At 45.8% G+C, this 65,211-nt stretch overlaps 1 protein-coding gene across 2 annotated transcripts; it reads right to left on the bottom strand.

Annotated features, from left to right (window-relative positions):
• Positions 1-11,470: 11,470 nt before the first annotated feature.
• gpatch2 (G patch domain containing 2) lies at positions 11,471-38,950 on the bottom strand. 2 transcript variants are annotated; one of them, XM_048985513.1, is made up of 10 exons: positions 38,726-38,948; positions 36,619-37,314; positions 32,800-32,864; positions 32,432-32,614; positions 31,975-32,042; positions 23,177-23,244; positions 22,730-22,769; positions 21,835-21,899; positions 16,917-17,005; positions 11,471-12,927 (listed from the first exon to the last, which is right to left on the bottom strand). In XM_048985513.1, the coding sequence occupies exons 1-10, from the start codon at positions 38,773-38,775 to the stop codon at positions 12,758-12,760; spliced, it is 1,494 nt and encodes a 497-aa protein (XP_048841470.1). In that variant the 5' UTR covers positions 38,776-38,948; the 3' UTR covers positions 11,471-12,757. The 2 variants fall into 2 exon arrangements, with proteins under 2 accessions (XP_048841470.1, XP_048841473.1); XM_048985516.1 differs by lacking the exons at positions 11,471-12,927; positions 16,917-17,005; positions 21,835-21,899; positions 22,730-22,769; positions 23,177-23,244 and adding an exon at positions 30,317-31,497 and having other exon boundaries at positions 38,726-38,950.
• Positions 38,951-65,211: the final 26,261 nt, after the last annotated feature.

The raw sequence follows: 65,211 nt of genomic DNA, 5'->3' as shown, positions 1-65,211 counted from the left end.
GTCATGAGCAAGAGGCCCGGCGTCCTCGCGGCTGTGCGGAACGGGCACGTCAACACCCATGCCCCGCCGAGCCGGCAGCCGGGGCCTTTGGAATCAGAGTGGTCAGGGTTTATGGAGCGTACTGGTATTCCTATACTGGGAGCATTGTGGTGCTGTCTTTTCCTCTGTACTGGTAAAATATCCGTCACAGGATCATGGGGCTTGAAAACAAGCAAACTTATACAGATTGAACCAGAAAGAGTAAAGAATATGTAGAACAGGGCAGGGTGCGGGCGGGTGTATTCCCCCCCCCCACAGAGGCCAGAGGCCGATTCCCCCTGGCAGAAACAGGCATGCCTTCTTCGGGGAGATTCAGTGTGACCGTTAGGCACGCCAGCAATTCAGGCAGAGCAGTGGAGTGTTTCACGCACACGTAACCACCCCCCCCCCCCCCCCCCCCCCCACTGGTGCTATATATACACAAGGGCATCACACACGTAGAATGTTGCTTGGCGTGGGCCAGGCATTTACAGATGCCAGCTGAAAGGCGCAGCTCCCCCTGTCAGCCACACAGGGGCGACAGCGAGATAGCTGCCATCTGAGTGCCCCCCAGAGGGCAGGGGCAGGCGGGGGGGGGGGGGGGGTCGGGGTTAACTTGCCGTACGCCCAAATGTGTGGAGGGAACTTCAACGTGGGGGACAAGCGGAAGATGAAAACAGGATGCCGACTCGCACTTCAGAATAGTGGGACACACAACTTTGCTGTTTCTCAAAGCAGCCCAGTCCCTGAATCTTCGGCTGATTAATAAGGCTCTGTAACAGAAATTCCTGTCAACGATCTATGAACATTTATGATAAATAGTTATAAATAAAGAATATATCATATTTTTCTACCAAAAACATCAAGATGTCTAAATTCTGAAATTGCAGTGAACAAATACAGCTTTCCCATGAACTCTACCTTTCAGTCAGACAGGTAGCAAAACACATGCAAGGTTAATCAGATAGTGCTGCCTCAACCTATCAGCATGTGAAAAACTCTTTATTGCAACCCAACCTGTGATATTGTCATACGAAGGCCAGCGTTGATTAGAAAAATTGTAAAAGCATGACACATACTTAAAACAGGGAAACAGGGCATTTGGCCCAGAGCTAAAACCCAAAATTCACACAAATTCTACGTGTTGTAAATACAGCATTAATTACCCACAATCCTGCAGTCTAAACGAACAGGCTGGCACCAGGAGGCCCAGACTTTGAGGGATTTTACCAGGCTGCAAACTGCCCTCGGTGCCCCTCTCCTCTCCCCCGCGCAGATGGCCACCATACGGCGGGACAAAGACCCGGACACCCACGTGGGGGGAGTGGGGGGGGGGGGTAATGCGGACCGCAGCTCATGGCAAACCAAACCGCGAGTGGCCGTGCTTTCTGTTCCCATGTGGAATGTTTTGGTGCTTCTTTGCTTTGACTTTTTTTTTAAACCAAATGGAATGAGATATTAAAACACAATTCTTACATATATTCTCCATAAAATGCTACGATATTTTCATTCACGCCAAGAACTGCAATTGTGTGGAGCGATGAGGCTAGGCAACATCATGAAAACACAGTTATCGCTATCCACAAAGGGCATGTGTCTTTGCACTGTGAGAGGAAAGTGGAGAATCCCACACGAATATGGGGGAGAATTTATGTATATATGGACAGCATGAGGGCAAGAACTCAACCCATATCCCTGGAGGTCACAGAGCTGCCCCACTATTTGTATGTTGTTACATATTGGTCACATGATCTGTCACACGCTTTCACATTCCGTCTTGAAGAGGGCTGAGTGCCTCACGCCCGGGATCAGGAAGCCATGCATTATTTAAAGAGGGCCACCGCTCAGGTTGAGGGTCCCCGTAATACGTGCCCGTTTGTGTTTGTTTGTGTCATGTTGGGAGGAGTCCATTTCCTCGTGTCACCGAATCCTTGGCATGATGCTAAACATCAATCAGCCCTCAAGGCCCAGGTTTGTGTTTGTGTGTCCGTGTTTTTTGTTCAGTAGAACTTTCCAGAGTTGCCTTCACTATATATTCTGCGTCTGACTGAGTGACCCCACCCGCTGAAGGATGTGATACGCTAACAGTGCAAGAGCCCCCCCTGCTGCACGGGGGTGTTGACAGCCTTGTCCGACGCCTCTCTCTCTGTGGTATAGCGTGGTCGTGCTGAGTGGGGGCAGCCAGGTAAACAGCTGAGTTTCAGGAGCTCTGAAGGGTGTCGGGGGGTGTTTGGGGGCACAGCAGCTGTGGCATTTCATGGCATCTGTGAGGACCACAGCCGTCCTCTCTGTGGGGGGGATTCATCTGCCTCTCCTCTCCCTGCCTCCATTCACTGCATGATGATTAATGGGAAAAAGCCCCCCACCTCAGTTTATACTGCAAATCCGCAGCAGTTGCTGGCTTCTCCGTCCATAACAGGGGTGCTTCTTCCATATGGAGAACGTGCTCCTGGAAGCAGATGTTCACGCTTTACACGATGCGCTCTGAGCGCCTGACAGCCTTGATCCTACCATAATTCTCAAATAGATCGACCTACTCGAGCCAATCAAGGCATTCCAAAAGGGAATTTCACCCAAGCGATCCAAAACATTATAGATAATGAACAATATTTCTCTGTTCCTGTTTAGCACTCAGCAAAATGTAAAAGGTTTTGTTCCCCACCAGTGGGACCATACAGAGTTTTTTGGATTTGTTAATCTGTAAAATAACATTAAATAAAAAGTTCCCCTTCCTTTCTGGTGACTGGGAGAATAATACAAAGGGGGGCCCAGCATCCCAGCGAGGACACCCCCAGCCTCCTGTTCAATGCTGCCTGGGTAGGGTTCTGGCTCCCCATTAGTAGAACATCCAGAATAAAGTTTGACGGCAGAGTCACCTTTTCTTGCACAATTTTACTCTAAGTTTGATCAAAAAAACGCTGCAGTCTCCAGTCAGTTCGGGGAACTCCCCCATCTCTGTGATGACTTGTTTTCAGCCATCCCACTCCATTAGTATCGACTAAACACGAAGGAACAGAAATTTCAGTTGAGAAAACATTTATTGATTTGATTTGATTTAATTTAAGGGTACTTTGCTGTTACTAGATAACAGGAATCATCGTAGCAAGCAGGCAGTAATTAGTGACACAGTTGATAATATCTGGCGGATGGATGATGTCACTATTATTACTAGTAAGATGACGGAAAAAAACGTATATTATATTGTGGTTAATTATATTTGGTAGCATACATAAGGAATTATATTTCAAAGCTGCTTGCTGGATGTAGTGAGTGAGTGAAAGTGCCCCTTACCTTTGCTTAGTAATCTTTGCTAATACTGGTGACCTGCTGACCAGCGCAGAGCCTTTTGGGACGCGCTGCCTTTTGCCATCAACATGTCCACGCTACCCCGCTCCGAATAAAGCACCTCACCATCCGAGGTAACGGGGCTCACTCCACCGTGTGCCTGCACGCAGCAAGGGGGCGCCGCACCTCAAACCAGGGCCGCCTGCCTGCTGCCATCTGCTCAGCCCCCAAGAGCCTCGCACGGGGCCCAGGTTCACTTCACACCTCAGCTGGGACCCCAGGTAATCCGTTACCCACAATGCCCAGCACCAGAGACGGCACTCAGCGACAGGGCTTTGATTAGGTGTGCTGTGGGGTGGGATGGGGCGAGGGGTGTATTTCGACAGCAACATCATAATTAAAAAGCACCTCTCTGGGAAACAGGCTGGATTTGAAGACATTTACATTTATAATAAGTCTATGAGTTTTAATTTGACATCAGACAAGAATAGTTAACATTATTGCTTTCTGGGAAATTCAATGAAGAGGAGATGCTGATGGCAGCTTACCAATGTGGTGATTCCAGGGAAATTAAAGGATTGAGCAGCCATTTAAAAATTGACTAAAGGCTAATGGCGATGGTGAGAGAATGAGATAGACGTACGCCATTTGGTGGGACCACTAGCGACGAGGTCATGGGAAGGTCATGCCTTTGGAAAGAAAGGTTCCCCAAAATCCCTCTGCCCAAGCATGGAACAAGCACCAACAGATTCCTAAATAGACTATAGGTTCTGCGCGGGTTTCTAGTAATGCCCACCCTGTCCAAGATCCCACACTTTCACAGACGTATTCAAAGACAGATTCGGTCCAGAATTATCCCACTCAACAGCAAAGGTGACCCAGACACAGGGTCAGAGCCATCCATTTGTCACGTTCTGTGTGTCCTGTCTGCATGGGAGAAGCTTTTAAGGACATGGACTGGTGGGGGGGGGGGGGGGGGGATCCTCTGGGAGTTACTACGGGCAACAGAACTTCACCTTGCCAGTACAACATCCAACTGTAGAAATGGGTAAAATTTACAAGCTACCCGTTGCCAGATAAGTCAAATAAGTTACTAAAGGTAACACAGATCAGACGGTAGAGAGGAAGCATGAAGCACGAAGAGATGCTTCAAATAAAATATATTTGACATTATTTTATTATAAATTGTACTAAAATGGTGTCCCATCCTGTGTTAATCCCTGCCATGTGCCCATAGCTTCTGGGAGAGGCTCTGGACCCCAGCCATCCTGTATAGGACAAGTAGCTATAGAAGCTTAAAAACAAACCTGGCTATTAATACGTAATATTTCAGTAATCCTGTGCTACATAGATAAGTCGTACTGGGAACATTGCTCACATTGCAGCTCTGCAGATGTGTGGCATGAGTGCTAGTCTGCTATTCATGGTACAACTTTGTAGGAATGAAGGTTGCATCCATGCATTTGTATGGTACCGCACTCTTTATCCAGTACAGGATCATGATGAGCATCCCAATCAAGGAAAACTCGCATGGAGAAGGGGCCACGCTGGATAGGGTGCCAGTCCCGGGCACAGACTTTCACACACAATCTCAGACTACAGGCAACTGGGAGAAGCCAGTTGACTTTACTGCATGCTTTTGATCTGTCGGAGAAAACCTGAGTACCTGAAGCAGACCATACAAACTCTACAAACAGCTGGGATGGGTAAATATCGAGAAGGCATCAGGTTGAATTTACGTGCATACTTTAAACTCTAAAGTAGGCTCTGATTGGCTGGTACAACAGAAAATTCATTACTTTAAGAACTAGCCGTCAAAAACCAACACACCATGCCAATTTAATGAGGGTACTGGGATAGCAGACACTCGTTACCATGTCGAGGTAATTTAGCAGAAATTCCCTTTCTACAGATAATTAGTTTTGTCTCACAAAGTACAAACTCAGACACTCAAGTTCCATTGTAGCCAATTACGAAAATACATTTTTCAAATTGTTCTTCGCAGCGCTGAAAGTAGCGGGAGGACAACATAGTGATTGTGGAGCGGAGGTGTCCGACCGCGGGAATGGTGCACAGAAGACGGCGTGAAACGGACCAAAAGCTCTACGTCAGCCACACATCATCAACGAGTGGATGCATGACGGTGCCTGCGTGTCAATCGACTGCCATCATCCACAGTGTGACGGCAAAGCCATGTTATTAACGTGGAGGGAAAGCAGAATCAAATCAGCATTTGACTGCAGACTGTAGATTCAGGGATACTTTCTTGTCAACAGAAATAAGAATGTTGAACATGCACTAATAATTGCAACTGCCATTTTAAATATCAGCACCATGTTGTCCTACTTATTAAAAATTGTATGCATACTGTATATATTGTACATGTTATTTCTTCTCACTATTCTGTTTTTTGTTATTTATTGTTTAAGTATGCAGGGAGGTACACAAGCAAGTATTTGACTGTGTTTCTACAAATGACAAAGCTTTTGGGTCCTGTGAACCCTTGACTCAGTCCTTGCCAGACCAGAATGAAGTCTGGCACGTGGCATTAAAATGCAAGAAAACAGCAGCTTCTGATTGGCTATAAATCTGTAATTAGCGTGTAAATAATGCAGAGCATCGACTTCCCACAAAGGGTGTGTGCAACAGATGAGGGCAGCTAAGGTATAAAATTAATGGGGACTACATGTGAAAATTGCTTTGTCAGTAGTGCATCTGCTACAGACACTCTCAGAGAGGGCAAAGTCACAATACTGGGGATGCAGTGATCTTTGGGATAAGGGCCCTCCTTTCCGGACATGGGCAGGCCAGTTGTCCATCACGGCGCCTCAAATGGGAGACACTGACTCGTGCCGGTGGAGAAGTGAAGAGCAGCATGAAGGAAATGCACTTTTATGACTTTAGGAATACAAGCAGCGACTGTTTGTTTTTCCCCTTTTTCCCCGGCAGATGTTGGCCGCAAAGGCTGTTTACTTTCAGGGAAACAAGTCGGTGCTCTTCGTGCCAGCTGGCAGGGGAACGGTAAACGCGTGGAAAGGCCGGCAGTGCCGGCGGCGGCGGTGGGGGTTTCTCGACATGCCGCGACACAACCTGGGGACAGGCCCTTCAGCTACAGAGAGGACAATGTGAAGGATGACTTTCCCTCCACCAAACTGCAGCCGGCCTGGCGTAACTTCATTGTGGACCACAGCAAATGCGTTTTAAGGTGCCCTTCGGGAGTTTAATTAGCGATTGAGTGACCAATCAGAGTAGCTTTGCCCTCCTGTGATTTACATAAAACACTCATGGTGGCAACCAGCCTGGATGCTGGGGAATATGACTGGAGAACATCGTTCTGTCTTATTAATGGCTGTGAGAGATGCACAGCTCCTAAAGCAACCACAGGTGAGATTTATCACCTGCAGTGACTACTTTAACCCACTTCCTGTTGCTTAACCAATCAGTTCCCATTAGGCAGGGATTGACAGAGCACAGGAATAAAATTGATAAATTTCATGATAAACAGTTTGCTTATGTTTTTAGACTTTGCAAGTTTTCCAAAGTGACATCATGTTGTTTGAAATTCTTCCAAACATCCATCTAAAGCATCAATTTCTACACTCATTTTCACCAACCTTATACGATGTATTGTGGATATGAGTGTTAGTTGATTCCAGTACACATTAATGCAGGGCACAGAGAGAAGAGCTGGCAGAGAGCATACACAAACACAGCAAGGAAAAAAAAACTCACAAGACACTGTGCATTACCTTTTTCTGCAAATTACCAAATTAATCCACTATCGTGGGAACACACACTGTACTAATCAAAACGTTTGTTTACGTTTTTGACCTTTCCTTTAAGGCTGAACAATTTTTACATTGAACACGTTCCTGTAAATGGGATGTTCTGGAATGGGACAAAGAGCTCTTCCATTATTTAGGTGCCTGCCAAGTTCCCTACCTATGCAAAGTCGTTCCTGTCCTCACTGGGGAGGGCTCTGCGATCACATACAAAAGGATCGTGAAAGGGAACCAGCACACATCAATTTCCCGCATCTGTGACTCAAAGGCAGCAGGACAATGGTAAAAAACCATGCCCCCAGAAAAATGAATTGCAGTCCACCCCCCCCCCCCCACCCCAGCTCCCAGCTTTGAGAACGTGAGCATTGTGGGTAGGTTGAATCAGATCTGTTGCCATAAGTCCCTTGCATGCAAATGAGAGGCAGGGGCAGAAGAACAGGGAGACAATCCTCCGCTACACATACTTGAGTGATGCTGACATCACGGGACAGAAGCCTGTCGTGAAAGTGCATGGAAAGGTGCTGTGCGATGAAAACATTCAGATTAGACATCTGTTGGGTCAGTATGCTTGACGTGGCTTGCCGATATTTTTGGAAATCCTAGGAAACCCGAAAAAAAAACGCAAGCAAACAATTTATATGCCTCAATCATTTTAATTCAGTGTTTCCCAACCTGGGCTTCAGGGACCCCCAGACAGTCCACGTTTTTGCTCCCTGCCAGACAGTCCACGTTTTTGCTCCCTGCCAGACAGTCCACGTTTTTGCTCCCTCCCAGCTCCCTGCCAGACTGTCCACATTTTTCTGAGCAAAAACATGGATTGGCCATGGGTCCCCGAGGAGCAGATTGGGAAACACTGTTTTAATTATATAAATTATTAAGGAAGATTTTTCACTTCCATTTTCTAACCACATATCCAGGTTCCAGGGGGGTAAAGGTCCTCATCCATTGATCCATCTTCTAACCGCTTATCCCTTATTCTGTATTGGGCCATGAGCGTGACACAGGATAAAGCACAAAGCAGGGGACACTCTGGACGGGACACCTGTCTATCACAGGGCCCCCACGCAATCACATACAAGGGGCGATTTACACACCAATTGGCCTCACTGTATATAGAAAACCGGATCAAACAGGGCAGAATGTGCAAAAGTCAGGAAAGGGATGCGAACCCACAACCTGGAGGTGTGATGTTAGACATTTACAAAAAAATGTTAGTGTTGTGCATTCAGCATGAGCACTGATGGTGCATTTTCAAGGTCATACCATGAAAGTAGATTCCAACATTATCAGAAGACCCACACGACCCCAACAAGTGTAATGGCCTTCGATGCTAAGTGCAGTACCACTAATTAGTCTCATATCTCATTATCAAATTATTTATGCACATGCTGCCAGCCATGTAAAGTATTACACCACTCCAGCAGGCCGTAATGGATCTGGCAATTAATTTAAAGAATTGCACTTTCCGGCAACCTTGCAAAAGAAGTTATTCGTCACCCCGTGTCTTCTCCCTTGAATCAAGTCTTCTGGCACGATCTGTATGATCATGCTCTTTGGCCTCTGGATCACATATTGTCACATTTCGGGTGTTTCCAAGAGTGAGGATCAACTACGCTGTTACACCTCAATCTGCAGGCAGAATGTCTATTACATAGATTTTTTGTTGTGTTCTTTCTCCCCATGTTACACAGCCGATGTCCAACCTTTTTATTTCATTCTTTATTCAAACATTTAGAAAGAAAAAATCTGCATTATTATCTCCCTAAATAAACTGCCACTATGTTCTGGGTTCCAAGCTGAATATAGCTGAACATCTTCTTTTGAGCAGATAAAGACACAGATGCAGGTAAGGCCTAACATATTCAGCTGCTCACCCAGCGACCATATCATTTAGAACCAGGCCGGGATCTCAGGAGCACCATGAAGGACAATCTGGCACATGCTAAGACTTGGGATGACAGAAGTAGGAGCCACATCGGACAGAGCAGAAGCAGACCTTCCCATACACCGTCAAAGAATGGTCTGAGGGATCGGGTCAAATTAGAGCAGTCTGAGTTCTTCCCAGCTGCGTTTCAAACAGGAAGTGTCAACTCAGCTGGCAAAGGAACTCACACCATATGTCCAGTTCATCAAAACTCCCCTGCTTTCATGTAGTTTTCCGACAAGGAAGAGGAGCTGCTCTGCTGTAATGACCACGGAGAACAGAAAGAACAAAGGGTCCAGTCAGCCTGAGGAGCTGCCACAAGCCACACCTTCTGCAACCCTGTTTGTTCATTCATCATGCACCGTTTGCATTTGTGTCCCGATTAAATTCAGTCAAGGCAGGCGCCCATACCTTTCCAAATTAATAACGTAACAATGGTAATCAGTATTACCAATTTGCCAATTTCCTCCCTCGCAATAAGGTGACAGATTTAACTAATTAGGTCATTATAGACCAATTAGGACTGTTTCTCCTTCAGTGTCTGGGGTCAGGCTTCTTCTCGGGGAGTAGAGGTCAATGCACTGTGAGCTGCGTGGATGCAAAACGCCCATCCATGAACAGCAGAAAAACTTCTGGTGGGCCAGCAGCTGTAGTCAAAAATCTGTCATCCATAACTGTTGGCAGTCTATGGTCACAGAGCCTATCCCAGGAAATAGAGGGTAGAAGGGAACACCCCGACAGAATGTCAGTCCATCACAGGGAACACACTCTACAATTTAGATACGCTGTTTCACTTAGATATCTTTGGACCTTGGGATGTAAGTTGAACATCCATGTGGATGTTTCTCTTTTGTGGTTCCCAGCTACCGGAATGAGCTAAGGAACCACATCTGGTCATCAGATTTGCTCTCCACCTTGAAGAAATGCCTCAAGACCATCTGCTCCAGGAATACCTCTACTAATGCATGCCACTCCGTGTTTCCTAAATGTACATATGTTGCAATTTCTGCTGATTTGAATAGTGCTCTTATTTGGTCCTTGCTTAGTTTGGAATCCGTCGTGTAGCTCTTGCTCCTATATAGCTTACACTGTTACCTGGGCATTCATTGGAAGTTCAGCATTTATGTCTAGCCAGCACCTCAACAGCTGTATGTTTGCAACGTGCTCTTTGCATCACTGGTAAGTTGATTTGGACAAAAGTGTCTACTAAATAAAATAAATGTAAGGTGGACAAAAGGAGGAGAACAAGCAAACTCCACACACAACGACTAAGGCTGGCTGGAAGCCCAGGACCCCGAAGGCGTCAGGACACAGCACTAGCTGCTAGGCCGCCTCGCTGCCCTGGTCATACACGGTTTAATCCGATGGAAATGGGCAAGCCTTCCACTGCTCATTCGTCCCCTGCTGAGTCCAGTGACAATTAGGTTTGAAAATTTCACCTAATCAGCAGAAGCACAACTAGATTTGGTTTCCCCTTAGAACGGCCTTAAGGGAGCCGAGGTTTGAATCACGAACCTTCAGCAGGAGAGCGATCCCATTTTGGAAAGTGCAGCATCGCTGAGGTAAAATGTTGTTTGTCTAGGAGTGGACCGGAGGTAAGGCGAAACCTGGAGCATCAAGGAGGAGTTAGCAAACAGAAAGACCCACTAGATCTAAAACTCAATATTCAAGTTCGGGTAAACGGTGTTTTTTTAAAATCAGCACTTTTGAGTCGCTCATCACACCTCTGACACAAATATCCCCTACAGTTCCAGTTCTGCATCTCGACACTGGAGAGAAGAAGAGGTCCTGACAGAGCAGGGGCTGGAAGGGGCTGACGTGAACCCCATGTGCTGCACAGCCTAACTGGGAAACAGCAACGAGTGTACATTAGGGCATAGACTTTGTAGCCTGTACATATGGAGGGAAGGTGTCCCAGAGCAAATACTAAGGAACAGGCTTTTAAAACAATGGAGTTGGGGGGGGGGGGGGGGTGGTCACAAGGAGCTGGTCCATTAGAAGAGACTGGAAGGTTTTCAGGATGGATCATATTCATATATAATTTTTTAAATACTATTTACATTCTCCACATCCAACTCATGCATCCCTCTCCCCTGTGCCCAAGCATTACATTTATCCAAAGCGATATACAATCTTGAGAAAGCAGGGTCAGCCAGTCCCTGGAGCAACTGGGGGGTTAAAGGCCCTGCTCATGGGGGCAATTGCGAAATCACTCAGCCGACCCTGAGATTCAGGCCAGTGACTGTCCCATCGTAGGCACAGGGTCCTAACCTGCTGTGCCACACACTGCCCCCACTAAGCATATGCCTGGTTGTTGGCTGACATCCATTCAACTGTTACGCATAAAAGGAACTGCACAGTAGCTTCGAATGAAGCCTTTTCGACACACACAGGAAAACTTCACAAGTCACTATCATTATTTTACATCATTCCCGATACACACAAGAAATAAAACAAGAAATGACATTTTAGAATTTTTAATCTTAAAATCAGTACAGGGAAACCTGTGTGCGGAGACAAAGCCAGTTCCAATAATCCATTTCCCACAAGCCTCCTACTGTACGCATGTATCACTAGTGGTGCTGGACCCGTGGACATCCCTGGTCATATGGACACACGGTTCCACTGAAAAAAGAACGGCAACTCAACTGGCGGTCAGTGGGCTTCAGATAAGCAGCCACCCAAACTCAGACGGCAGCTTCAGCAACATACAAGGTCTGAATATTTTACAAAACTGCATAGGTGGATTTTCTTCAAGTTTGCAGCACTGAGTTACATTTGGAATGATGAAGTAACACAGCTTTGTCGTTTTTGTTTTTCTTGTGGTCTGGGCTTCCTTAAGTTCCTGCTAGAAAGCCTGGGACCACTGAGGAGGTTTTCTGTGATGACACTTTGTCCACAGGAGCCCCAGCACCGAGGGAGTGTAGAGCCACACAGCACACGGATCCACAGACGGCAGTCGGAACAGCTAATATCCAGACATTCATGAGCCCTGACACTCGTTTAAAGATTGGGGATTGAAACTGATACTTTCAATTAGGATTTCCCTAAAAATTTGGGTCTGAAAAAGCACGCAAAACTCACAGGGATCTCGTGCTACCATTTGTATAGCTTGGCCCTAGAAATCCAATGGAACTACTGACTGGGCATCACATTTCTGAATACTGTTACTGGACATCCTTCATAAATCCTTAAAGATTCAGACCAGGATGAGACAGAGACCCGCCTCTCCCAGCACCCTTGGTATGTGACTTAAAACACGATAAAAACAAAAATTTACGAGAAGCTACACAACATTAAATCCACCACAACTGTGCTTCTTCAGCATTTGTTTTTAACTAACAATGAATTAAGGATTGACCCGTCATTCAGCTCTGTCTGGCAGCTCAGCCCTAGGGGCAAAGTTCTTAATTCTGAATAATGCTGATTGCGGGAAGAAATATGTTTGATTAGGGGAATGTCAAATGCAGCAGGACCCGCTGGTGACAAAAAAAACAATTCTGCAGCTCCGGGTGTTACGTTTGGGTCTGTTCGTTTCAGCGTGGGTTCATTCTAAAATAAGACATTTGTGGTTCAATTATTCTAAAAAACGCTAATTTCTGTTCCCGTGTTCTGCTTAGCCACTCCTCGGGGTTAATGCAGGTCGGTCCGCGAACCGGTGTCTGGAAGCGGAACCGGACTGGGATGATTTTCCAAGTCTGGTCTCAAGGCTTGTGGTAGCATGGGCTGCTCGCGGTGGGTGAGGAGCTCAGTTGAAGCCAAGACCTGCTCCCTTTGGCCTCTGCAGGGCGCGAATGGGTTCTGTGATGCCCCTTCCATCGGGTCCCAGCCCCATTCCCGGAGTCCAGCCCATGGAATGCAGCATCCGACTCCCCACGTTGCTTTCTGGGATGGGTAGGGCATTCTCACCAACCAGTCCTGTGGATGCCAAAGAATGCAAGGTCAGTGGGTGAAGGCTAATCCCGATGAGTCTAAGGCGGGGTGATCATCTTAACACAGCTTCAGAAGTGAGGACAGCTGTCATACAATGGCTGCATTGTGAAAAAGCACCATAGTGGCCATTTCCCTCGACGCAAAGTCCGTACGGCTCCCAAACCCAGTACAGAAATCCGAAACCCGTGACTTCAAAGCCGCAAAGCTGCCGCGCAACACGTTCCTGGCCCTGGCCGCAAAGTCCGGACGAGAAGGCAGAATCCAAGGCAGCTGCTCACCGTGAAATGAGCAAGCAGCACGCGGAGATTTGCTACAGCGCGAGGTTAAGCCCTTAGTGGGCGGGAGATGGCAGGCAGGGGGACATCGTGGCGACCCTCTACAGCACCGCTACCGAATCTAGGGGCGTGCTAATCAAAGAAGGAATCAGGCTGCAGCAGGAAAGGGATCCGGGTTTAATTCTACCCGGAAAAACAAAACAGCAGATATAGGCTTATTTTAGCCAGTGTAGAAACGAGCATCTTTCTAAGAAATGAAAAGAATGAAAATTGACAACAAGCAGGGTAAAGAATGCTGAAACAGTAAGCAGTACAGCTCTTGAACACACAATTAAAACGGGGTCATTTTAATTCCAGTTTTAATCCAAAAAGTGCTAAATTGATTAATATATTGTTCAACACAGTTAAAAAAAGCTATAGAATTAACAGACATTTACTTAATTTCAGTCTTATTGGTAAAGCTTTTAATATAACTATTGACGATTAAAATCAGAACAGAAAACATGATTTTCATGTTGGAAGTAATGGGAAAGTCGATAACTTTAACCTATTAGTGTCCACTCTGCATTCAAAGGGCTGGAAATTGTTTTGTCTCTCGATATCTCGGCTCCCAGCCTTAAAGCAGCAATCGGCTGCTTCTTGAGAACATCCTTCTACAGGTGATTCTCTATGGATACCATCCTAGAGAGGCAGACTCTGCTCTGGATGCTGCCGCTTCCCATCAGAGGAAAATTACAATTGAGCAACAGACAAGAATATTTGTGAATGTGTCTCTGCTCACCTGATGAGTGCGCTCAAGGAAAATAATCTCAAGGTGCAAAAGCAGCCGGGTGAATTTTGGCCCTGGATGTGTTAACATGGACAAAAGAGGAACACCAAAGCTGCCGGCTGCACATGGTCAAAAGAGGAAGGTACAGTGGGCTTTTGTTTACATTAATTATTGGGGAAAAGAGCATAATTAAACAGAAGCTCTGAATATACATGCAGCAGATGAAAACAAATATATATACTCCATAAAAGTATAACAGTTAAATTTTGAAGTGTAACTAAGTAAGTGGCTTGGGACTGGAAAACTACCCAAATAAAATCCCACAAGAGTCACAGAGGACAGCTAGGCAAGGCGTGGAAGACAACGATAACTGATGTAAGCGCAAGAGAAGAGTGCTGAGTCTCAGTCCAGTGTTGCAAGAGCCATCGATTGCGTGTTATGAGGTTCAGGGTGCCGCAACGTTGACTTTAACAACCTACCAAGAAGCAGCGCGGCGAGATCTGTAAACAAGCTTCAGTCGGGGCGCGGCCGCTTTGGGGGGGGGGGGGGGGGGGCACATCTGTTTAATCCTCACGACGCCTGACAGCTGGAGGAACAGATTTCCGAGGGCCTGCTCATCAATTTCAGCAGAGCCTCTTAATGAAACAGCACGGCAGAGAAAGCCGTCTGGGGAGCGGGCCGTCCGTAGTGGCCTGCCTCCCTCCCAGTCAGCTTCTCAACCAAAACTATTCACTATTTACCCACAGATACTTAATTAATTCAGACCCTGGGCTCACTTGTTCAACACAGCGTGTCCTCCACGGACTGCAGAATAAGAAACAGTCTTCTGCTCACAAGTTCTGACAGGGCCATAGCCATTACGCCACCTGGTGTCTCAATAGTGCTTCTGCAGTCAAGGGTCAAAATCAAGATTGTTCAGATATCTTTGGGGCATGACTTGGTGGCTTGGGACTGGAAAACTACCCAAATAAAATCCCACAAGAGTCATTTAGCATGCCATAGTTAAGACCATTAACCAGATTATCATGTCACTGATTAGTACTGGTGGCTCCTTGTCCATATTGAGCTTCCTTTTCTTTTGCATGACAGTACCTCCTCCCCTCATAGAAACACCCCAAGAAGGCCTCAGCCCTTAAGCAATCCAATGTAGCTAAAAATGCCTCATAAAAACCTTGTCTGTGCGCAGGACCTGGACAACATACCGACTTTGTGTTGCTGTTGCTCTCTGTCTGCTATTTAATGCACTTATTATCTACACTGAGCTGAAAGACACTCCAAATAAATGGATTCACCATTTTGTGCTTTTATTAATGGCCTCATGTCAGCTACTGCTAAGCTCCCAGCCACGATTTTCCTGCCACGGGTCTTTTGCTTCAGATAATTTCCAAATACCATCACAGACCTGTCATGAGATTACAAAGGAAGGACTATTATCTGCTTCTTTGTCAGCTGATCTCACAGAGTGGCCACAAATCTAAAGGCATAAAGACATAAGTTTAAGGCGCCTGTGGAATTACAAAGAAAACAGAGACATTTTCTCACACTCAAATATTTCCCCATTTCACAAAAAGTACATCACAGTACTAATTTGGTCTTTACCTCACACCAGGACTGTTCAGTACACTCAGAACATGGAACTGTCGGTCCACACTAAACCATCCATCCATCCATTCATTCATTTTCCAAACCACTTATCCTACTGGGTCGCGGGGGGTCCGGAGCCTATCCCGGAAGCAATGGGCACGTGGCAGGGAACAACCCAGGATGGGGGGCCAGCCCATCGCAGGGCACACTCACACACCATTCACTCACACATGCACACCTATGGGCAATTTAGTAACTCCAATTAGCCTCAGCATGTTTTTGGACTGTGGGGGGGAAACCGGAGTACCCGGAGGAAACCCCACGACGACATGGGGAGAACATGCAAACTCCACACACATGTGACCCAGGCGGAGACTCGAACCCGGGTCCCAGAGGTGTGAGACAACAGTGCTAACCACTGCAACACCATGCCCCTCACACTAAACCAATAAAATAATAAATACATTTTAATTTTTTAATTTTAAAAAAAGGACCCCATGTTTTCTGGTTCACTCTATTGACATAGACTTCCAATCTTCTCCGCTTGTAAACTTAACAGACAATTAGGGAAAGAAAAAAAGTGGTTTGCTAAACATAGGCAGGGTCGAAACAGTCAAACCAGGGAAAGTGACAGCGCCCTCTGGTGACACGGAGGACATGACCTTACACTCGGGACAGATCCTGCTCCTTGAGGTAGGGAGCACAGGTCTCATTAAAGATTCAAACACCTGAAACCAAGATGAGCACTAGGCTTACTGTTCTTTCACACATTCTCTAATTAGGCACGTTAGCTAAGGAACCGTTCCGTGGGAGATCACACTCTGAAAGCTTCCAGAATACGCTTGGCTAGTGACAGCGTGCATATGGCAGAGAGGCCGTGCGACAACAAAAGGCCCGCATTAAATAAATAAACATGCTGGCGACCCAACGAGGGCGAACATCTGGACTCTTTGTTCGTTGTGGAAAGTGACCGGTCCCGGCGGCACGTTCCCATGATCGGTAAGGAAATGCTGAGCTTTCACCGAGAGCCCCCTTTTGTGAGGAAATGTCCCCAAAGGGTTGGATTACAGCCAAAATCCCCTTTCCACCGTGCCACAGCGTCGTTAATTCTGACACTCGTTTCTCAAATTATTTTTCCATACCTTTTCTTTTACTTGGTTATACTTGGACGTTATCTTAAACGGGATGAATTCAACGATACGCTAATGGTTAGAAGCACTGAGGGAAACTGATGTGATGTACAGTGTAGCAAGGATTAGGACTCAGAGAAGCACCCCTCCCAATGCCCTCGGTCACCAATCAGAGATGAGGATGGCCGATGCCGAGGCCAGTGCCAACAATCGTACCCGTAGGGGCGGGCCCTGCTCCTGGCGGTGCCTTGCGTCTCCTCTTGATGTCGCCCGTGCACAGGGAGCCCAGGTGTCCGCTCGTCTGCCTGCAACAATAATCACAGAGCAGCTGTCAGAATGAGCTGGACACAGGCAGGAGATGGACGAATGGCAGGTCCACCCCTTTCCCTGCCAGAATGGGCAGACCCTCCGAGTCCATCTCCTATATCAGCTTGGCCAGTTATGGCGGCCCAAACCGCAGCAGTTAGCAGCGTGAGATGGACATAAACAAAGGGTGCTTCTCCACCACACCAAGTATGATACTTTTGGTATGGTACTTGTGGTACTTTCCCTTTTCCATTGACTTCTGGTCGAGAACCAGTACAGAAAGTTCCAGTACCGAAAGTTCCAGTACCGAAAGTGCCAAACCAGCTGGGGTACTTCAGTACTTTGGGGTGGGACTTGAAACACTTTCTTTGTCGATTGGATATGCAAATAGTCTGCTGCTGAAACACAATACAAACACCGCCTTGAAAACAGTTGCGAACTTAGAAAAAAAAAAAATGCGATTTGGTCGTAAGAACATATACAACTAAATGATCCGGATTGCATGACAAGAAAAAAAAGGATGACCACAATGTAATACATACTTGGGAATTTATAAAATTCTCACAAACCCGTCTTCGAGTGATTTAAACGACAAGGATGAAAATGATTATGATTGGCTCGGAGAACGTATGCAGCACTCATGAAAAAGCAGCAGAGGTAAACTTTAAACTGATTTTTAAACATATAAGAATTTAAAAGGAATGATAATTAAAATTGCTAAGTTTGGCGAGTTTTTTTCCCCCCATGACAGTAAGAGAGTAACAATATTTTAGTTAAACTGAAGCAGGAAGCCAAGAAAACTTTTGCCAAAGGCAGGGGAGAGGAATAAAAGTCATGTAAAGATATTTTTTAAACTTTTGAAAACAGACAGAATAGTGGCATCATTGTTAAAGGAAGGCACATGTAAACCTCACGTTGCTGGTTCAACTCCCACAAGAATCCCACAACTCTGTCATTAAAGAAGAGCAGACTGAATAGGAATCCGAAATACAAGTCAAGGGATGCGGACCTTCTAAATAAACCACAAGACTTTAAATTACCCAAGACACTCAGAAAAGGTCTTTGAAGTCCCACAATGGTGGGCATGGGTATGAGGGGGTATATTTTCTTCTGTCATTCCACCACTATGATACAGTGGACGTCGCATAAGAGTGAGTAAACAGGAAAACGTGAAAGAAAACACAAAGTATTTAAATGTGAAGAAGACTCTTTAGCAACATTACTGTGAGTTCGCTGTAGTGCATTGGGTCTGCTGATGCAAGAAGACCAGCGGGCGAGAGCAAAGAGGCCAGTGGGAGACGAGACAGGCGTGGGACCACAGCGAGGCCAGCCCGGTGGATGACCTGGTGCAACGGCACCCAAACAGACCTCAAACTGCTGAGCCGCCCACAGGGGGCGCTAAATAAGGCCATACATCACATCCCACCTCCATGAGAATTAGTGCCATTTCCTGCCCATTGACGTTAAATGAGGAAACCCCTTTTTTTAATTTTCCTCAACATAAAACTATATGATTGCCTATTTAATGATACTATATTATATAAACACACAGTTAATATAGTTTGGGTGTCAGCAACCTAGCTGAAAAGACACAGCAATTCGACAGTAATATTCAGCGCAAAGTCACCCATAAATTCCTCTCACCTTGATTACAACATAATAGAGGAAGAAGGGAGGGAATGAGGGAGGGAGAAAGATTGGGAGAAAGGGGGAAGCGGGAGTGAAGGAAAGATTTATGATATGGACCGCACATCGGCGGTAGATGAGGCGAGTCATTCGTGATTATTATTGTCTTTTAGGAGACAACCTTTAGACGGTGACTTACAATCTGAGGGGCAATAACAATAACCAAACCAAACCAATTACCAGATACAGCACTGCTGTGAGAGGGAAGAAACCAAATGAAGGCCAGCGGGGAAAAAAACGAGTGAACTAGAAGAAGAGAAGAGATGTGGGGGAGAGAAGGCCAGCCAAACAAATAAAGGGACAGCAAACTGTTTCTGCTGTGAGCTGGGCCAGGTGTTTCTGGGTAAATGAACAGCGAGGTGTGAGAGACGTGAGGGCGGGAGTCAGAGTCGCGTGCGAGCTAAGATGGACGCTGTGCGTCAAGGGGAAGCGGCGGAGGAGAGCAGCACCGCCACTAAGGTGAGAAATGACAAACGTTTCCAAGAGTGAGGAGGGAGTGTGAAAAGGGGGGGCACGACAGGGGGAAAGGAAGAGGGGAGACGACAGGGGGAAAAGAAGAGGGGAGACGACAGGGGTAAAGGAAGGGGGGAGACGACAGGGGGAAAGGAAGGGGGGACACGACAGGGGGAAAGGAAGGGGGGACACGACAGGGGTAAAGGAAGGGGGGAGACGACAGGGGTAAAGGAAGGGGGGAGACGACAGGGGGAAAGGAAGGGGGGAGACGACAGGGGGAAAGGAAGGGGGGACACGACAGGGGGAAAGGAAGGGGGGACACGACAGGGGGAAAGGAAGGGGGGAGACGACAGGGGGAAAGGAAGGGGGGAGACGACAGGGGGAAAGGAAGGGGGGACACGACAGGGGGAAAGGAAGGGGGGACACGACAGGGGGAAAGGAAGGGGGGACACGACAGGGGGAAAGGAAGGGGGGACACGACAGGGGGAAAGGAAGGGGGGACACGACAGGGGGAAAGGAAGGGGGGACACGACAGGGGGAAAGGAAGGGGGGACACGACAGGGGGAAAGGAAGGGGGGACACGACAGGGGGAAAGGAAGGGGGGACACGACAGGGGGAAAGGAAGGGGGGACACGACAGGGGGAAAGGAAGGGGGGACACGACAGGGGGAAAGGAAGGGGGGACACGACAGGGGGAAAGGAAGGGGGGACACGACAGGGGGAAAGGAAGGGGGGGCACGACAGGGGAAAAGGAAGGGGGGAGACGACAGGGGAAAAGGAAGGGGGGACACGACAGGGGGAAAGGAAGGGGGGACACGACAGGGGGAAAGGAAGGGGGGACACGACAGGGGGAAAGGAAGGGGGGACACGACAGGGGGAAAGGAAGGGGGGACACGACAGGGGGAAAGGAAGGGGGGAGACGACAGGGGGAAAGGAAGGGGGGACACGACAGGGGGAAAGGAAGGGGGGACACGACAGGGGGAAAGGAAGGGGGGACACGACAGGGGGAAAGGAAGGGGGGACACGACAGGGGGAAAGGAAGGGGGGACACGACAGGGGGAAAGGAAGGGGGGACACGACAGGGGGAAAGGAAGGGGGGACACGACAGGGGGAAAGGAAGGGGGGACACGACAGGGGGAAAGGAAGGGGGGGCACGACAGGGGGAAAGGAAGGGGGGGCACGACAGGGGAAAAGGAAGGGGGGAGACGACAGGGGGAAAGGAAGGGGGGACACGACAGGGGGAAAGGAAGGGGGGACACGACAGGGGGAAAGGAAGGGGGGGCACGACAGGGGAAAAGGAAGGGGGGAGACGACAGGGGGAAAGGAAGGGGGGACACGACAGGGGGAAAGGAAGGGGGGAGACGACAGGGGGAAAGGAAGGGGGGACACGACAGGGGGAAAGGAAGGGGGGGCACGACAGGGGGAAAGGAAGGGGGGACACGACAGGGGGAAAGGAAGGGGGGACACGACAGGGGGAAAGGAAGGGGGGACACGACAGGGGGAAAGGAAGGGGGGACACGACAGGGGGAAAGGAAGGGGGGACACGACAGGGGGAAAGGAAGGGGGGACACGACAGGGGGAAAGGAAGGGGGGACACGACAGGGGGAAAGGAAGGGGGGACACGACAGGGGGAAAGGAAGGGGGGACACGACAGGGGGAAAGGAAGGGGGGACACGACAGGGTGCGTCCACCTGTTTAAATAAACCTGAATATGGATGAAAAGAACAACATATAAAACATATTCCAAACATTCCAGTAAACTGGTCATTAAAAAAAGTAAATAAATTTTGGACAAACTGGACCGAACTACTTCACATTCACTGAAACTGACAAAAAGCTCTGGTTATGGTAACTGGGAGAGGCCGTTAACGGCTGGCAGGCGGGTGGGCGGGCGCGCTCCCGACCCCGAATTCGTCATCTCGTGAAGGATATTTCGAGGAGGAGCTGCTTCACTGCTCCTAACAGTCCGCGTGGGTCACTTTCACCTACGGGGAGCTCTCTGCCTCGCTATTTTTAATTCAATCACCAAGAGTACGTTTCGCAGTTACCATTTTAAAAAGAGTGGAAAAAAAGCAGCCATTTAAAATCAAGGTGAATAACGAAGTCAAATCTGGGAGCTTCGGGGGCCTGGCCATTTATGGCTGCCAGCACTGACTGTGCTGGGCTCAGGAACAAGACATTACCCAGGTGGGGTCCAAAAAAATTCATTATTTAACAAAACCTCAAATTTCCTGTCAAACAAACTGATTATTAGATAGAAAACAGTTCTGTTAAAATCACAGACACCCCTAACACATCCTAGTGAGGGAAGCACACTTCTGAAGCAGCCTGGACATCCATGCATGCGATCGAAGTAACACATTCACAAAGTATTTTCAAAGACTTTCACAGTATTATTACTTGATGGCCACCTATGAAGGGGTCCTATGAAAAAATGACTGTAGAGCTCTTGGCGGTTTTAGCTGTGCAAAATCACCATACTAACCATGCAACTCTCTTGACATGACGACAGTAAGGCACAAAAAGGCGAAACAAACAAAATCATGTTCAGATGTACATGCAGTACAAAGGATCCAAGTCCAGAGGGGTAAGGTTTTCTTTGTCTCGGGAAACCATGCCGGGGGCCCGAAATGAGCCCACAGGGACAGATGTGGACATCAGGGGGGGACAGACGGACAAGCGCTGCTCACCTGCTGGCTGTCTTTAATGAGCAGCTCCTACGATGGCCCCTGTCCATCCGGGTGTCCCACGGCAGCTGCATGAGAGGGACACAGACACGACTTCAGCGTGGGGGGCACTATTGGCATGTGTGAGCCACACTCTGGCTACCACCGCTGACAAAGCTCGCAGGGAATCATAACTATGCTTCCTGCATCCAGAGGAGTGGATCTTTTTTGGAAACACTATATCCAGGAGAACCGTACTGAAGGTAGAATTACCCCCTTCAAGAAAAGCGGGGAGGGTTTTGCCAACATAATTACCAACATGAAAAAAAAAAAAGCTTTTCCTATTGCTTTTCAACACATAAATACCCAGCTGAAATACCCTTAAATTACAATCGAAGTAATGCAATCAGAAGACATTTCACTCTAAAAATAATGATATATAACACACATCTTAACCTAGAAGCGATGTTCACAAGCCATTAACTTCAATAAAAGTTTGAGCAAACATTAAATTACGATGTACGAAAATAGCCAGGAAGGAAAAGAAAAACAACTAATTGGGCAAATAAAACACAGCCACATGGTCATTTATTTCAATGTACTTTTCCTGCAATTTCATTTTATCTTATAGTTTTCTGCACGATATGATGAGATGTTTAAAGTCATACATACACTGACAATGTGGCACGTAATTAAAGCTGAACATGCACCTACAGGAGGTCATTTTAGTCCCAATAGCGGGGGGTGGGGGGTTCCTTACTTATGCATGTGATCAATATTACTTGAATTGATATGATTAGATGTTAGGGGTGGAACAATACCTGTTTCCCCAGGTATATCGTGGTATTGAGGCCCTGGTAACAGTAAGGTTTCTGTATCCTTATGTTTCAGAAAAGACCCGGTACGCAGGCTGTCTCACCTGTCCATGTTCCCTTCTGGATTCTGGACCAAACCACGGGCTGCAGAACAGAGAAAGATTACACTTCACCATTCAGAAAGGACTATTCTGACAGTCCACCTTCAACCTTAATCACTAGTGATGACCACATGATTGGGGGGCACTTTAAACTGACAGTGAATAGGTCCAATCAGAGTGTGCGATGGCCCGGAAATAAGCACTGTATAACGAATGATCGAAGAGGACTCAAACATGTGACTCAGACCTGACAATTATCAGGACTGACCCAAAACGGGGGCCCAGCCTGAAGCAGTTAGTGCCACATCATCACAGATATGAGTGGCAACAGACAGCACACCACACCTCTAAGAGTTGCACTGCCAGTGTCCTGTGTCTCCCCCATCCTTACAGCATGTCATTTATGAACCTGATGAGGAGAGGCGCTCTCGGTGCTGCGACAGTACTCACTCGTGGTGATGGGGGTCCTGGGAGAGTCGAGGCAGCCTCTCGTTACAGCCCTGCCCAGGGACGCCAGTCTGCATGTACATGACAAGAGCATGAGAGTCCGGAACCAAGAGGGAAAGCACTGAGCACAGCCAGAACCAACCTAAGCCGAGCCCCAGCACAGCCCCCTCAACCTAATCAAAAGCAGGGCCAGTTTATTGACGATCTCTCTCAGGCACATTAGGAAGGTTTCATTAAGCAATAACCATAATTGGGCCTTTAAACGATGCATTCTATACAACAATTTGCAAAAATGTTTTGTTTCTGTATCTACACACCATACTTTTGTATAAAAAATGGATAAGTTTTGGTTAAATTTGATACACTGGTAGAAGAAGGAACCAATCAGACAGTAAGATACGCCTTCAAACTAATAATCGCACTGGACCACCCCCAGCGTTACTACTAATCAGAGGCTGCAGCCTTTGACACGTACGTAACATTACAGTCACACCACTCCAGAAGAAAGACAAGTACATCTGGAGTACAAAATACTGCATTTTAAAAGCAGCATGCCAATTACGAATTTGCCATGTGGTTACAGTAAAGAACAGAGCATTATTACACTACATTCCAAAGGTCCCTTTTTACATATAAAGTCATTAAATGTAGCAAAATACAGTGCTAGTTCCTGGCTGGGCAGACAGCTGTAATGTATTACGAGAACAGCTTTCTATCTTATTGTGAATGACCGATAAAAAAGCATTTGCAATTATGTTCTGAGAGCACAAAGTGACTTACAATCTCATAAGTCTTTTCTTTAAACACACTTTTATTGCACACAGAAGCACAAAAAACACATTCTCCAAGCTGCATGTCAGGGTCCAGTCCGAGAAGGTGTTTCCAGGCTGGCTCAGTGGAAGCCCGAACCTTCTGAACGGCATGATGTGAGTGGCCTCTACTGGCTAACTGAGGGCAGCATGAGCGACGGCACAGAGTCTCGCGGCAGCCTTGTCACATGGCCTCGTCTGCGGGCAGAACTCCTTTCTCGAGCTTGTCGACGAGGAACACCATGGCAAACCAAAGGACAAACAAAACCACACCAGGGTATGTTGTGACGCAAAGCCTGTCACTGCGTGGCTCCGCTGCATCTAGACCGGCTTTGCACAGCCAGAGTACAGCTTCAGACAGACACCCTATAAAGGCTGAGCTTTCCTACAAGCTCACGGTAAACATTACACACAGACTGGTAAACATACAGCACTACAACTTCTGGCCAACTCACCTCACAAAATCAGTAATCCCACCTTCCAAATTTACTACACAGCAACAAATCTGAACAACAGAAACTGGTAATGGGAAAACACACAGCGGCATAATACACTCTTAGCAGGTAATCAAACTGGTGGCATCAATGTCAGCACTACCCGTTTAGGTCTGATACTGGTGACAAAGTGATGACCTCGCTGTGGGGTTAAAGGTCAAGCTTAACATAAGCAAGCAGCTGCGCCAAACTCCGATATCTCCAAAAATGGCCTGTTAATACATTAACCAAATTAAACCTGCTTTGTTACACTTTGTTTTTGGTAAATGTATTTTCATGAAGTCTATAAACTCCATCCACCTTTTCTAAATAACTACTTGTCCAAATGCAGAGACTCTGAAGCCCGGCCCAGAAAAAATAATGTGCATGAGAAGGTCCAGGGATGCGGAAAGACATGGACTTGAGGAAACCAAACAAATGCCAACAGAGCGTACAGAAGCACAGCAAGAAATACCAGCTCCACACGTACCGAGCTGGGCTTGAACCCACAAACCAGGAGGACTTGAGCTCCTAGTCCCGCCTCCTTCATCTACAGTATCTTCAAGTGCCTAGAGAGGGGATTTTGGAAGCTGCATCCTTAGAGGTATCACGGTACAACCCCTCTATGCCACTCAGCTGACATTTCCCACATAAGCGTCTGGTTCACACACCGAACACAGTGTTGCCTGAAAGGCAGAGTTCTTCCACCAGGGATTTAAATCAGACACAATGCCACATGTGCGACTCCATAAACAGCCCGTCGCCGCATCAGGCATAATTATTTACAATAAAAGAACAGGAACTCTCAAGAGGTAAAATGAATGTTGCACAGGAATCGTGCAGAGATGAGAGATCTCTCGCAAGAGTAATAACTTACTCCACATTACAGTACTCTAACAGTTTAACTCCAAAATTTTAAGAGCTTTTAAGAGCAAAGTGCTTGTCCCATCTTATCACATAAAAAACTACTCTTGTGCACAAGAGCTGAGTGTTTACTGAATATTCAGTTGAATATTATGTATACAAAACAAGCACAAAGACTCAAGAACATTTTATAAATAACTACAAGCACTTGCATTTGACGAAAGCCAGCTGACTGATGACTTGGAAAGACAGTGACTGTCAGGTTTCGCTCCTTTCCTCTCAATAACAGTGACTCTGCTTCAGACGCATGTATTACTACATATCAAAAGGAAATTACATGCAAAGGCTCACATTGTTCTCAATCTGTTTGATCTTCGATCCATCACCCTCATAAATTAACAATATACTTAACAGGACAAAGAAACTTTGCACATTTGTTATATTTCCTATTTCAGCCATTTCTTTTATAATTTCATATATCTACATTTAGCTATATTTTCTGTTTCTATTTTTTCTATGAATTTCATATTTGTTCCATAAATACATACTTCTGCAGTTCCTAGTCACGTTTGTTTTGATGTTTCCTGAAGTATTTGTATGTAGCAATGTACAAGAGGCAAATATCTTGAATCTTTCATAGAATTTTTCAAGTAATGCATAGCAATTCCAAAAGATCAGTAATCTGCATGTGTGTGTGGCCGATAATATTTAAAAAAACATGTTTAGAGCATCTGTGCACCCAGGGGTCTTTGTGATCGCTGCCACGGGCCCGTTTCCATGTGAGAGAACAGCAACCAGAAGACCGCAAACCAGGGCTTCAGCGTCTCAAGCCAGCGGCAATCTGACAGGTTTTTACAGAATGAGACACTTTTCAAATGAAACGATGCTTTATTTGTCATTTGTACAAGTACAGGCACATACGAATTCTTTAAACTTCACATATCCCATCATACACTATTCTGCTGAGGTTTTGAATCGTTAACCTTCTAATCACACGCACGGAGGCCTGACCCACTGACCTCACGCACATCACCGGCCTGCCCACCTGCCACAATGCTAGGGCTAAAATTTCAGTCAACTACGCCCTATGTAGATTTTGTGCAGGTAGGAAAAAGACATCACCAGGTGAACATAAAACTAACTTATATTTACGTCAAACACACAGAAGAGAAAAACCTCACTGCTCAGCATAAGGAAAAACAGGGAATAAAATGACATTATTAAACCCACTTTTACAATTGTCAACCAACTCCTTCCAATTAACATCACTCATGAACGCACGGCAGATCCTGAAATTCTCTCCCATATACCTCTAAGAAATTCAGTAACCTTAAGCTGAAGCTGTGAAAGGAAAAAAGACCCATCGCTTGATTACAGGTTATGCTCTCAACGGCCGAAAACCGAGGAGCAGGTGAGATCTCCAAGCAAACATTTGGCGATGCAAAGAGGAGGAGGAGAAAGGGGGAAGGGAAAAGTGACGGCCCAAGAAAGCAGGGAAAAAGAAACATAAAAGTAAATAGCCAGGAAAAAGATGAAAAGGCCATGTTGAAGTGCCACCATAAATTATGTCAAAATGCATGGCAGGGGCACCAGGTGCTTCCCGGAATAGGCTGGAAACAACTCTGACTACCTGGAAACAACTTACTCACATCTTAGCCGAGAGATGGGCTGTTCATGATGCTTATTTCATGCGCCTGTCAGGACCCTGCACGGCAAGCACAGTATTGCAGATTTGCACAATCAGACTCTAAGCCACAACAGGCCACAGAAGGGTACTGAGGTCCAGCCCGCTGGGGTTCTCTGTGGCTAAGATTTAAGCATAAGAAGATTTTAAATGTAATGGTCGAGCTCATGACACACGAGGGAAACAAGGAAAAAAAAAATTTAAATCACTGGGTTAGAGGCAACTCAGAGACCAATAAACTTGGGACAAGAACGGGATGGGACAGGCTCAGGGGCCTTCGTGTAAGAGTGTCAGTCACGGCAGTAGATGCCGCCATGATTTTGACTCACAATGCTCATTTAACTGCAGACAAAGAAAATAGTGTAACAGCACTTCTGGACATCTTAGCTGTAACGCACACAGGAACTTCTAATGGGTCAATCACGAGGAGTCTGATATCTACCCGAAATGATCCGAGGAACCAATTAAAAGAAGTCCATTTACGTCATACCAGAGGGGACCGGCGGTGCCCTCGACAGCAAACAGCTCATCCTTCGTCGGACCAGCTTGTCCTGGTCCCTTTGTGAGGTCTGGCAGGTAATGATGGATAAGAGAGCTGTTGTGAGGCGGGAAACAACTGAGAAGCCATTATAGCTGCCAGGTCCCCCCTTCGACCCACCCCCCGCCCCCCCCCCCGGCTCCTGTCATTATTACACACTGAAGATTTATTCGGGTTTATTGCATGTGCGCTGGGTGCCGGCCATTTGCAATTCATCACCGGCCCCTGGTAAAGTGGTGACCCGCATCCGTGACCGCCAACTCCGCACAAACGCTGAACGGCGGCAGCGGAGGGGGGGCGGATGACGTCCAGTCAAGGGGGATCACTGGCCATACTAGCAGGAGGTATCTTGCAACAGCAGAAAGATTAGCTTGCGAACATGGTACCGACGTAACTCTGGACACCATGGGACATGTAGATGGAGACTGATTATAAAAACTGTAATAATATATGTGTGGATTTGTATCCCTGAACTGCTTTAAAACTTAACCTCAGTCTTCAGTTGTATTTTAAAATATGTTTTCGTGTATTGATGCAGTGCAAAAGTAAATATAGACAAAACGAAAAATGAACTGTAGAGATCTTTCTAAAGAGGACCTTTAGAAGTTGACAAGTTAGCCTGCTGAGTTTATTTCTTCATTTCGGATACACAAAAATTTATTATTCTTTTAAGACTGATTTATCACTACCATTCTGACAGGGACTAGACCGCATTAACTTTAAAATAATATTCTTGTACTTTAAACACCTCTGCTTGTGAAATAGTAGAATGCTTTCCATTATCCATCCAACCATTTTCCAAACCGGAGCCTATCCCGGAAGCAATGGGCACGAGGCAGGGAACAACCCAGGATGGGGGGCCAGCCCATCACAGGGCACACTCACACACCATTCACGCACACATGCACACCTACGGGCAATTTAGGAACTCCAATTAGCCTCAGCATGTTTTTGGACTGTGGGGGAAAACCGGAGTACCCGGAGGAAACCTCACGACGACATGGGGAGAACATGCAAACTCCACACACATGTGACCCAGACGGAGACTCGAACCCGGGTCCCAGAGGTGTGAGGCAACAGTGCTAACCACTGCACCACCATGCCGCCCCGCTTTCCATTAATTTAAAAAAAAAAAAAAAAAAAAAAAGAAAAAGAATAATCTCTACTTATGCAATACACAGATGAATTTTTTTCCATCTGGTGGGGCTGTTATGAAGCTAGAGAGAGCAGTGAAAGTGTTCCGACACCTTTCAAATGATTCCTAAAGTGTGCAGTACTCCACACTCTGCTCTTAATGGAAGTTAATATTTCCATGCTTTTGAAAAGGTGACCATTACAGAGACTGTAATTAGTCGCCTCCTCTCAGAACAATTAACCCTTATGAAAGTGGGAAACCCTGCAACAGAGGGCTGGGGCTATGAGCCACTATTTAGCGCCGCTTATTCTTCCCGTCAGCTGGGCTGGCCGTGTTGTGCTGGACACATACGTACACACTACCCCCCACCCCAAAAAGCCTTATTTTTGCCATAATTACCAGCCCCAGCATCACCTTCCCAAATGATGTACCTTTAGAAACCAGAAATGTTTATTCACTTAGCATATAAAACCTCCCCCATCTCCTCCCTCCCTAACCCCCCATGGGTGACTAGACTGCAGGAGGAAGTTAGGAAAACTGCGTTTGCTGCAATAAAATAATAATGGTGCCGAGAAGGGCACCTCGCCAGGACGGCGTTTGTGTCTGCTTTAAAAACATAATGAATAGGCGAAGGGAGCCTCCCCTGGCGAAAAAAAAGCTCCCCTTAGATCATTACACTTTTATCTCCCGTTAAAACATTCTTTGAATACAAAAAAAAACAGGTCACCTTGATCTCATTCAAGAATGGATGACCTGTGATAACCATCTCTCCACCTGACCTCCACGAAACCAGCGTGGCTGGCCCTGAATTATTCAGCAGACGTTTAGAGGCTAATGAGTGAGGGGTAAACAAGACGAAAACCCCCCTAAAACTGCAGGATACAAGATAAACAGACTTCCTGGCTTCTGTCTCCCCATCCCTTTTACATCAGCAAATCAGGGAGGCTCCCTTTTCTAAAACACCTAATACATGGACAGAATTGTAAGCATGTAATTCAAACAGCACCTAAACAGACTGGAAAAAAAGCTCTACCTTTAAGGCGATATAATTAAGAGGACAGCTGCCCAGTTCCAAAATAAAAAGACAAAAGAACCACCTAGAAGATCAGTCTTTTATCACAAAGACTGATTTCTTGTTTAGCCAGATTTAAGGTACCCCACTTTAAATGGACTTTATATTCGTTCACTTACATTCAGCCTAGACAACCTCAAGTCTGAAAAGTTATCCAGCTAAGCAAGAAATCCCGCTTTGTGATAGAGGCCCCTGTAAAGATGCATGTCTGGATAAGAACCTAAACACATAAGCAAGCTACACAACTCATGCACTCCCTCAGCAGCATGCAGCATCTGGGTGCCGAGGTCATTGTGGCCGATATGGCGACTGGTGCAGTCTGCAGACTTGGCCCCGTTTATATTCCCGAATGTTGCCGCGATCCCTAGGCACGCCTCCAAGCGCCAGCTTAAAGCCTATGAAGATCCATGCTTTGGACGGGACACCTCGCCCTGCTTCACACTCGCCTGAGCCGTGCAGGCCGCTGCTGACAGATGGAGAACACTTACCAATACGGATGGCCGTTTTTAGTTACTAAGAAATACTGACAAACAGAGCACGAGGGGGCAGTGGTAACCCGTTTCCCCAGTAACAGGGGAACTTTGGGGTTGATACGATTGCTCACTACTGCTCTTAAAAAAAGTCTTAAAAAAGATATTTCTTCTACAACCAGTGAAACTTCTTATTCAAAGCCTATAAATAAGCAATACTCTTTGGGTCCCTAGAAGACAAGGCTATTAGCAGAGAAAGCGTATTAATAATCCCTTACTGCAGACAGGAATGCATCTAATAACAGACAGCTAAATCATTCACCTGAAGGATTGAATGTCCGAGAATCAAATTAATTTCCTAATAATGGGAGGAGGACCAAGTCTCCGAGGAGAACAACGAACCGGCCGGATCTGCAGACGAACACAGACATGACCGTTTATCCGCTCGCAGCGAGGTCGCAACGGTATGCATTTAAAATTTTATTAGTATCGCTGGCGCAAAAATAAATAAATAAATAAATAAATAAGACAAGGAGTTATGAAGGCAGCAGAGCCACAGCATGTACTCTATCAGCCAATTACTGCTGGTAAAGTAGAATCAGATGGGAAATCGAAGGGGGGAGGGGGGGAAAATAGCAGGCTGGCCAGGCTGCCAAGACAACAGGGCATGTGAGTCAAAGAGAGCGGTACAAACCTGTCAGAGAGACAATCTGGGCTCTGACGCGTCTAAGGACTGAACTGGCTGCCCAGGACAAAGCCAAAAAGGTGTGATGATACAAGCAGAGGAAGCACTACAACCTGCCATTTGACTCTCGAGGTTGCTGCCATTGTGTTATTTTTACTCTCATATAGGCACAGGCACTAAAGGTATTCAAAAAAAACCCTTACATCTTCTTTGTAAAACTGAAAAACAGGCAACAATAAAAATTCAATTGTACTGGAAATATCCGGTGATGTCCATAAAGAGTGAATTGTGGAAACAAGGGGGCCACAGGACGCCAGAGTGCACATGGCAGAAAGTTACGGCAAAGACTTCGGCGTCATTCCCATCCTCTTTATACAGGAAAGGGGCTTCCATTAACACACTAAACACAACACAGTCTGAAGACATGGTGTGCGGATGAGGGAAACCCAACACGAAACGACTGGAAGAACTGCGCAGTAACAGACACATGGACAGAGGACGTGGCTATATTCTGAGGAGTCCGTACAGATTGGTGCAGCACACTTCCACACGTCACATCTCACACGCACAGCTGCTGTTCTGAAACTCCCGAGCCTGTCATGTGGAAAATTACACATCAATTACAGGCAGCGTGTTTAACTGAAAAGCACCAACCGGAATGGCTTACGAACCACCGTGTGTACCTGAAGTATTCAATAACGATAACAAGAACCCAAAAAGGAAAAAAGAATTTCCTAATCATTTGCTCCTACAGCAAGTGACCAGCATTGCCAGGAATATGCTGTCGATTAAGAAATACGCCTGTCACCAGCGGTGCAGTTTACCACCTCTCAAGCCACATATTTCCCTGAAGCCCCAGAGATTTGGTGGCCCTCTGTTGGCTACAGAAAGTCACTACAGAAAACCCGCCCCCCACTTGTCACAAACGTGACCACTAACAGCATGTGAAGATGGCTGCCTGCTCGCTTTGATGCTCATCCATCTTGTCTGTATGCAGCATGCACTGTAGGATCTTCAGTATTACTAACCACTTCCTTGGGGTGCAGCCCTTCCCTTAAATGAATGACGTACCTTCATGGTGGTCGGCACTGACGGGGAGGACGGAACGCCATGCAGACGGTTCAGCCTGGCCTGAAAACCTGAGGCGGCACACAACAAACTGCGGTTATGGGGCTTATCTATCAACTAGGAAGAAAATGTAGCTTTGAAGTGAGATGGCCGGGGGGGGGGGGGGGGGGGGGGGGGGCAATGCTAATCTGATGCTAATTTGTACTCAGACAGATACTGAACCGCTCAAGAAACAGGAAGAGCATAGAGGCAGATGTTCATGAACAGCTTTCCTGACTCAGATCCACTGAGCTCTAAGCAGAAATATAATGATCCTAAACAACAGTAATAGGGATCTATGTGTTTCTATAGAGCAGGACAATGAGTGACAGACAGCTCAGACAGATACAGAAAGGAAGATAGACCCCCACAATGCACATACGTCCTTACATCTTACATTTGGATGGGGGGGGTCACTGACCTCTCTGAGCTTTCTGGGACATGAGAGGGAAGGAGCCCGTGAGGATGCTGCTGAAAACGGGGTCGGACAGCTCCCTCTCCAGGTCAGAGGAGTCCTCCTTCTCCCACCAGGGGATGACCCCGGCTATCCCACAAGCCCCACCTGGCTCGCCCTCATAGAACCAGTCGCTCTGCTCGTCATCACCTGGGAACAAGAAATGTCGCAGCATAAGGCAGGGTCAACTTCAAAATAGCAGTCACCACAACCATAATGCCCATGCATGGGGAACGAAATGTACCTGTACACCACTGAGATGGTCCACTTTTAAAGAGTATTGTTACATTGATGAACATTTTAAAAGTCTGCCAAGAATCTTAAGCTGAGGATACCTTGCCTTCCTTCGTCGTTGGTATACAAGCCGCCATCACTGCTGTTACTGACGCTGCTAGTCTCACTGGGACAAGAGAGACAGAAAAACAGACAAAAAGAGTGTCAAGGGAAATAAATTTACAAATTATGGTGATTAGCAGAGGCTCGTTCTCATGAATTAGCCACTTGACTGGTGCAGTCTGATCAAATACGCTAACAGGACGCTAAAAGTCCATTCCGCAAGAATGGGAGGTGTATATATAGGCAGACAGAAAAACATTGTCATTATTAAACTCTAAATTGCCTGCAGATTGTGTTTATCAAGCATGACAGCATGATTTTTTCCCCTTGAACCTACCAACCTTCCAGTCAGATGTACAGTCCATACTACAGAACTTATAGCTTAGTGCCGGTCTCAGAAAAATGACCCTGAATAATCAAACACTTCCCTCAATGCCAACCCTGTCCGCACGTGCGGCATCTTGAGCATTACCGTATCGACCCGATGAATATTTTAATGTTGGCCGAAGCTTGAAACTCTGGCGGGATTGTTAGGGAAACGCGGGGGAATGGTAATGAAAATATGTCAGGCCCGCAACTTATAAATCTCACGCCGTGACAGTGAGGCCAGCAGCATTTAATGTCCTTCTTCGTGGGGTACAGGAAGAGAGAATCCATCAGGCAGGCCCCCACAATGCCTGACAGATCTCTGCCGTCAGAGTGCATTTCGCCACAAAGGCTGGCAGGGGAGCAGACGCTCTACATCAAGGGGGTAACTTACATCCACTGATCTAAAAGGAGAAATAGCTCAGCAGGTTGACAAAGACACACAGGAAAGGGACTCAGAATGAAGAACGGCCAATTCTGCAAACGTTTAACGCAGACGACACATATTAATCCCTCCTTAGCCTGAGGAAACCCCCTTTTTCTTAAGCTTCATTTCTTTATGAGAGTAAAGTATAATTTGAGGCCCAAACTCCTTTCCTCTGCCTAGACGGGGACTTGTCCATCACTACAAGCTGGTCCTAAGGGTCACCTGCAGGTATCTTATCCCAGGAAGCAGCCCATCTCCATGTAACAGGAAGAAGACAGCCCATTTCCACGCACTCCCCTTCATTGTGATACTTCCAAAGCAATTAAAAAGGAAACCAGCTCGCCTGAGGGGCCCGGTAGAATGGTCCCACCGGCAGAGTGTCCACCATATTTCCGTCGGCCCCCATGATCACCAGAGAGTAGCCAATTTCCCCGATGTCAGTCAGTGGTCGTATGTACCATGGGGTCCGGATGGCTTAACCTTTTTGACCGCTGTCAAACGCTCGGGCAGAGCGCCCAACAACATAAAAGAAAGACGTAGGCTGATGACTGATGATAGAAGGGAACGTGAAAGATGGGTTGGAGTGCTAGACGCACTCTCACAAAGTGTGACATCGCCAGTCTGACCAAGGGAATCTACAGTGTTACTAATCAGGCATTCTGCTAATTTTCCATTTGATCTCAATAAAAACAGAGAACGCACAATGACCCCAATGAAACACGCCTAATTAAGCAACAACAACATGGATACAATTACAGAAAAAAAGTAGCCTAGATAACTGCCCAACATTAGAAGCATGATAAAAGACATCTATTTGAAAAGTAAGGTTTTCAAGTAGGTTCCTTAAGTTATGTATGACTATGTGAGACTCCAGAGGCAAGCTACTAAGTTAGCATTTCAACTAAAAAAACCTCATTTTAAAGTCTGGAAAATCAGATCATAGAAATGAGGAAATACCCACAGAGGAACTAATAATAAAAACATTTCTTAAAGATTATAATCTTTAAAACACTTATAATCAGCATATTAAATTAAAGAGGAATTCAAATTCAATTCAAATTCATTTGATTAAACCCTAAAGCAGGTAAATATACCCTTGGTTTTCAAAAACCCAACATGTCTAAATCTGAGACTTTTTTTTAAATAGTTTTAGATTATTTATACTGAACAACAAACTCTGAAATTTCTCTCATAGAGAGCAAGACGGGGTAGACCACGAAGCATTCCTGTACCCTTGTGCAAATAGCAAATAAAGAATCATTTTATTTTTCATTTGCAGTCATTTCTGTTCTCATCATCAACCGCTAAGGCTTGTGTACCTGGCTGCCTTCTGAAAATCTACTTATTGAACACTGACTACCTTCAATAATGACAGGTGTATCCCATTCATCACCAAAATCTGTTCCCTATGAACCTCTGTACCGGAGGACATCCGCAAACCACCATGTTACAGCACTTACATAAAAACCACTGCGGGCACTTTTGGGAAAAATGCAAATAAGCACACAAAATATCTGTGCACACTAATGCCTCAGAGAGGACTAAGGACAGCAATTACACCCTGTTTTTCCATCATTTGGGTAACATGCTTAGAAATGCAGCAGCTCTCGGGCAATCATATAAAATGGCCATCCCACATCAGGAATCTAACCATGAAAGGGCTTGTTTTATTACTACTGTAATAAAATGTTGCCGACTCCATCAACAGTACATCCGAGCAGTAACGCAGAACCTATATGAATTTTTTCTTTAAGAAACGTGCTTCTGAGACTGCCAAGCACTTTGTGCCTAAAAACATGGGAAAACAACTTCAAAACATCAGTGTGGCTTTAAGATCCCAAGAAGGACCAAGAAATATGGCAGCAGGAAACACTGCTTAAGGAAAAGTATCACAACCCATCAATACGCTACACAGCATACTGAAGCAAGTTGGCAGTATTTGATTTTGAGAAGAGGATTCATTTAACAATCATCTTGGGATTAAAATCAGGCATGTAGAGTGAGCAAAATAGACTGAATAAAGAATACCTTGGTAATATGCCAGCACAATATGCAATGTTAATATCGACATTGCATGTTACGCCCATACACTTGTAACATCACATGGACTGCGATAGCCAGCTGGATTGAGACCATCAATGAGTTATGCTAAAAGATTTTTACTATTATAGACTTAGCGAGCGTTACAATTTTAATTATAGTTTCTTTTCAACATTATCTAGTATAGAATTTTTGAAAAAAATCAGTCTAAAGCTTACTGCGGCTATTTTGCATGAGCTCTGTACGCACTCTAAAAGCCAATTACAATCATTTTCATCCTCGCCGTTGAACTTTTCTTTGTGAGAAATTTAACAATAATGAGCAAAAGGGAGAAAAGCAAGCTCGAACTGGTCACCAAAAGACATTTGTCTTCCATGGAAAGGAAACATTTTAGATTCCATAGAGACGATACCGAGCAAAATCAAGTGATTTGTGGGCACTGCTTGTGTCTGCTGGCACAACTCAAGGCAACACTAACAATTTATTTGGCAGACTATATTCGTAGATAAGTTCCATTTACCTATAGTTTATTTTGGGCAAATTTTCAACTCTTTGTTTTATAAATATTGCAATATTGATCACTACTATTTTAAATGTGAATTTCTCCCAGTATCGTTTAACCCTACCTGGTATATATTAACCCTGTGAGTGTTAATTCGGATCCTGAGTGCACAAACTGTGTGAGGCCTCTCCAGGTCTCTTTAAATGGCTCACATCCCGAGCAGTGACATAGAATGCTAAATTAGTTCAATTACCGTAATAATTAGTTCAATCGACTTCTTAAGCGATCAGGTAGCGCGACAAATCATTGCCTGCCAGGACCCAGGGTTGAGAACTACTGCCCGAAAATGATTAATTAAACTTTTCCAGAGTCATTAGATAATATTATAATGGGAGATCCTGATCTGTTTACAGCAGAAGGATTTTTTTGCTCTTGTGCCATCTCACTTCAAAAAAAAAAAAAAACCTAAACAGAAGTAGCCACCTGTCACTCATCTCCTCGTCAGATCCCTTGTGCTCCTCATAGTCCATTTTGTCCTTGCCTACTTGGCTGGACTCCTCACTTTCCACTACGACACCCTCGTCAGTCGCTTCCAGCCCCTGCCTGCTGGTGGTCAGCTTCCTCTTCTTAACCCTGCTCTTCCCAGGTTCGGACCCCTTAGCCTCTTGGTTCAGGACCATCTCTCTAGCACTGGCGTGCGACTTGGGCAGAGGTGGGGCCAGCATGCTGGTGACCTCCGACGGCGGGTCCACAGCCATGCGCTTCACTTTCCTCCGCCTGCGCAGGCTGCGGCTGCCCAGCCCCTCTGCCCCCTGGAGGTCATCGTGCCACAGGGGTCGCCTTCCATCTAGGGCCAGGGGAAGCCGGCGCTTGGGACCCAAGAGCTGGTCATCGGAGTCACTGTTGTCACGGGCATGGCTGGTGGTTCGGTGTTCCCGGTGGTCTTCTAGGCTGGACTCTGACCCTTCACTCAGGGGGTGGCAGGACTCCCACGGCGGGTGGCCATTGTCCGAGCGCCGTTTCCGGCCACGCCTCTTGCGCGCCTGCCTCTTCAGCAGGCACCCCACTGCCAGGGCGTGGTCCCCCCCATCCCCACAACCCCCACGGGGTTGCTCAGAACTCTCCTCCAGCGCTGACACCAGGTCGTGGACCAGCTCGTCCATCGTCCTGCGAAAGTGCCTTAGCAAAACACAAACATGACAAAAATATATTACAAACACCGACTGCACCCTCAGGACTAATATTTGCATTACACGGACTACTAGTAGGACAAGTGGCTACTAGAAAACAACTAACATCCAAGAGGTTTCTCAACAGGGCTCCTAGTTGAAAAAGAAAATGCTAAGCGTGTTTTGCGGCAAACAAGCTGTTCCACTCCTGGCCGCAGACAATGTATATCCAGGCTCATGTCACATTCTTCTTTCCAAGCCTGGACAAAGAAGGGAAACTATTCCCTGGCCTGAAAGCCACGCAATTCCCAACCTCACCCTAAAAAAATATATAATGAAACAGTTGGAGGTGTTCAGACCAGAAACATCACCTTCTTCCATTTTCCCCAAGAAAACAGGTTACAATCATAGTGCACGGGTTACATAGTTCTCATCAAATTCACAACTGGTGACCTTAAGACACCCTCTTAACCCAGGATATAATGTCTGTATAGATCACAGCAGGCCACATAAAAGCTCTGGTTAACAAACATCCCAGTTTGATTTTGCTTATGGACTGTATTCATCAGTAGGGGCAAAATTTTCTTTGAACTAAAAATAATAATACATTTACTGTGCACTTACCATTAATACCATTCCCTCTCATTTGTTAAAAGCATGTCCTCCTGTATTTTGTTTCAGTTCGTATACAGGTAACGAGTACACAATAATGTGCTTGATAAAGAAGACTCATAATACTAACCTATTGGTGTCCTTTTAATTTCTAATATCTGACACTAAAGAACTACTAAGGAACTAGACTGGGTTAAGATTTCTGTACTTATCATTAAACAGTACGTTTATGACAGGTAGATAACGTCCATAATGTTATTGTTTACACTTTGTAACTAGCAACCACTGTTCCTGATAAACAATGACTCTTCACCAGATAGAGAACATTGTATTTCTGTCAGGTAAATTAGTTTATCATTCTCGTTTTACACAGCTAGTAATAAAAATACACATTATATTCATGTACGACTTCACATCCCATGCAGTGACAAACACCATTCCAACGAAAGCTTGGAAGATAATAATACGGTGGGTTTCATCCTTGGCAAATGAAGTCTAACTAGCGAGACAGCTAACCGGCTAGCTACTCTTAAAAAGCATAAAATACTGAGGTAACCAGACGCTAAACTGTCAGTACGCTTCAGGGTACTGAACCTTTTCTATGAAAAATGTTTCGAGGCAAAATAAGAATACATAAAGCGTTGTCGTGTAGCTTGAGGGAGATGAAGTGCTTTTCACGTAAGAACGCCGGTAAGTAAAACATGGCTAGGCTAGGCTAGGCTAAGCTAAGTTACGCTACGCTACGACAGGCAGTAGCAGGCTAACCAGCCGTTAGCCAGCGTCTACTCCGAGCGCCAGTGGCGACTTACCAGCTGGTTCTCTCTTTAACGAAGTTCTGTGCGTCGGCTGCGCGGAACATTAAAAAAACCTCCCACAGGAAAAGGCTCAACTAGTTACTTTCAAATTACCACTGAAGGTGGTGGAAGGTGGGACGCATCAGAGAGCCACCATTTCAATAAAAAAAAAAGCACAGGAAACCAAACAGCCGTACAGGATGTAGGTGGCTGGCTGGCGAGGCGCGAGCCGGCGGACTGGAGAGGCACTACAGCGCACGGGCTCAGCGTTCCCATTGCCGTTTCATCCTCTGCATATTTTAAACCCATCTTTTGTATTCTATAAATAAATAATTCAATTATTGTACATGTTGTCATTTCGGCCTCGGCTACGTATCCTTTGTGACTGAAGTTTGTCAAATAGGAAAAACGGCATAAGTCGGCGCATGACACTTAGTTGGAAGAATTCAGGCATATTTAATTTTATAAAAACATACTTGCTTTCCTTTTTGATGTTTATATGCTCTGAGCTGAATATTATTCTGGTTGTTTTGCATGCCACTTGTCAAGTTCAATGCTTACATGTCGGTTGTTCGGTGATTTCCATATGCCTTCATGTGCTTTTGATGGTGGGTATATCCAAGCCGAAAAACCAAAGTCAACGGCACTCTGGGTGCAATGCAGAAATGGTCTTTTGACATTTCCTCGCACTAATTTACCGAACAATACACTGTAATCGATCCATTTTCTCTTTTGTTCAAATCACCGGAATGCCGGGAATGGGCAGATGTATACTAATCTGACCTTGGTTCTTTAACACCTGCCAAAGGAATTAAGTGTGAAGGTTAAAATCTAAAGATGAAAAAAAAAAAAAAACCATATGGACACTTATTAATTTTACTTTTCACCCATATGGTTTTCATTGAATGTTAATATAGTTTGTTTTCCCCATCATCATATTGCCCAATAACCTATATAATTAAGGGGGGAAAAGTATTCTTTAAAGAGAAAGTTAATATGTCAAAAGGAGTCGTTAGTTACCTTTTGTTAAATGAGAATCAATAAATGCGAGTAATTAAATATTTTCCCATTTAAAACTATACTTGCCTTTTATTGCCATTTAATACGCACTATTACGTATTGTGATTATTAGTTTAAAAAAATAACATCTGCATGGACACTTGTGCACAGGGGCGTCAGAAGCATTTTGAATCTGGGGGCACACACTGACATAAAAATAATATTTTTTGCTAAATGTGAGGGGGTTCAAACGAATAATTATGAAATGTGAAGGAGACACGTCCCCCTCAGATTTAATGGCGGCGACGCCCATGCTTGTGCAGCATTTGATAGCACATAGGCTATTCGACCATGTGTAAAAAGCGTTGAGATTATGTTTTCAAGGTGAACTTATTTGACATTGACATGACTGTAGGTGGCATTATTTGGTTGGTTTATTGTTTAGTCATTTCTGTTTTGGGTACGCATTAAAAATCGAGTTAGATCAGCTCTGGGAGAGTTAATTGAACTCGATTGATGAATAAGAAAAGCGCCGCTGTGGTCTCTTGGCTTCAGAAAGGTGACCTTTATCATTGTTCTTTTTGGACGTGCTCTCCATTGTAAACCTTTACACCGGGCTGGATATATACGGCCATTAAAATGTGCCTGTGTAGAATTCAACGTAAAACAGCCTGAGAAGTGAACTAATTTCCCTTTGAATTATTTAATTGACCGAATTAAAACAGCCATTCAAGTGACATAGAAATTGATTGTTTGGTACGACTAATTTTAGGCTGCTCACATCTGCGCCTAGGTCTGAGTAAATGCCCCCGATGCTTACAATGACAAAACTGTCCATCACTCTCTATTGCTTTTAAATATGACCCTTTTTAAGGATTTATCGGGATCGCTCAATATATCATTATTATTGATTGTTGACCTTTTAACTGACTCCAGATTATAGTTTTTATTTTTTTTTATTTTCTTGGGTAACCTGGCAGTGTAAATTCTCATTATGTCCACACAAACCGCAGGGTCACAACATTAACGTCGTAATGCATGATTTATGGGCACTCTCTTCACAATTAGTCTAGCATATTGTGTGGTTTAATTTGTTTCGTATTTGTTCACGTGTTATCTGACAGCTTTTCCCCTCGGAGCAGCATTTTCCTTTAATACTTTTTGTAATAATTGAAACTCGAGAAATATTTTCTCCCGTTAAGATAAATACATGAATTACATAAAATTTTTTAAGCGATTTTCAACAACTGAATATGTTGTTTAACCACACAGGGAAAAATAAGTACTGGCAATTTCATATTCATTTGGGGGTGTCGGGGAGTGATTAGTAATGAAGTGTTTAACGAGTAGGCCTATGGCTGCTGGCTGAAACAGCAAACGTGTTTGAATTAACTTGCAGGGGTAGCTATAACATCCGCAGCTGATTAGCAACCATTTTTCTATTTTGTTTCCAGCGGAAGGAAATTGAATGTGGAAGATATCACTAAACGGCCGGTTGTGACAGCATGTTACCACCTGCAATCACCTAAACAGCAGGGTAATTATTTGCTGAGATTTATATATATATATATATATATATATATATATATATATATATATATATATATCCCTTGGCAAAACATTGTCCTTATAATTATGATGTAATGCGCTGGTCAGTGTTGATTCAGCAGCTCCTATTTCTGCAAATAATTCATGCACCATGTCTCCTTCATGCCTGTACAGTCGCTACATTTTTCTTGTCTCGCGATGACATTACCCATGTCCTTACTGCGCTCCCGTGTCTATACACTTGGCTATGGACTGCTGCGTGCCATGTTGCTAGTACTGTAATATGCCCACATTTCTACAGTATATGATCAGCAGTATTTTAGGTGCGAAGGTAACAGCGTATTTTAAATCATTCACATTATTTGCAGTCACGTGTATGGAATGTAAACAGTAATCTGTAAATTAGGTCAAGAGCATGCCATCTAATGATTAAAGAAATGATAGTTAAGGAAAGGCTCTTTTTAAATATGATCCACTTCATTATCAGAACAATTTTTCTCAATGATTGCAACTCAACACATCCATCCATCATCCAGCTTCTTATGCATTAGAGGCACCCGGGTTCAGCCTTGAACCTACAGCATCCTCACAGTTTATAGCACAAGGCAATGGTGGCAGTCCATCACAGAGCGGAATTCAAACCACCAAACAGTGGTGGATATTTCAGGTCCAAAATGTAAAAATCCAGACCTAGATTTTGTAACAGAGTACTCACCTGGTTGGTTGAAACAATATCTAGGTCTGAAATTTTAATTTCTGGATCTCAACTATCTACCTCTGCCACCCACCCTGAGGTGTGAGGTGACAGTGTTAACCATGGGCATCGTTAGGGCCGATCATTGTATTTTAACCATAACCCCAAGTATTTTAGCCCCGATGCCAATCTTCCTTCAAAAAAAAAGTCAAGCCCCAGGTAAACTTGACTCAGCCCCTGATCTTTTCAGTAGCTCGAAACTCCCCTGCTTAACCAGTGCCGTGGCATAAACAATGTGTACGGTATATATGTATTTCTGTAAGATGTATTTTCAGTGTAACTAGAACAGTGTATTGAGCTAATGTACAGCCTACAGTGTTTTAAATGATTGATTGAGAAAGATTAATGGCTATTATGAGCCAAATGTCTGGTGCGCTTCCAAACAGTTTCAAATGTTACTCTCCTCATCATTAAGAAATAATAATAATAATAGGCCTATGCAGCATATATGATGAATGAATGGGTTTTATGTCTGTAAGGTGCCAAATTGGCAGCTGGAGTGAATGGTGTGGGAAGAGTTCTGTCCGTGTTCCAGGATTCTCTCTCCGCAGCCCCTTGACCACTGTGGTCATCAGGAGGCCGTCAGTCCCTGAGTCTCTGGGCGATAGCTCTGTCACTGGCACCGCAGCTTCTGGTAGCCTGGGGGAGTCTGGGGGAGCTTCTACAGCACCCCGGACACCTCTGAAGTCATTACATCTCCAGTAAAAAGATAGATTTTAAATGAGGAAGATTTAAACAACTACGCTCTCTGGGGCTAAAATACCATCACAGCCTTGCATCTGCTCAATATTTGTGTGTATTTGATTTAATTAATGCGATGGGCTGGCCCCCCATCCTGGGTTGTTCCCTGCCACGTGCCCATTGCTACCGGGATAGGCTCCGGACCCCCCCGCGACCCAGTAGGATAAGCGGTTTGGAAAATGGATGGATGGATGGATGATTTAATTAACTAGTTCAAACATAATTATGTTTCTAGTTCATACAATTCGTGTAATGTAAATGTTAGAACATTCTAAGTTGACAGTTTATCATATGTTTAAACACATGCTTTAAAATCCTTTATCACTTCCACAACCAAGTGTAAAAATGTCCCACTTTTAAATAATGATTCTCATTTTGGAATGAATTCTGAAAAGTATATGGAGAATATTTCGACAATCCATTATCTGTTATGCCGCAAGTCTCTTTAAATGGAAAACAACTCCAATGATTTATTTACTAATAATAAAAAACAGGCATAAACATCCACAAACATGTTTGTTTGTAATAGTGCCAATATCCACTCTGTACTAGAAGCTATAGTTTTTTTTTCTTTTTTACAAGAAGAGCCTAAATTGAACCATTATTAATTTATATGTCTCCCTACAAACAGCAAGGTTAGCTCTCTGTCTTCTTTAACTGGTTACGGTCTAAGAGAGACCTCCCCTTTCCTCCCGACTACCTCTCCATTTCGATAACCATCTCTCACAGAGAGATGGATTATATCTTTCGTTTGGAAGGAGAGGGTCTTGGTCACCCTGGGTGTTGAACTTGCATTGATAGGATCAAGGACAAGGGTCAGCCCAGCAGAATAAATGAAGTGCTGCGATACATCAAGGTCAAATAAAAAACACAACTCTCAGATCTTACACAACAGTCCAGTCAGCACATGTTGATACATGACAACTGCTCCTTGCAGTTTTTGTAAAAACTAAATTTAAACTTAATTGATGTCTGTACAGGCCGACTTGTGAATGCTAAATACATGTCTGTCTGACATGTAAAAATTCACTTTTGCATAATAATAATAATAATTATTATTATAATTATAATAATAATAATAATAGGGGTGGCATGGTGGTGCAGTGGTTAGCACTGTTGCCTCACACCTCTGGGACGCGGGTTTGAGTCTCCGCCTGGGTCACATGTGTGTGGAGTTTGCATGTTCTCCCCATGTCGTCGTGGGGTTTCCTCCGGGTACTCCGGTTTCCCCCCACAGTCCAAAAACATGCTGAGGCTAATTGGAGTTGCTAAATTGCCCATAGGTGTGCATGTGTGAGTGAATGGTGTGTGAGTGTGCCCTGCGATGGGCTGGCCCCCCATCCTGGGTTGTTCCCTGCCTCGTGCCCATTGCTTCCGGGATAGGCTCCGGACCCCCCGCGACCCAGTAGGATAAGCAGTTTGGAAAATGGATGGATGGATGGGTTACATTTACACATGTTAAATAAGTTATATAGCGTCTTTTACAATCCCAAGGTTGCTTTACAGGAGGGACTTTCTGTCTAATTAATGAAATAAGGAATATCGCGTAAAAAAAACAAAAGCGGCATAGCATATGGCTGGAATTTCGCGTCTCACATGGACGTGATTATGCTTTTTACATTACATTTATTTGTTATCACTTTTGTCCAAAGCAGCATACCATTGAGAAAGCAGGGTCAGCAATTAGGGATTAAGGGCATTGCTCTAGGGTCCAATAGTGAAATCACTGCACATACCACTGGACTTGACCCAACAACCATCTAACCACAAGTGCAGAGCCCGAATCTGCAGAGCCACCCCCGGTTAATTACATCATGGCTAGATCTACATTTCTCTAGAGGGAGGGACGAAAGTGTTAAAGGTCTAGCATGTGAAAAACGTATCCTCCTAAGCTCAAGTTGGGACTTTAGCTAACAGCCCACGGCTAAATGCATTCATGCGGCTGATTTGCCATTCTCCTGTACCCATACAACCTTGCACACCTTGTACTGAGCACATACCAATTTAAGAGACTTATAATTGAGCCTCAGGTATGGAGAGATTGATTGCAGGACCTTTTTCATCAGTAGGTAGAAATAGATAAATAAATAGAGCAGCCCGATTACCTGCTGACTGTGTGTGTTTATACCGGGCAACACTGATTCAAAGGTACCCAGGTGCCCATACATCACGGGCCCGGCGCTATCAACCTATCATGTCGTTTAGCGATGCATCAGGAGCAATTGCCTTCATTAATAATGCAGAGAAAAGGAGGCTTTGTAGGCTTTCAGCAGCCTGCCTGGGCATGGAGCTCATCAATAATGTGTCAGGCGGACACATGCAAAAGCATTAAGCCTATCCCTGGCTGGTCCAGGACCGGTGGAGGCACAGAGAACTCAGGCTGGATCCCTCCACACCACCCCACCCTCTCAGAGAGGAGGCCCAACTGCCGTTCCACTTCTTCCTGGCTTCCTGGGCCTTCTCATCATTAGGACGATATCGCCCCTGATTGTAATCACACAACGACAGAAAGCAGGTTCACAGGTTAGCAGTTGACTGTTAAGTTCAGTTAAGTTTAGGGCTACTATTTTCTCCATATACTGTTTTTCGGTAATCCAGTTAGTATATAACCCCTTTTTAATCTGAAGGTTTATTAAGATTATATTGTAAACCACAAAGTGTCCCCTTTTCAAAATTGCAAAACTCAGTTATTTGAAAGACAGAAGATGAGAAACAATCAGGGCAAATCTACAGTAGGCAATATGCTTGAATAAGTATTACTATTATTGCTGTTATTACCATCATCATCATCTCCACACAGGAAAGCATTCAAATGAGCAGCCAGAATCTAAAATATAAATTGATATCATAAACAAAAATTGGACAGTGCTTATTGGACGGTTTAACTAGTAATGAAGTGGCATTTGTCTGCGGCTGAGGAATACCCCGCTTTAGCTTATTGCCGAGGTTTAACCACCAGTCGCACACCCCCGGCGTGACACACATCCTGCCTTTTAATGAATCTCTCTGTCAGCCCTCGGCTTTTGCATTAACTGACAGGCATATAATGATGAATACGGCGATTCCGGGCTGCATTTTTGATTAGATCGCACCATTCTCTGCCCATTTTTCTATCAATGTGCAACCTTAAGATGAGCAATTTCTAACACGTCGCAAGGCGAAAGCCAGCATCTGGCGATTCATCTTATCTTTTAAAGATAAATGAAACAGAGGCAGGAGAAGCCTCAGATGGTCCGGTTGTTTTCTGACATGCTGCTAATGAAGTCTAATGTCGCAAACACTGGATTAGATGTGTGTCCAGCAGTACAGGTGATTTTTGAAAGAAGAACACGAGGGAAGCTTTTTAATAAGGAGGAAAAAGAACTAACTTAGTGAACAAAAGAGCTGTTTGTGTGTGTGTGTGTGTGTGTGTGTGTGTGTGTACGAGTGTGTTTGCTTTTTGTGGGTAAAAGATCAAAAAAAAAAAACAATAAAAAAGAAATAGCTCCAGAAAATCAGACAGCCCCCCCACACCATTTTTCCACCTGAATATTCCACTAAAAGCAGGTAAAGCACAGGAATATCTTTCCGAAATATTTTTTTTTGCATTGAACTAAAAGATGGTTTCCCTCATGCAGCATTTTTTAGCATCTGCAGCGGATGCGATTTAAAAGCTAGTGGTGAATCAATACATCATTTTGCTCTCTGTCTTCTCTTGACATTATTGTCCTTATCAGCCACTTTACCCCAACATGATTATTGTTTCACTTTATCACTGACCTCGGATTAAAGTGCAACGCGCTCTGACGGGGCGGTAACGGGACCGAGCCTCGATCTCCCCATGGCGATGGCCCCAGGCCCGATGGTGCCGCCCATTAGGTCGATGGGTGCTACTGACCTGGAAGGCTCAGTTCCCAACTGCGGTGATAATCACCACCAGCGCTACCCAAACGAAACAGAGGGCTGTTCGCCGGGGCTAACAAAGTGCAGCATGTGGCCGGGGTCTCACTGGGAACTCTCTTCTCTCCTTGGGTTGACCTTTCATCCATCACGGCTTTAAAGCAAAGCTGGATCGCAGCCTTGGCTCGCCCTTGTTGTTTTGGTGTTTATCACCCTCCTACCCCCAGTCTGATCCCTCTTCATCAACCTCCGTGCCCATTAGCAGGAATTTCTCCTTTAGTTTCTAATGCCTGTGACCAGGACAAGGGAGGTCTGAACAATCTCTTCTGCTGCCTCTTCTTGCAGACCACAGACCAGCGGGATAGGTCCCGGTTTTACACATGTGACGTTAACCTGCTCCTATACCTCCGTGAGTAGTACTGTACATTGCTAATACAAGGATTATGGGTTCAAATCCCCAGGAGTGCCCTTGACTATAATACCTTCCCTCTATTATAAGTTTCTCTGGATAAAAACATCAGATGAATTTTTAATAAATTAGATTATTATAAACCTAGTAAGGAGGGCTGACAAGGACATCAGAGTCTGGAAAGGTGTCTTTATGGACCAGGATGAGGAGAAATTGGCTAGAGATGGGAAACATAAGACTGATTGTGGGTGGATGGATGAGGGATTGCATAGTGTCATTCACTTCCTTTTTCCAACACTCTTCCATTGATTATTGTCCCATCAATGCAAACCAACCAAAAGCATGGAAGCCTGTTTTTATTCCATCGCTGTAATTAACTATAACAAACGAATTCTTTTTACTACCATTGGAAAACATACAGGCTGGAAAGCTTACAGGCAAAATCACGTTCTCCTTGGTCCAGATGATCCTATGACTTCTGTATCACAGTTACTAAAATTCTATTTAAATGGAAAAAAAATGTTAGCAAGTTTGACTGGTGATCACACACTGTGGTCTAACAAGCCAGCTACAGTTTTGTTGACAAATGAAAATGTTGAAGCATTGAAATTAGGCGCTAGGGTTTGATTTATCTGGGCGCACAGCCGCTGTGAAAGGGGCATTCATGCTACCCATATGCAGATAAATCTGCTCTCCTCTCCACATTTTTTTATTTTATCTTGCTTTTATTGTTGTAAAGGGGAATTGCTTCCTTATTGACTTTGAAGTAAAGGTCGCCGTTTCTCTGAATTTTGGATTGTGGTTTAAATTAATTATAAGTCGCTGATATAAGTCGTAACTCTTTGGCATGAAAGTCATCCAGAACCTTTTTTGTGCTTTGTGCAGCTGTGGCGTTAATCCTTTTGTCCTTTTTCAAGGCATTTGATGTCAAAGAAGATTTCAAATAGTTGTTTCATTATTCCTCCCACAAAATAATAAAACTATATAATCAGAAATTGTATCAACAATGGTATTTTCTCCTAATGTAGTTTGAAATATAGTTAGTAGATTTTAATATTTGAATAAAATTGTTTAAACACAAAACATGTTGGTTTCAATGCACATGAAGATAACTGATCTGTAGAAGGTTCTCACTGCAAATTGCGTGTTGAATCACGTTTGTTAATACATTCTAGACCAGGCTAAATAACATCAGCAGTTAACATAGAGAAAATGCTTGTTTATGACAGGACGTGACTAAGAGATATTTGCTTGGGATGTTTTGTTTGAAACACATCTTATACCCTGATTTTACTCTCCCTAGAAACATAAACGTGGTCCGTGTAAAGAAAAATGGAAAACTTAGCTTTATGGCCAGGGTTACTGACCTGTGAAAAGCAACTTCTCCCCTTGTCTAAGGATGGCCCTGGGCAAAGAACCATGTGAGCATCCGCAAGGGAATTAAAAACACTGATGTCAGCTTCCCTACGCAGCTAAAACACTGTAAACTAATTTGAGCTGAGTGGGCGTGGCTGTGAGAAATGCAAAGGATGCTGGGAGTTTTTGACCAAGCCCCCTCCTAAATAAGTGAAATTAATGGGGTTCTTTGAGTACGTAGTTATTCCATCGTCCCCCCTTCAACCTGTGGCCCCCACTTCCATGCTCCGTGCAATCAGAAGAAAGCCCAGAGCTTTTGTTCTTTCACGCTGACCTGTGTCTGAAATGGCTTCAGTTGTCGAAAACTTCATCCCAGGCCGAAATAAATCAATCCTTAATGTAAATTTGTTTTACTTCCATTTAGGAAGATTAGAGGGAGGAAAAGATGGGATATTCTAATCAACTGGAAAGCATTTAATACAAAGAGTTTGATTTACCGGTCATTGTAGTCATTATGTGCATTGTTTTTTGTTGGCCTATTCTGTTTCATAATTCATGTATGCTTTCAATGTCAGATATTATAAATTAAAATTTGATTGAAAATATGTATACACAATTATGCATGTTTTAACTATAAAAATGGTAAAAACCTTCTGAAAGCACAGTACAGTGATGCACTGTTTGTACGGTCTGATCCTGTCACAGAGCCAATCTCAGTAAATCGAAAGGAAAGAATTAAGAATATGTGTAATATTTGATCATTTTATTTTTTCCGAGTTGATTGCTCGGGAAATAGTGTCCTCTTGGAATACTGAGGAGATTGTCTGTACGTTGCTGATACAGTAGATAAAGATGGAGTTTTGACTGGCCCTGTTTTTTGTGTCGAAGGGCAAGTTCGTTCACCACCTCCTCCTTTGCAATGGCTCAAAGTAGCCAGAGTTAAACCAAACAGTTCAATTTATACATTTGTTTTTTTTTTCAGATAATTATTAGCACTCTGCACAGGCAACTTTTGTCACCTGTCTGCCCAATACCATAATTTCGCTATCTAAGGCTCCCATAATTTCGCTATCTAAGGCTCCCCCTGAAAGTTCAAACCATTTTTAACAGTCAAACATTTTTCTCTTAGTCACTATATTCTTCATCTAGCTTGGTGGTCTTCCCTTCAGATTTTGCTTCCCTCCCCCCTCATCCACACACATCATCTGCTCTGACCTTCCTAGTGGTCCCAAGGAGTTGCTGTTTGGCACTCTGTTCTACCACCCCTAAGCTTAATTATGATGGAGTCATACAGGACTGTTTTAATGTAGGTGTTCCCAACCCCTAGTCCACAGACAGGCATCGGTCCGTGGCCAGTTTTCCTCTGGACCGAGGAATGCTGGGGGTTTTGCAGAGAGGTTGGTGAATTCCAAAATTAAATATATATTTAATATATTACTCAATCAATCATTTATATTTGAATAGCGCATTTTCACAACATTACATTGTCTCAAAGCACTTTACATTATCCCTGCCCCGTGCCCCTAGAGAGTAAGCCAGAGGTTAGAGTGGCAAGGAAAAACTCCATAGTAGAAGAAAGCTTGAGAGGGACCATTCTCAAAGGGGAAGACCGTCCTCCAGGGGCTTGCAGAGGAAGTCCAAAATAACAAAGTTCCCAATTTATAAAGTAGAAATGATTAAACTATGAAATTACCCAAGGTTGGCAACCCCTACTTTAATGAATGGGCTACCCCAGGTTGAAGCCCAGAGGCTAAACAGGGCCCGCTATTTACCTTGTTCAATAAAATTTTAAACCTAGAGTTGCCACCTGTCATGCCCTGCTCGTCGGCTCCTCATGTGTGCCACGCCCCCCTGCTTGCCAACGTGTGTTTCCCTGATTGTTTCCACCTATGTCCGATTACTGTGATCAGTCCTGTGTATTTAAGTCTGAGTCTTGCCTGTGATCGTTGTCCGTCATTACGTGATCTGTGCACATGGTGTTGGTTGTCCCTCGCCTCCCGTGTCTCGAATAAACCCCGATTACCCCGATCCTGCTCGTCAGCCTGGTTTTCTGAACCACCGCCCGCACGATCGCCTGTCCACCCGAACCTTCCCGTGACAGATCGGTCCTCGGGCTCTGTCATGCCCTGCTCGTCGGCTCCTCATGTGTGCCACGCCCCCCTGCTTGCCAACGTGTGTTTCCCTGATTGTTTCCACCTATGTCCGATTACTGTGATCAGTCCTGTGTATTTAAGTCTGAGTCTTGCCTGTGATCGTTGTCCGTCATTACGTGATCTGTGCACATGGTGTTGGTTGTCCCTCGCCTCCCGTGTCTCGAATAAACCCCGATTACCCCGATCCTGCTCGTCAGCCTGGTTTTCTGAACCACCGCCCGCACGATCGCCTGTCCACCCGAACCTTCCCGTGACAGAATGACGGACCCACAAAAGACGAAGCGGTGGCAGAGGAGAGTCCCGCAGGAGACTATCAGACTCGGAGCCTGCTCGCTCTCCCGGATGTGGCCGTCTCCGGACGCGGAGAAGCCCATCCGGACTCCAGCCCGAGGACCGACCCCACGGGACCCGTACTCCGTGTGGAGGTACTGGCCCTCGAGTACGGACGAGGAAGAAGAGTCCTTCTATCCTTACCCGGAGCCGGAGTTCGTTTTCTCGCCGTCCGTTTTCACGGACGTCACGCAGCCTCCCGCCACCGCCAGGCGCCGGAGGAGGAGGAAGAGACCGGAGATCGCCGGTACGGAGGTGCTCCCTCCGTTACTGCCAGCGGACCCCGCTCCGATGCAGCCGCCGCCGCCCGCGGACTCAGCGCAGGTGCAGCCGCCACTGCCTGCGGTTCCCATGCCTGCGCAGCTCCCTCTTCCTGCTGCAGCTCCCGGGCAGGCGCCCCCACTGCAGCCGCCTGCTGCAGCTCCCGGGCAGGCGCCCCCTCTGCAGCCGCCTGCTGCAGCTCCCGGGCAGGCGCCCCCTCTGCAGCCGCCTGCTGCAGCTCCCGGGCAGGCGCCCCCTCTGCAGCCGCCTGCTGCAGCTCCCGGGCAGGCGCCCCCTCTGCAGCCGCCTGCTGCAGCTCCCGGGCAGGCGCCCCCACTGCAGCCGCCTGCTGCAGCTCCCGGGCAGGCGCCCCCACTGCAGCCGCCTGCTGCAGCTCCCGGGCAGGCGCCCCCACTGCAGCCGCCAGCTGCAGCTCCCGGGCAGGCGCCCCCACTGCAGCCAGCTCCAGTTCCTGACCGCGCTCCAGTTCCTGCAGAGGTGCCCCCTCTGCAGCCGCCTGCTGCAGCTCCCGGGCAGGCGCCCCCACTGCAGCCAGCTCCTGTTCCTGACCGCGCTCCAGTTCCTGCAGAGGCGCCCCCTCTGCAGCCGCCTGCTGCAGCTCCCGGGCAGGCGCCCCCTCTGCAGCCGCCTGCTGCAGCTCCCGGGCAGGCGCCCCCACTGCAGCCACCTGCTGCAGCTCCCGGGCAGGCGCCCCCACTGCAGCCAGCTCCTGTTCCTGACCGCGCTCCTGTTCCTGACCGCGCTCCTGTTCCTGTCCTGGCGCTCCCTCCGCCTGCTGCAGCTCCCGGGCAGGTGCCCCCACTGCAGCCAGCTCCTGTTCCTGACCGCGCTCCTGTTCCTGACCACGCTCCAGTTCCTGCAGAGGCGCCCCCTCTGCAGCCGCCTGCTGCAGCTCCCGGGCAGGCGCCCCCACTGCAGCCACCTGCTGCAGCTCCCGGGCAGGCGCCCCCACTGCAGCCAGCTCCGGTTCCTGACCGCGCTCCTGTTCCTGGCCCCGCTCCAGTCCCTGGCCCCGCTCCTGTGACCCCTGGTCCCTCGCCCCGGCAGCGTCGGCCCCGACCTAGGGTCGGCCTGTCTGTGTCCCGCAGGGGAAGGGGACACAGACGCAGGGCTGGGGTCCCGCCCGCCCTGCCCCCTGGCTCGCCCTCCCTCGCCTGCGCTCTGGCTCGGTTGGCGCCTGCGGGTCCTGGCCCTCCGGGTCGGCTGTCGCCTGCGGGTCCCCCTCCGGTGCCTCGTCGCCCTGCCTCGCTCCCCTCTCCGGGTCCTGGTCGGTCGCCTGGGGGTTCCCCGACGGCGGCTCCTCGGTTGCCTGCGGGGCCCCTACCTCCGGCCCCCCACCGGACGTCGCCGCCTGCTGCGGCTCCCCCCTCCTCCGGGCCTTCGCCCTGGCCCCTTCCAGCTCCCTCGTCCCCTTCCCTGGTGCTACCTCCTGCTCCCTCCCTGGCCCCTCCGCGAGTCCCTCGCCCTGTCTCCTCTGCCCCTCCGTGGTCCCCTACGGCTCCGGCCTCCCGGCCTCCTGCGGCCCCTCCGGCTGCCTCCCGTCACCCGCTGGGGCTCCCACGGGCTCCCCTTTGTTCCCCCGCCTTCTCTCCCTTCTTTCCTGTCTCTGTCCCGCCTGTCTCGGTTCCGCCTCCTGCCTTTGTCCCGCCGTCCTCTGTTCCTGGTCCCTTTGTTCTGCCCCGCTCGGTTCCTGGTTTCCCATCGTTCCCTCCCGTCACTCCCGCTCCTTTTGTTCCGCCTGTTCCCTCTGTTCCGCCCTTTCTAGTCTGTCTCTCTGCGTTCCCTGCCCTTTGTCAAGTCCTGTCTTACGTCTTGTCCCTTGCCGTGTTCTGCGTCTCAGTTTTGTTTCCTGTGCTTCGGTGATTGTTCCGTTTGGTTCCAGGTCCGGGTTCCCGTGTTCCGTCTGTCGCCTCCTCCCTGGCGCGCCCGGTGAAGCGCGCCTTTGGGGGGGGGTTCTGTCATGCCCTGCTCGTCGGCTCCTCATGTGTGCCACGCCCCCCTGCTTGCCAACGTGTGTTTCCCTGATTGTTTCCACCTATGTCCGATTACTGTGATCAGTCCTGTGTATTTAAGTCTGAGTCTTGCCTGTGATCGTTGTCCGTCATTACGTGATCTGTGCACATGGTGTTGGTTGTCCCTCGCCTCCCGTGTCTCGAATAAACCCCGATTACCCCGATCCTGCTCGTCAGCCTGGTTTTCTGAACCACCGCCCGCACGATCGCCTGTCCACCCGAACCTTCCCGTGACACCACCTCTGTCGTATTTTGCAGGATCATCCCATTCTGAACTTATATAGCAGAGTTGTGGAACTCCAGTCTTGGGGGGCCGGAACCCTGCACATTTTTGGGGTTTCTCTAATTTAACACGCCTGACTCAACTACTTATGCTAATTACCACACAGCTCTTGAGCTGAATCTTTTGTGGTGGGTCAGGGCAAGAACTAAGCTAAACAGGGCTACGGCCCCCCAGGACTGGAGTTACAGAATACGATTTGTCTTGTATTTTTATTTCTGGATGGAAAAATTTAATCCAAACCATTCAGCTGATCATCCCCTATATTTTTGTTCATCTTTTATTTTATCATCGACAGCCGCACCATAGAAATAGTAGCGCCTAGCTGACAACTGAAATCGCCCAGGGGCCTCAGACCATGTTTTTGCACCCCTGGTTACCGCAGTAGTGCTCTACGGGTGGGTTGTTTGGAGAATTTACTGCTCCAGCCACATGTTAAAGAGCTTGAGGATAGTCTCCAGCTGAGCGTCGCCATTGCTTGGATTCTTAATCACATGACACACGGCCTTAAACAAAAGCACATTGTGTCATCAGAATCGCGATTGCTCTGTATTAAAATCTGGCTACCTTTGGCCATGCCATGTGAAAAAAAATTGCAGAATAGTGAAATATAACCAGGTAAATAAATTCCTACAAAGTCCCATGTTCCCATAGCCGCTAAATAAAGGAAGCAGTAATTTGTAAAATCTCGTAGGACCAGAGTGTTCAGAAATAAAAATAAACCTGTTAATGGGTAATCGCATGAGATTATATAGTAGTGGCGGTCAGCGTTGAGCATCCCACTGTTTCTGGGGAACCCTCTGAGACAATCACCATGCTGGCGGATGCTGATTGACAGGGATATCGCATAGTCATAGAAGGAGGAGGAGCCCTATGACCCGCCCCTTGATATTAGCTCATCCTTTCAGGACTTCAGCTTTTTTGTTAAAGACTCGGACAACAGAGATTAATGATGCCTCTGCCCAGCCCTGGTTCTTACTCCCCTCTGTGTTTCCACTTGGCTGACATCCTGCATGTCCTTGCTGGGTAATTAACAGTTCTGATCTTTGTGAGGTTTGATATCCTTACAGTGTCTGTTTATCATTACATTTCAATTTAAAATTAAAATCACATACCTCAGAGCACCATGGCGATTCGGGGGCAGGACCGTAGCCGCACTCCTCTAGAGATGGGGGCTTGATATCTGCTTTCGATACTGCATGTGTGAAAGTCACATGGTCTCCCTGTATTCATGTGCATTCTCTCCCATACTCCCATTTTCTCCGACTGTCCACAAACATGCATTTAAATGAATCGGTATCACTAATTTGCACATCGTGTGTAACTATGTGGGTGCTATGTGATGGACTGTCCTCCTGTCCAGTGTCCCCTGCCTTTCACTAAATCCCCATACTGGACATGCATGTTATAGAAGATGGTTGGAAACCTTCTGTGATAAAATATGTAGATTATGGGCAACAAAAATTGAAGCAATGTTTAAGATCACTTGTAGCCTCTTTTCTCCATTTTCTGAGGACGTCCAGCAGTGACATCACTTCCTGTGGAACGAGGCTATGAGGTATATAAAAAAAAATTCTTTCCCAAATAAAGGAAGGACGAAGATCCCGATCCCATCATATACGATCACACTGGCACTTTGAGAAATCGAAACAGCACTTGTTGGGGAAGATGGAGGCGCAGGAGGTAGAGCTATTGTTCGGCAACCAGAGGGTTGCAGGTTTGAGCCCTGGTTCCTCCTGACCCCATCAAAGTGTCCTTGAGCAAGACACTGAGTCCGAAATTGCTCCCAGTGTGCAGGTTGGCACCTTGCATGGCTGCCTTTTCACCAGTGTATGAATGGATGTGTGAATGGGTGAATGTGAGGCATGAAATGTAAAGTGCTTTGAGTACTGGTAAGAGTAGGAAAGTGCTATATAAATGCAGTCCATTTACAACTTTCATTTTGTATCTTTTCGATTACTCCAACCCTGCGGCAGTCAGTTGGCTTTTTCTTTCTGGAGATTTTGAGGTGCTAGTCTTTCTGATCAGCAGGGCCCTGAGTCTTTATCAGATAAACCTGTTTTAGAGAGTTTGGGAAAACAGCCACCCTTACAAAAAGTAGAAAAATAAACTGTCAGTTGTTCTCTCTCAACTATTCTACTGTACACCTCCATCCATCTATTCCTCCACCCATCCATTTTCTTGTCCATGGTGTTCAGCTACCATATGATGTATTGTGTTAATATGACCTTAAGGTGAAGTTCTGCTCATTGTATTTTTTGTGCTCTTTCTTTTTTTGTCGCTATGGTTACTTTGTTGCAGAGATCTTCCATTAATTAATATAATTATACACCATTAAAAGCTTGGTGTTTCTACTCCATAGATCAGTTTTTCTTTTGTCCTCTTTTATTGCTTGTCATTCTGAAGTTATTATTCTAAGACAAAATTTGTCGCTCAGAAACCAAAGGAAAGCATCATCAAATGCCGTTCACCATCTTCTGTTCCTAGTGATTTTTACAGACAGGTTGAGCTTGACATGAGCAGATACATCACAGCTTTTCACTGACCAAAGTCTAGTTTCCCCCTCGAATCAGCAGATCCCCCAGCCTGTCAACCACTGTCGCTTCCCCCTCCAGAAGCTGTCTGAAGATCAGGTGACTGCTGTCAACGTAAGTAGTCTTTTTCCACAGTCGGGGAAATCCCTCAGAGAACGGAAGAGGGGATTTGACATCACAGGTAGCACCTAGTCATTAACGCAGCCCCCGGGACTCTGGTGTCCAGCCCATGACAGCTGGAGGAACCAGAAGATCACAACCTGTGGATGTCAGTTGTTGAAGTTCTGAAGTCCCCTCTGTATGCCCCCCCACCCCCCACCCCAACATCTGAAAATGCACTGTTATGGAACGTTATGGATTCTGACACATAGAAAAGTGTGTAGCTAAACACTATGCGATCCCTAATCCTGTGTTTTACTTAAATTCAATTTGTGTGTGCTAATTAAATTAAAACATACACTCAGGCACAAGCACACACACATGGAGTGTAGTGGTGCAGCCTCTCAGACACGATGGAGAGTAGCAGTTCTGTCGCTGAATTTAATTAACTTTACAGCAGCTACTAATTAGAAAACACATTTTAATCCCTTTTGTTAACGCAGGAGACTCCCACCGCAAATGTTCCTCGCTCTTAAATGAGTTTAAACAAAATAAGAGAAACCAGAAAAAAGACGTTTGTCTTTTTACTCCCTATTTCCGAGTTTCTCCCCTGAGCACAGAGCAAACTTTAAATGTAAATTGACCACAGTGCGTCCAGCCCCCGAAGTGCTGGCTGACAACTTCACGGCTATTTTCGTGCAGCCGAGGATGCTGAGGAGGGGGTGATAGCAGATGCATCTCCAGATGTGTCGTCAAGTCCAGCAGGAGGCACCTGACTCATTGGGCATCTCTGGAAATATTTGCCCCCCACCGGCAAACTCTCCACACACTGCCATCTGCTGGCTGTCGTCTGATATGACAACGTTTTGGCGGAGTGGTACTTGATTAACTTATGTTAATCGAAAAAATATATAACCATTTAGTTTTTAATGGAGTTAGAATGCAGATTATGAGGCAGCAGCTGTTTTCGTCGCCGGTTTTTTAAATCCCTTAACGTTTTGCATTTAATTAAATGCATTAGGCGATTTCTCCAACTTGTTTAAGAGAGGCATCGATCCGCCTTTCCCGCGTGTGCATGGGACAGCTCAGAGATGGGAATGGTGCTGTCCCTGAATACTACCTGACAGCTTTTGTAAAGGATGACAGAAAGAGACAGGGGTCCTTTAAAAGGCGTATCGGCAGCTGCCAGGACCTGATAATTGTCTCAGTGTGAGTGACAGCCGGTGACAGAAGAACAGATCTAAGTGACAAGGCCTCTTGCCAAGGCATTTGGATTCCGCGGAAAAGGGGAACACATTACAAATGAAGGGGTTGTATAAATGGGAAGCCCTGATTACTGTAAATCAACCGATTGAACATTGTTCCCATTCATTAAGGATATGTTCCCATTCCGACGACCTAGTGGGCGATTCCATTAATTCCTCCATCCATCTGCTTTTCAACCACTAATCCTGGACAGGATGATAGGGGACCTGGAGCCTATCCCAGGCAGCACAGGGAACAAGGCTGGGGAACACCCTAGACAGAATGCCAGTCCATTGCAGGGCACACACCCGCACTAAATTTAGAGAAACTAGTCTGATTATGGAAAGCTATCAATCAGATTTTCCCAGTGGCCCTGTCCAGGATAAAGAGTTGAAAGATGGATGGATAGATGGATGGATGGATGGATGGATGGATGGATGGATGGATGGATGGATGGATGGGTCAAAGTTTTTGTAAGTTAATTGCGTTCAGGAATAAATGATCAGGTTCTTGTAGCTTGGTCATGCTGGTTTTGAAGCTGATAGCCAGCATTTATTAATAGACTTCAACATTTTAAAATAGCTTGCCTGACACATCTACTGTATTACAACCATCTAATCCAATGACTTTTAGGTAGTTACATTTTTTTGTCACACCCACACAGGCGGGACCAAGCAACTGCAGACGATTGTCGGCTAATCGCTCCACTTCTTAAGCTCAGTGCAAAGTATTGTTGCCATTATTTCTGATGTGCCGTACTGAGCGATTCTTTGTCTTTTGTTGTCCCCGATTGCCTTACCTGCTTCGTCCTGCCCTGCTGTCCTGCCTACCCTGCCTGTCACGCCTGCTCCCTTGACCTGCTTCTCCTGTCCATCCTGCCTACCTGCTCCGTCCTGCCCTGCTACCACATCCGCTTTGTTCCTCCCTTCCCATCGTCCTCCTGTCCCGTCTCTCCTCGTAGGATTGACTCTCCCGGACACCGACCTCTTGCCTGCCTTCCGACTACAATTTTGGATTTCCCCTTTGGCTGTGTTGATTCCCGGATTCCTGATTAAACCTGTTCGTTACCGTATTACGGGGTCTGCCTCTTCTGTCCTTGCCGGCCATCACATTTTTGCTAGAGAAATTCAATTAAGAAGCATTGTTCAAAGGTATCGCAGCAAGGCCTCTACTGGGAATTAAACCATTGACCTTCAATGGCTGCTGTCACTGCAGCCGCAGGGTTATGAGGTCATGACCTTCAGAATTGCACTAGATGTTCAGACAAAGTGAGTTTTCAGCTGTCATGATTCCGCTGGGGGGCGGCATGGTGGTGCAGTGGTTAGTACTGTTGCCCCACATCTCTGGGACCCGGGTTCGAGTCTCCACCTGGGTCACGTGGGTGTGGAGTTTGCATGTTCTCCCCATGTCGTTGTGGGGTTTCCTCCGGGTACTCCAGTTTCCCCCCACAGTCCAAAATCATGCTGAGGCTAATTGGACTTGCTAAATTACCCATAGGTGTGCATGTGTGAGTGAATGGTGTGTGAGCGTGCCCTGCGATGGGCTGGCCCCCCATCCTGGGTTGTTCCCTGCCTCGTGCCCATTGCTTCCGGGATAGGCTCCGGACCCCCCCGCGACCCAGTAGGATAAGCAGTTTGGAAAATGGATGGATGGATGGATGGATGGATCCACTGCTGGCTTTTGGGGTGGTTCCTAAGCAATCTGATGTCATCCCATTTTACATATTATACAACAAGATCCAATCCAATCATGCATCTTTCATACCATTACATAGTACTGGGTCACAAACAGCCTGCCACTTGTCCCTGTAAACACAAGGCAGCAGATCTTTGATGGAATGTCAATACAATGGAGAGATTAGCTTAAATTGCTTGCTAGACAAATATTAATTAGCAACAAACCAGAGAGTCTGAAAACAGATTTTTTTTTTGATGTGTTTAAAGTTAATTGTGTTTCATTTCTTATCCCCCTGTGTTTCTCTAAGACATGCTTCTACCGGTGTGCTTCTTTGAAACGGCCCTAGCAGCCGGGAATGCAGACAGCCCCACAGTACTGCCTGCCTACACAGCCTCACATCACATATCCACAATCCTATTGCCCGCATGAGGGATTTCTGTGTATCGTTCCTGTTTGCTGGAGATACCTACTGAACTCCAAAGCAATGACAGCTGCTTCCAATCCCAATATGTCACACAAACCTAATAGCATATTTATAGAGATATATCTTTCTATATTTTTTTCTTTCTATATATTTCTTATCTAGTGCAGGATCACACTGGACCTGGAGCCTATCCCAGGCAGCAGAGAGCACAGGCAACGGGCAGTAGTACACACAGAGCACACACACAATCACACACTAAGGGCAATATAGAGACACCAGTTCACCAAATGGTATGTTTTTGGACTACAGGATGAAACATTTAATCTCTACACCTAGGGAAATTAACCTTGATATATATGGTTATAGAAAAACAAAAAACCAGACCTACTAAGACATAATGGAGAGGGGCTGTTACTTGTATTTGAAAATACTGAAATGCTCTGAACTCTTAAAAACCCCCATATTCAGGATCTGGACTGTTGTGGTCCCTGTCCACAGCTGCAGTGGCACAGCAGGGAATTTCGGCCCCCCCAGGAGATTCTGCTGACCGAAGGGTCGCCTCAGTAGAATACCACCCTCCTCCCACCCCCCCCCCCCCCCCCCCCACAGCAATTGCCCTGCCTAGCAGAAGAAGTATTTAGATAGGTCATTGGCCAACCAGTCTATCTGTCAACAGGTTGCCGTGGAAACCCTTAGAAACATCCAACTGCCAAACGCTTCTCCCAAAAAAATACACCCACGGACAGCCTGTTGTTTGTTTTCACTGTTGTTTTGCGCTGCAGACATTTGATTTAGATCCAGCAATGTGCTCCCGGATGTCCCCTCTCAAAATGCGTGGATGCCAGAGCGGGGAAGGTGAAAAAAGGCAAAGTGAGATCAAACGAAGAGGCAAGTGTGTCAGATGAAGAGGAAGGATGATGCCTTATGAAGAAATACAGCAAATCAGGAGCAGAAAAAGCAGAGAACCCAGCCGCAGCATTGATGCCAGGATAGCTCGGGTGTTAGGGGTCGGGAGAAGACACTTGAGTGGATTAGCCTGCCGATTCACCGGAGGGCCCGAGGAGGTCCTCCGACATCAAAAACCTGATGGAGAGATGGCGTTCAATTTGGCCCACTTTCCAAAGAGATAATTAAGCTGTCAGTCTACATATCATCATTAAACTGGAAGTGGAACAGGCCCAGGGACCGAACGAGCCCCGCGAGCCGCTACCCCAGGTAAAATGCCAATTGGCCCGGCCCATTTCGCTCACTCCTGTTAAATGCGAGTCACATTGAGATTTGAAAAGAAGGCACATGTTTGAAAGATAAGAGAGGTAACAAACATGAGCGTCCACAGGCAGGTGGTGCATTTAGGTGTTACATGAGGCGGTCCCTGGGACCAGCACATTCCAGCAGCTGTATGATCAAGGGAACGTCACGCCCATTTTGCGAATACGGGGATCACAAAGCTTCAGCTACTCTCCTAGCTAATATGGACAAAGCTGAAGGTCCGTAGAGACCTCATACACCAAAGGTTCAAGTCCTGCTTGCTGTGTGCATGTAGAGTGTATTTGTGAGGAGGATGTGGGTGCAGCGTGTGTGTCTCTGTGTTCTCCCTGTGTTTTAAGGAACAAAAGATTTAACAAAACCGTTTCTCTGCATAAGCATCTTCAGAAAGTCTTGAGGATGCACAGTCCTCAGAGGATGAACATTTATCCATATTGTTATTAGCTATCAGGCATGTCTTACATGTATTAACAGGATGAAAAACCAGCATGTACACGCTAATACATTTGTTCTGTTGCATCTAAATAAAGTTAAGTGAATGAAATATAATCCATTTTTTTCAGGCTGGGTTAGTTAAAGCCACCATACCAGCTGCTGTTCAGACTATGTAATCCATCTGAAGGTAAGCAGGTTTGGGCCTGGCCAGTCCTTGGATGGGAAAGCTGGGTTGCTACTGGAAGAGGTGTTGCTGTGGCCAGCAGGTTAGCCCATCCTGTGGTCTATGTGGATCCCAATGCTTCAGTGCAGTAATGGGGACTGCAAAAATGGTGCCGTCCTGTGGATAAGATGTAAGGTCCTGACTCACAGAGATTATAAAAGATCCTGGGGCATCTTTTGAAAGAGTAGGGGTGGTGCCCCAATGTCCTCCTAATCATCCCCTATATCTAACTGGAAAATCCTCTCCTGCCCCGTCACTACCTTAGCTGCTGTGTGGTGAGCGTACTGGCACACAATGGGTACTACACAGTGCTGCTGGTTGAATTGGCTCCCCATTGGTTCAGTAAAGTGCAATGGGTGTCTTGGAAAAAACGTTATATAAATGTAACATGCGTTCATAGTTTACATAATAGGTACTGTATCATCATCCAGTAGCTCAGGGAGAAAAATATCAGTCTTATCTTGTTATTTATTAAGATTACAGTCTGACAATAACACAATGCTCTGATGTATATGATATTGACCTTCACCAGAAAAACATTCATTTTGATGAATTTTAATATATGTTTATGGAAGGGGGACATGAGCTGTTTCATCTTTCAATGGGCTGCTCCCGTCCCCGGAAACGAGAGAAGGCCCTCGACAGACTCATATTTTGACACATTCATAGACATCTTTCACAAGAGGGCAGCTGAGACTAAACATGTCATGACGATCAAGGAAGAAGCTCAGCTCCTGTATTAATGGGTAACAGGGTACAATTGGCCATCATTCATGTCATACTAGAAACTGCTGAGCAGCTAAAGCTAACGATAAATCTAAAGCTAAATTAAAGCTAATGCTAAATTTAAACCTGAACCGAAGCTAAGGCTACCCTGACGTTAAAAGGAAAAACTCAGGAGGGGGTGAAAAGATATGTGGTGCATGGCAACGGGAGAAAATACAAGGAACTTTGTTTGGGTTTTTGTGATTTAAAAGAGGAACAAACACAAAAATCGGACATTTCAGCTTTAGCACAGGAGACAGGTATCGAGAGCAAAGGTACTACAGCTGGTTACTGGACAGTTCATTTTATCTTACGCTGTCAGTGAATTATTTTAGAAATAATGTATCATCAAAAATCATCTAAGAAAGAAGTGATTGGCTTTTGTTGATTCTTTGTCGGTCAGAATCTGAATGATCGTCATTAAAAAAAGGAAGTTGCTGTCGAAAACAGTAACACTAGTTTTCATATTGATGAAAAATATTGGTAAGACTTATAATACTTAAAGCAGCCATCATAATGCATTATAGATACCTTCATAATGCATTATAATAGTCAGTGTTACCTGAGTATTTATAGTGCATTGTAGATTAGAGCTTCATAAAGGATTCATAAGGCATAATAAACATGGCTATAATGTGTTTTTATAAATATTTGAAGCTGTGTTTATAATACTTTCTGAATGCATTATATGCATTGTGTTTAGTAATGTGTTACTAAAATATCAATATCAATGAATTTTCTTTTTCCCCAGGACAAATACACGTATACATCAAATTAGTTATTTTTCAATCTACTGTAACATTAAAATTCTCTTTCAGTGACCAGTTACATTAGGAATCCCCTATCCAGCCTGCATAACAGTAATTATCCTGGGAATGGGATTCATCTACAATTCATTAGCGATTATTAACCCCCAAAGGCTCTTTGGCAGTAATCAGGTTTGCTCAGCACTGTTGTTAATGTATATTAAAGCGACCATACCTTTCATTGAAAGCATTATTAATGCAATGCTTTAAGACATGTTTAGGTATATTTACATAATGCTTATGAATGTTCTAAGAATGCATTATGAGGGTGTTCTTAATGCTCTGTGAAGGCATTATACAGGCATTATGAAGGTACAGTTAATGCGAAGCGTCACCAGACACCTTAGTACCCTCTGCTGCGCAGGAGGAAGTGAATGAAGTGACTATTAAATTCTAATTACACAGCCATACAGCTTCATGCATTCATAATGATACATCAGCCTAACGATTCAGCCGCGCTGCTAATTGGCTATCGGCTTGTTCACACTAGCGGGCTATGCAAAGGCCTGTCTGTGTATGGACTCGCAATGCATTACACGCTGCCTCAGTGCAGCCCAGTGTCCTTCTGCCCTTGTCTGCTGTGTCCTGTTTGTGTTTGTGACTGAACAATAAAGGGGGGCAGTGGCTAGGGGGTGGGAGACATGAGGAGGCTGACTGGACTTAAAGGCATGTTTGTATAAAAATAATACGTACGGTGTAATGCGCACATACACACACAATGTGTATTTGGCGGAAGACCACAATGCACTGCACCGCAAGGAGTGAAGAATCTCATTACAGATGAGACAATAGCTTCCATTCTGACCCAGAGGGGAGTGTCCGATTGGGATTATCCTCATTTTCTTATTACGCTCCACTCGTCTCCACTAAGAGCGGATTGGATTGTGGGGGTGATGGGATCAGAAGAGTGAGGCCGCAATAAAACCGTCCCATTCAACTCCCCCCCCCCCCCCCCCCCCCCACATACACCCAAGAGGCTAGTTCCCTTTTTGGTAAAGGGTCGTGGAGAACCTCACGTGCATCCAGCTGGCCTTCAGGATCGGCGGTTCGGTGTGCCTCACTGCCAAGGACGCGGGGCGCTGTGACTGTTTTGCTGAGGCAGTCTTTGGTCTACATTGGGAATTCCCATTAACATAAATGGGCACAACGCCTGAGGTAAAAGAGAAGGGCATCCGCTTCCAAATTAAGACTGGAAGAAAATTAACTCTGCTATGTTTATTTGCTGAATACGTACAATAATAATCCCCAGGACGTGTAAAATGACACCACCCCTTTTCTTCAAACCTGGACGTTTTTCTATGCTCTTGACTCCTACGTTCTTGGTCACAACAATGATGAAATACTTTAACATCGATTCTTTTATTAATAATGTGATTCTGAGCTGTTATAGAAGATGGATGGATGGATGGATGGAGTTACATCATCAGGAAGGACACCATTTAAGCTGAAACTGAAGCGCATAGAACCCACATATGGGCCAGTATGTATTTCAGTAATGTAGTGTTGTTCCTTCTCCAGAATTTATTTCCAAGCTTGGTTCTGTGCATCCAGTGGCCTGTATCACGAAGCCGGATTTCTTGCTTAACTGGATAACTTGTCAAATTTAAGGCAGTGTGGGCTAAATGTAAGTGAATGAAGACAATATCCATTTAAACTGGACTACCTTAAATCCAGCTTTGTGATACAGACCCCAGTTCTGATCCACATTTATACAGCACCATTTAACCCCCTATATTGTAGACGGTGCAGAATATTCTGAATTCACAATAAAAAAAAAGCCATAAAATTAAACCTCTGCTGATTTTTTACATTGCTCCCATAAACCATAATGTATTTCCACTGCAGGTAATATTACGTGATTGTGCTGAATTGGGGCCCTTAGCAAACTGAGAAAGAAGAACATAAATTTATGTACCAGAAATAACAACAAGAGGAGAATGACCACATTATGATAATGGTTTTGTTAGGCTGTATTTAAAGTGAAATATGCAATCATGTAATTTGTTGTAATTACAGTAAGCCCACAGTAATGGTCAGTATGTCTGTTTATGTTTTTTACTATTTAACACGTTTATGTCACAGTTAAGTTCAATTTGCTTTTTTTTAACTGCTGATTGGTTAAAAGCTCAGTTGCCCTTTTCTGACTGGCAGCCACAAGCTACAGGCTCGTAGCTTGAGGAGACTCCTAACCTGGGTACACAGAGACAAATACCCCCATCCCAGCCATCAGACGCCCATCCAGTCATCACAGATTCCTGATGGAATCGCCTGTGACAGCTGACCT

Source organism: Brienomyrus brachyistius, chromosome 19, assembly GCF_023856365.1.
Source record: "Brienomyrus brachyistius isolate T26 chromosome 19, BBRACH_0.4, whole genome shotgun sequence".
Classification (NCBI taxonomy): Eukaryota; Metazoa; Chordata; class Actinopteri; order Osteoglossiformes; family Mormyridae; genus Brienomyrus; species Brienomyrus brachyistius.
This window is presented reverse-complemented; position numbering and strand designations above follow the sequence as displayed.

What these genes read in the sequence shown, in the direction of transcription:
- gpatch2 (XM_048985513.1), bottom strand. Translation starts at nt 38,775, where the DNA reads ATGTTCCGCGCAGCCGACGCACAGAACTTCGTTAAAGAGAGAACCAGC. An exon ending in CCAGAAGGGAACATGGACAG is followed by an intron (nt 21,900 to 22,729) that starts GTGAGACAGCCT and finishes CCTCTCATGCAG; the next exon opens with CTGCCGTGGGACACCCGGAT. An exon ending in TCATTAAAGACAGCCAGCAG is followed by an intron (nt 17,006 to 21,834) that starts GTGAGCAGCGCT and finishes TTATTGTTGCAG; the next exon opens with GCAGACGAGCGGACACCTGG.